Source organism: Malaclemys terrapin, chromosome 1, assembly GCF_027887155.1.
Source record: "Malaclemys terrapin pileata isolate rMalTer1 chromosome 1, rMalTer1.hap1, whole genome shotgun sequence".
NCBI lineage: Eukaryota > Metazoa > Chordata > Testudines > Emydidae > Malaclemys > Malaclemys terrapin.
The window spans coordinates 169,654,001-169,726,089 of NC_071505.1; the positions used below are offsets into that span (position 1 = coordinate 169,654,001).

General features: G+C 41.5%; 2 protein-coding genes across 3 annotated transcripts; one reads left to right on the top strand and one right to left on the bottom strand.

Moving 5' to 3' along the window:
* The first annotated feature begins 10,789 nt into the window (after positions 1-10,789).
* On the top strand, positions 10,790-30,546 carry POU1F1 (POU class 1 homeobox 1). Of its 2 annotated transcripts, none has more exons than XM_054016441.1 (6): positions 10,790-10,931; positions 15,324-15,473; positions 18,664-18,909; positions 24,078-24,242; positions 26,957-27,017; positions 30,333-30,546. In XM_054016441.1, the coding sequence occupies exons 1-6, from the start codon at positions 10,790-10,792 to the stop codon at positions 30,544-30,546; spliced, it is 978 nt and encodes a 325-aa protein (XP_053872416.1). The 2 variants fall into 2 exon arrangements, with proteins under 2 accessions (XP_053872416.1, XP_053872417.1); XM_054016442.1 differs by having other exon boundaries at positions 15,402-15,473.
* A 3,495-nt stretch (positions 30,547-34,041) lies between these two features.
* On the bottom strand, positions 34,042-55,058 carry CHMP2B (charged multivesicular body protein 2B). Its single transcript, XM_054046846.1, has 6 exons — positions 54,917-55,058; positions 48,857-48,948; positions 40,191-40,385; positions 37,660-37,762; positions 35,974-36,080; positions 34,042-35,809 (listed from the first exon to the last, which is right to left on the bottom strand). Exons 1-6 carry the CDS (start codon positions 54,948-54,950, stop codon positions 35,696-35,698), a joined length of 645 nt encoding a protein of 214 aa, XP_053902821.1. The 5' UTR covers positions 54,951-55,058; the 3' UTR covers positions 34,042-35,695.
* Between the last annotated feature and the right edge of the window lie 17,031 nt (positions 55,059-72,089).

Below are 72,089 nucleotides of genomic sequence, written 5' to 3' on the forward strand. Positions count from 1 at the left end.
TAAAAATATATTAGTGAATTTCAAAGATGAGCACCACTGGCTATTTTTGGTGTGGATATTGATTAGAGTTCCCAGACATTTTCTGGGTAGACTTTCACTAGCTCAGGGATTTTGACCAAATCAAATTTTTATTTTTGTCAAAAAAATTTAGGAAGATAAAATATAATTTCTTGGCAAGTTGTATTCAATTCCTAGTTGGCCTCAGGAGTATGAACCACAGAAGCATGAGCCAAGACCAGCTTCTCATTTACACAAAAGCAGTTTTACTCCACTCTGGACTTAAAGTGGGTGTAAATGTAACATACTTCCATTTTAAGGCCCTTTTTAAACTTCAGTGTTTTCCCAGGTGTTCCATATTGTTTCAATTAGGCCTATAAACAGCCTAATCTCCGATTATGTTGTACAACCACCATCTTACTATTTGAGTGTATAGTTCTCGACTACTCTCTGGTGAAGAATCTATTCAGGAAAAAGAATTTTGTCAAGTGTTTCTATTTCACAGCATTTGACACTAAACAAAGTTATTTTGATTTTTCTTTTTAAGCATATGCTGTAGTTAAGTTAGACTATATTAGACTAATGTGCAGATCTTTTGTGAGTTTCATTCTGTAGCTGTTTTACAGAGATGACCTTGCCCATTGCCTTTTGTTGCAGATGCAGCTAGAGATATGTACAGCCCTAATAATGTTCATTCTGAAATCCAGACAGGTGTACTAAAATGTGATTCAGTTGCATAATTGATCATGAATGTAGTTTACAACCATCTTGAAGGAAGAAATAAGTACCCTGAAGTCCGTTGATTATGTTTAGGATGATAGGATATGATATTGCACACATGATCCTTTCTTGATTTTGGACACACATACATGCATAACTTTGTGTAGTGTCAAATGTAGAATTGGGCAATATTGTTCAGACAAATAGTTTATTCCTAAAAAGTCTAGTTTTGGTCAACCTGAAATGATTCACAAATATGACATGAATTTCCCGAACAGTTCTGGTCAATTTCCCCTCCCCCACCCCGGACTTAGGTACTATTCACAAAAGAGGAGTTTGTGACCTCCTTATTACTTTTAACCCAGCAACTTGGGCACATCCCCTGGGTTATGGGACACCTAGGTTCTATTCTCCATCTGCCTGATGTAGAGAAGGGATCTGAGCCTGGGTCTCCCCCACTGCAGGAGAGTGCCCTAGCCAGTAGGCTATGAGAGATGCTGGTGTGGGGCTGTCTCAGTCTTGCCTGTTGAAGCCATTGCACTTTGCATAAAATATTTGAATAGCCTTTGGCCCAGAGTGAGACTCCAAATCCTGGTGGTTTGGGCACTCTCTTATGATGTGAAAGATACAAGCTCAAATTCCTGCTTCAAGTTTCATTTGTATTCTGCAGTTCAATTAGCATCAGTGCAGAAGGATAATGTAACTAGATATAAGTAACAATTTGAGGGCTCTGGGGTGGGGCTGGAGATGAGGAGTTTGGGGTGCAGGAGGGTGCTCTGGGCTGGGATTGAGGGGTTTGGAAGGTATGAGGGGCATTGGAGCTGAGGATGGGGGTGGGGGTGGGGCGCTCAGGCTCTGGGTGGTGCTTACCTCAAGCAGCTCCCGGAAGCAGCAGCATGTCCCCCCTCCGGCTCCTACACTGAGGCATGGCCAGGCGGCCAAGCGGCTCTGCATGTTGCCCTGTCCACAGGCGCCACCCCCACAGCTCCCATTGGCTATGGTCCTGCTGCACGGCACCGCCAACCAGACAATCAATGGCCCAGTCAGCAGTGCTGACCAGAGCCTCCAGGATCCCTTTGACCAGGTGTTCCAGTCGAAAACTGGACACTTGGTCACCCTAACCACTATATCGGTTTACATTCACACCTTAGATTATACAAAAATATAACAAAAACTTTTCCTGTGTAGACAAGGCCTAATTTCCCAAAAGTTGATCCTGCAGTCCTTTTTTATGCAAAGTGTCCTTGATTTTCAAATGAATTTTGCCTGTCTTAGGCCTGGAGCTTTGGCCCTGAATCAACTTAAAGTGAGTGAACTATATTGCATCAATACTTTTAAATCTGCCCTTCAGCACTATCATCTAATTATTATTTATTCTCCTTAATGGTGCAGAGTATTTAATTATAATTTTTAGATATAGTGTGCACAATTCATCCCAGGCATAGGTCTACTGGCTAGGCCTGAAATACCTTTTGGGACTGGTACACCACTGCATGTCAGTTTATGCTTTAAGGAGAATGGGTGAAATTTTGAAAAGCACCTTAGTGCTTTAAAAGCACATGTTATATAAATCAAATCAGTCATTTAGGCTCTTTTGAAAATCCTACCTATCATCTCAAACGTATTTTATAATATTTACCATTCAGAATTCAGAGGCACCAGTGTGGGGAACTAGTTGCTCACCCCATACCTGTCACTAAGTTGTTCTTTGAGAACCGTGGGAACACCATGTTTTCTGTTCAGATGATAGATCTTGTCTGTGATGTACATTCAGTGGCTGTTTTTCAGCAGAGATAATCTAGTGCAAGGACAGGTGGTTCAAGGAAACAAATTATTTTACATTTTCTCTTTAGCCTTTTTCAAGTAGCCCTACTTTTTTTGAATCTGGATTTAAGGCTATTGTCAGCTTTAATGCAATTATGCTTGTTTTTGTTCAAACCTCAGTGAACCAGACTTTGGCAGCAAGACCTAATAAGCCTCCTATATGTTTTAAAAGGCAAACCACATTGTGTTGGTCCATGGGAAAGTGTCTTCCTTTAAAATCTCTTAATCCCTTTCTCCTCTTCATTTGTGTGTGCTACAGTAGCTGTGCCCATCTATGGTATATACTGACAGGGAGTTAATCTGTATGTCACACACCTAGTAAGAAGTGTACTCTTATCCCATGCATAAGTATAATGTACTAAAAAGACCTGCTGTTTACTTATAGTGACGATATTATGGATCTCATGGTTTCATTAATATACTGTAAATAGAAATGTGTATCTCAGTGATTTCAATTGAGTTATAAAGAGCTTTTTGATGAGGGGAGATATGATTCTCTCTATAAATACATCAGAGGGATGAACCCCAGGGAGAGGGAGAGGAGTTATTTCCGTTAAGAGTCAGTGCTGGCACAAGGACAAAGAGGTATAAACTGGCCATCAATAAGTTTAGGCTTGAAATCAGATGAAGGTTTCTAACCATCAGAGGAATGAAATTCTAGAACAGCCTTGCAAGGGGAGCAGTGGGGGGTAAAAAAAAACCTAACTTGTTTTGAGACTGAAAGGGGATGATATGATGAGATTGCCTACAATGGCATATGGCCCATCCGAGACTGCTAATAGCAAATATCTCTAATGGCTGAGGAGAGCTCTGGTTACTATGGAGAATTCCTTCCCGGGTGTCTGGCTGGTGGGTGTCGCCCACATGCTCAGGATCTAACTGATTACCATATTTGGGGGTCAGAAAGGAATATTCCCCCAGTCAAAGACCCTGTTTTATTTTGGGTTTTTTTGCCTTTCTCTGAAGCGTGAGACCCAGGTCACTTGCTGGTGTGAACAATAGTAAATGGTGGATTCTCTATAATTTGAATTCTTTAAATCATGATTTGAGGACTTCAGTAACTCAACCAGCGGTTACAGGAGAGGGTGGATGAGGTTCTGGTGCCTGCAATATGCAGGAGCTCAGACTAGATGATCATGCTGGTACTTTCTGGTCATAAAGTCTGTGAGTCTAGGACACTTAATACAATTCAGGAGGCTCTTAGCACTTTTCAGGATTTGACTCATAATGTTCAGAACATTCAGAAAAAAAAAAGGACCTAAAGTTAAGCCCTAACTCCATGTTAATGCACCCAGATAAGTGGCCTGATTTTCAAGTTTGCCAGGCACTCAGCAGTCCCACTGAAGTAAATTGGATCTGCTGGTTGCTCAGAAGTTTTGACCGTCAGGCCACTTATCTATATGCGGATATGGAAGCATAATTTTAGACACCTATTTTGGATCATCTTGTTTGTATTCTCCTCCAAGATGTATTGATTTAAGATAGGGTATATTATTCTAAATCAGGGGTCGGCAACGTTTGGCACGTGGCTCATCAGGGTAAGCACCCTAGCGGGCCGGGCCAGTTTATTTACCTGCTGACGCGGCAGGTTTGGCCGATCGCGGCCCGGGTCAATGGGGGCGGCAGGAAGCCGCGGCCAGCACATCCCTCGTCCGCGCCACTTCTTGCTGCCCCCGTTGGCCCAGGACGGCGAACCATGGCGAGTGGGAGCCACAATCGGCCGAACCTGCCGCGTCAGCAGATAAATGAACTGGCCCTGCCCCCTAGGGTGCTTACCCTGGTGAGCTGCGTGCCGAACGTTGCCGACCCCTGTTCTAAATTATCATCTGCAGATATTATTCCTGCCACAAACACTCTTTTAAAACATATTCAAGTTAATCTGTATTTCTCTGAGAACTACTTCTTGCAAAGGTTTTTCACCACTTCTACCTCTTGTGAAATGAAATCACAGTCCTGTATTAGTGCTGTTACTTTCTCTTCTCCTACATGGAGTATATTACAAATACAAATATTAATAACTTTGAAGAGGTTGGAGGAAACAAATGGAATTATTGTTTAACAAGGTAAGATCTGCACAGGTTTTCAGAGAGTGGAATTAAATGCATAAGCCAATTATGTCCCTAGTGTAACTCACTGACACCTTGTCTACACTGCGGGGGGGAGGGGGGAATACAATAGCATAGCTGAAGTCGACGTACTTAGAGCTACTTACCGTGGTGTCTTCACTGCGGTAAGTCGACTGCTGCCACTCCCCCGTCGCCTCCACCTGCGCCTCTCACCCTGATGGAGTACCAGAGTTGATGGGAGACCGCTCGGCGGTCGATTTATCGCGTCTTCACTAGAGGCGATAAATTGACCCCCACTGGATCAATCACTCCAGAGGTAAGTGTAGACATGCCCTGAGTTAGTAGAGTTACATTTTCTGCAGCTATTAATAAATAGCAGAAATTGTCCCAAAGTAGTATTGCGCAACTGTAGAGTGGAGACTACACTACAACTACAACTACTGTAGAGTAGAGTGTAGACTACAACTGTAGAGTAGAGTGTAGAAACAGCATATGTATAGCATCTGGTGTTAGTAATGTTCAGTTCTACTAAGATCATCAGTCTTGAGTAATTATGATGACCTATTTAATGTTATTCCTTCACGGTACAGCTACCATGCTTGATTTTTCAGTAGTGCTGAATACTTGCAGCTCCCACTGACATAAGTTGCATTTGTAGCAGCTTAGCAGCTCTGAAAATAAGACCTATAAGAATGAAATTCACTTATGGTACAGAGAGCCAGAACAAGGCCCTCCACTTACGAAGCACCAAGCCCTGCGTAAGGGTTCTGCTTGGGGTTGGCTGGCTGAGTAGCCACATAGAGATGCATGTGCACCGTCTGTACTTCACAGGCCTGGTCACCTATGAAGGGCTGGTAGAGTAAGTCTCTTTGTGGGCTGGATAAAAAACAAAGATATCGTGTTACGGGTCTATGATAGACATTTTAACCAGGAAGAATAGGTGGATGAGTTCTGTTTGTTTGCTTGTTTTGTTTTTTAAAAAACTAACAAAATTATCCAAAGCACCAGCCTTAGTGGTAATGGGGAGCTACAACTACCCACATCTGCTATGAAAATAATACAACAGGGCACAGATTATCCAACAAGTTCTTGGAATGCATTGGACACAAGTGTTTGTTAGAAAAGGTAGAGGAAATGACTAAGGGGAGACACTGTTCTAAATTTGATTCTGACAGACAGGGAGGAACTGGTTGAAGATTTGAAGGTGGAAACCAGCTTGGGTGAAAGTGATCATGAAATGATAGTTCATGATTCTAAGGAATAGTAGAAGGGTAAACAGCAGAATAAAGACAATGGGGTTCAAGACAGCAGACTTTAGCAAACTCAGAGAATTGTTAGGTAAGATCCCATGGGAAGCAAATCTAAGAGAAAAAAGAATTCAGGACAGTTGGCAGTTTTTTAAAGAGACATTATTGCGGCACAAGAGCAAACATTGCTAATGCATAAGAAAGATAGGAAGTATGGCAACAGACCACTCGGGCTAAAGTAGGAGATCTTCAATGACCTGAAACTCAAAAACACAAGCATGTAGGGACAAAATTAGACAGCTAAGGGACAAAATGAGATTAAACTAGTTCCGGACATAAATGGTAACAATAAAACATTTTACAAATACATTAGAAGCAAGAGGAAGACCAAGGACAGAGTAGGCCCATTACTCAATGAGGAGGGAAAGACAATAACAGAAAACACAGCAATGGCTGAACTATTAAATGCCTTTTTTTGTTTCAGTTTTCACCAAAAAAAAAAAAAAAAAATTAGCAGTAATTGGACAACTAACATAGTGAACATTAGTGTAAATGGGGTAGGATTTGAGGGTAAAATATGGAAAAAACAAGTTAAGAATTACTTAGACAAGTTAAATGTCTTCAAGTCAGCAGGCCTTGATTAAATTAATCCTAGAATATTTAAGGAATTGGCTGAAGCGATCTCTGAGCCATTAGCAATGATCTTTGAGAACTTGTGGAGGACAGGAGAGTTCCCAAATGATTAGAAAAAGACAAATATTCCCCTTTTTATAGATAGGTACTATACGACTAACTCAGGGAATTACAAACCAGTCATCTTAACTTCAATATCTGGAAAGATAATGAAACAAATAATCAAAGAATCAGTTTGTAAACACTTAGAAGATTGTAAGGCAAGGGTCGGCAATGTTTGGCACGCAGCTCGCCAGGGTAAGCACCCTGGCAGGCCGAGCCAGTTTTATTTACCTACTGATGCAGCAGGTACGGCCGATCGCGGCTCCTACTGGCCGCGGTTTGCCGTCCCAGGCCAATGGGGGCGGTGGGAAGCGGTGCGGGCGAGCGATGTGCTGGCCGTGGCTTCTCGCCGCCCCCATTGACCCAGGACGGCGAACCGCAGCCAGTGGGGGCCACGATCGGCCGAACCTCCCGCCTCAGCAGGTAAATAAAACTGGTCCGGCCCGCCAGGGTGCTTACCCTGGTGAGCCACGTGCCAAACGTTGTCGACCCCTGTTGTAAGGTGATTAAGTAACAGTCAGTGTGGATTTGTCAAGAGCAAATCATATCAGACCAATCTAGTATTCTCCTTTGACAGATTAACCAGTCTTGCAGTAGGGGAAAACCAGTAGATGTGATATATTTCGACTTTAGTAAGGCTTTTGATACTGTCTCACATGACCCTCTCATAAGGAAACTAGGGAAATGTAGCCTAGATGAACCTACTATAAGGTGGGTGCACAATTGATTGGAAAACCCTACTGAGAGAGTAGTTATCAGTGATTCTTAATTTAACTGAAATGGTATATCTAGTGGAGTCCTGTAGGTATCTGTCCTGGGTCTGGTTGAATTCACTATCTTCCTAAATGATTTGGATAATGGCATAGAGAGTATACTTATCAAGTTTGTGGACGATACCAAGGTGGGAGAGATTGCAAGCACTTTGAAGGATTACATTCAAAATGATCTTGATGAATTGAAGAAATGGCCTGAAATAAACAGGATGAAATTTAATAAGAAGAAATGCAAAATACTACACTTAAGAAGGAATAATCAGTAGCACAAATACAAAATAGGAAATGATTGCCTAGGAAGGGGTACTAAAGAAAAGGATCTGGGGGTTCTACTGGCTCACAAACAAAATATGAGTCAACAATGTAATATTGTTGCAAAAAAAGTGAACATCATTCTCAGAAGTAGTAGCAGGAGTGTTGTAAGCAAGACATGAGAAGTAACTCAAGACTGAAAAGACCTCAACGGGAGTCCAGTTCTGAGCACTACACTTCGAGAAAGATGTGGACAAATTGAAGAAAGTCCAGAGGAGAGCAACAAAAATGATTAAAGATCGAGAAAACATGTCCTATGAGGAAAGATTGAAAGCACTGGGTTTGTTTAGTCTGGAGAAGAAAAGACTAGGGGGACACATGCATGATAATAGTCTTCAAGTATGTGGTTATAAATAGGAGGGTGATACATTGTTCTTCTTATCCCCTAAGACAAGACTAGAAGTAATGGTCTTAAATTGCAGGTTAGACATTAGAAAAAACGTCCTAACTGTAAGGATAGTTAAGCACTGGAACAAATTACCTAGGGAGGTTGTGGAATCTCTGCCATTGGAGGTTTTTAAGACCAAGTTAGACAAACATCTGTCACGGATGGTCTAGATAATACTTAGTCCTGCCTCAGTGCAGGGGACTGGACTAAATGACCAGTTGACGTCCCTTCCAGTCCTATATATCTATGATTCTATGGGCCAGATGAAGGGCCACTGGCATAGAGGGGTTGTGGCTGCTGTTCCAGCCCATGTGCTATAGTCACAGCTATTGAAGACTTGGGTCAGGAGAAGTGGATTTCACCTCCCCCATCCCTTTGCAGTCCATCTCTATGGAGCCCAAACATTCAGGCTTTTCTGTTCATGGAGTGAATTTCTGCTTAGTGAATAAAATATTGAAATGAATGCTTGTCAGTGAGAACAGAAGCACCAGAATTGCGGCTAGATGATTACAAAATCAAAGAATATTTTATAAATTCTCCATTATTCAATACATTGGTTTAGAGCCTCATTAACTCTGATGGTAACAGTTTTAATGAGCCAGGATATTACACATCCACTGCTGAGCAGTGAAAAGTCGGTCAAAACTACTTTTCATATGACAGATGCCCCCTGATGCAGTTAACACCACTTTAAGCATTAAGGCCATGCCCGCGGGATGTAAATTATCCTCTGTCTCAGCTTCCTACCATACCATGCTCTGATCCAGTGTCTGTGTGAATCATGGAAATTGCTTTTTTAAAAAAGCAGTTAAATAAAACGCATACATTCTGATCCATCACTTGTCAGTCAATGGGTGATTCTCCACTGACTAATTGTAAGTTGGAACAAGTCCAGAATGAATAAACTTAGATGGCAATACATTAAATTTAAATGTTTCCTGCAATATTGCAACACTTGTCCTTAACATTTTAATATTTACTGCAATGCTTAAGCTTAGATTTATACTTAGGAAGTTATGGGCATGGCTCTGTACCTTAGCTGAATCCCATTAGCAATCATCCTTTATGCTATAATTCTTTTGAAATGCCTAAGTACTAAAGACAGACTTATGAGAAAATGTGAACTATGGATACCTCCAGACGTAAAATTGTTTGGAGGACTTGGGGGATTTTGGCCTTCCTCTGAATTGGTACATACTCTAATTCTTAATGGCATCACTACAGCTACACCGCTGAAAGAGGCACTTTCAGGGGTGATATCAAGAGTTCAACAGATTGGCTATTTGGCTTAATATTAATCTTACAAATATATCCTGGCAAATTGACATAACACATATAAAAACAATATGAGAGATCTGACCCACACATATCTAATTTTTTTAAGTGTAGCAAACAAAGATTATCCATGTGTTTTAAAAAAGTAAAAACTTCCTAAAGTCAGAGTTAGATATCACCTCTTCAGAAATACAGAGGGAGACAGCTTCCCAGTGGGACACAACACTTGCTTATTCTAGCCCTAGAAGAGCTTAAGGGAACAGTCTTTAAAAACATGGCATTTTAAGATGCCAGAAATCTAAGTGATTTTTTTAAAGACATTTTGATGCATCTCTGAGCCCTGTACTATTGGATTAGGGCACTCTGCATAGTTGCATTGATTTCAGTATGTCTTCGATAAAAATGTGGTATTTACAGAATATAGGATAGTGTGGTATGATATAAGGATTTTCCCCACACTTTTTCTGGGATGATCTGCTGAACTCCCTGGGGGATTTACTACTCCTGAGTAATGTGGCCATTGCAATTTCATGCTAACGAAACACTTAGATTGCAAAGGCGATCGTTGGGGCAAGGGTCATCTTTTTGTTCTGTGTTTGTACAAAGCCTAGCGCAGTGGGGTCCAGGTCCTTGACTACAGCTTATAGCCGCTATGATAGAACAAATAAATAATAACAATAATAATAAATGTATGAATGCTTAAATTTCTAGTATTTGTTGTTTTCTTTCAGAATCTTAAAATATTGTGTACACAGTTTTTCAAGAGCAGACATAAATTAGCTTAGATAAACATTTAGCAGTTTATGCTTACTTATGCGAAGTTCAGAGCCCCTTTGCTAGATATTCATTCTATGGTGTATAGCACTGATTTAGGCAAATATGACGAGTCAGCTGACATTCGTGCAAATTCTTGGCATTCGATTAATTTAGATTAATTTCTCTATACATTCTTCCATAGACTTTCATTTGATTTCTCTGCCAAGTAGCCATCAAAACAATTCCCGAGTGAGATTTTTGAAGCAGGTGTTAGCTATGGAAAGCTATTCAGTATTAACTGTACCTGCCTCACCTCTACAAACTTTGGAGACACCTTTTTTCCCCCCTGATTATTGTCCTTTCACAAAAGGCCTGATTTAAAGTATCTGTCAAATTGCGTCTCTGGTTTCCCTCTTCTCCCCCCATTAATTGGGCATCTATTATGTTTGGGTGGGAAGGAAGGAGGCTGTAGGCTGATATAGCAATACTGCTGGGGAAAGAACATTAACATGGATAAAGGGATTTCCTAGTGGTATAAATACCTGCACACGACCTCCCTGTGCTCTGGAGCCCTTGTTTATGTATATATGCAAGTTAGGAGAACTGGAATAGAGTTTGACTGCTGTTAATCAATAAGGATATATTTTGTTAGAAAATAGGGGAAGGTGTTTCTTTGTCTTTTCTCCTTTTGTGGGAATGAGTTGCCAAGCATTTACTTCAGCCGACACCTTCGTCCCCTTGAATTCTGACTCTTCTCCCGCTCTGCCTCTGATAATGCATCATAGCGCTGCAGAATGCTTGCCCGTCTCCAACCATGCTACCAATGTCGTATCTACAGGTACTTTTTTACTAGAACAATTACACTCTTGTTAACTAACTTTCTTTTTAAATGCTTTACCCTCTTTCTGTAAATGTTGCCAAACTTAACACAGAGATAGGGAAACACAGGAACAGCTATTTCGTATCAGCTCTGTAGTGACTAGGGACTACCTTCAAGCAGGAAAGTTTTCACAAGGCTATGTAAAAATGAATACATCTAGTGTGACTAAAATGTTTGCATTTTAGCCAAGTTTGTAGCTATCTCTAAATTTGTTATAGGATTAGGTTGAGGTATTTTACCAGCACAGTGATGTATTGGCTACAAATACTATCAAACTTTTGTAATGCAAAATAGTCTTCAGTGACAAACGTCTCCTGAAATAAACCAAATTATATTTTGCCTATGAAACTGCAGTTTATAAATATCTAAATGTATGATTTCAAATGGGTGATATACTTAAAATGAGGCAGATGCTGATGGCATTAGCTGGGAAAAATACCCATTAATGGGAAAATTAACATTTTAATAAATATAATAAATACTGAATAAAGACACTAGGATTTGGGTGAGATTTTCAAAAGCGCCAAGTTATTTAAGTGCATCGGACCCATCCTTCTATGTTTTGGAAGTTGGTACATTTATCTGACTAGGAATTTTAGTATGATTAACTTCAACTATATGTTAAAACTGAATAAAAATCAAATGTTTCCTAAGAGAAAGAAAATGTGCTTGCTACCTGAAAATGTACAGAACTGGAGTTTTATCTCGTTGACATTTCTGTTCTTTCGAATGAATGAAAATAAAAGTTCAGAAATAGAGAGAACTTGAATATTAATCTCAGCTAACTCAATGACTCAAATTGGGTTCCATGGAGGGGAGAATTTTACTTGATGTCTTCAATAAAACGATGATCTCCTGTTAAGCATACTGGAAGTAACATCTTTCAATTGGAAGAAAAATGAACCACCTAACTACAGCACACTCCACAGAAAATTGAGAGTATTGATGACAACATGATTGCATATTAAATAGCGGGCTCAAAATGTTTCATAGTGTTTGTTAGAAAAACATAGAACACTTAAATTAGAGAAAAGAGGACAAATTTCTATATCAATTTTATGGTAGCATTTTCTGAATTGTTTCTTTTCCGACATGCTCCAAAGTAAAGAATTGGCTGAAAATATCACCGCATCCTTTTACTAAGTCTATGCTTTAGTGTTTAATAATCATAGACCCAAGTCTGCAGTCCTTCCTAAAGCACAAATCCCACTGAAGTAAATGGAAATTTTGCCTAATAAGAAATGCAGAATCACATTCTATTTTATTGTATTATTACCCATAGCAAGAATGCCAGTATACAGTCCTAGAACAAAGAAAGACAAAGTGGGTGAGGAAATCTCTTTTAGTGGACCAACTTCTTTTGGTGAAAGAGACAAGTTTTTGAGCTACACAGAACTCTTCAGGTCTGGGAAAGGGGGAAATGAAATAGAACTCTTTATAACTTGAAAGGTTGTCTCTTTCACCTACACAAATTTGTCCAATAAAAGATATTACCTCACCCACCTGGTCTCTCTAATATCCTGGACCTAACACAGCTACAACACTGCATAGAACAAAGAAACCAATAATAGAGAGAACATTTATTAGTATTAGGGGAAAGGTTCTAAGTTTTCAATACAGATGGCAAGAACTGTAATACATAGTGCTATGGTGAGTCCGTGTAAAGAACTTGTGCAAAAAAGAAATGTATAAGGATTTTTACACTGAATCATTATATAATTATTTTTTTAAAATTACAAAATCCCTCACCATGCGTATGGGCCTTGTAGCTCCGTTGCATATGAATTAATTTTGCTAATCGGCACGTAAGTGAACACACACACACAAAAGCAAAGATACTGCATCATAAACTTTAGACAAGTATATGTTATCTGTATGCTATATATATTATTAAAGATATGTTCTGGAATAGATTTTATTTTAAAAAATATCTTAGCAATGTAAGACTTCACTCCAGCATCTGCTATTAAAATATTGCCAGGAAGTTGGAAATGTCAGTCTTTTATGTCTGAAAATCATGGGATGTGTGGATTAGCAAACTGCAGATTGGCAAAATTCAACAGTAAACAAGTAATTCAAAATAAGTCTTTAAGACTTTGTCTAAGCACAAAAGTTGTACAGCTTTATCTATACTGGTGTAGTTAAAGCAGTATAGTAGTCCCTAGTGTGGATGCAGTTTTGCTGGTATGAATGTGCTTTACCAGTATAGTTTATTCCCATATGGAAAGAAGAATAAGCAATACTTATCTAAGGTCCCCTTATACCAGTATAACTGTGTCAACAATAGCCGCTGTACTGGTATAACTACATTGGTGGTAAAAATCACGCCGCCTCCTCCCTCAGCTAACATTGTTATACTAGTGCAAAACGTGTATGGAAACTATATTAGTGTAGTTCTAAATATCTGAACTTTGATGACTATGATAATAACAATGTTGTAAACTATTAAAATTTCATAGATCATTGTTAGCATTTTTGCTATACTGCAGAAATCCTTTTGTGCATTTATACAATTCAGAAGAATCAAAGAAACCAACATAGTTCTGTAGTCTTAGAGACAATTCATATACAATCCAGTACTTTAAAAATATCCACTTGTTTGTATCTATTTTTCCTTTTAGTCCCAGAGCAAGGATGAAAGCAATGCAAATTTCTCCAGACTGTTCTAGCAACATGCTTCAGCTTTGATGTAGAAGGATTAGCATGAATAGTAACCAAGTCATGCAGTTAGGGTAACCAGACAGCAAGTGTTGAAAATTGGGATGGGGGTGGGGAGTAATAGGAGCCTATGTAAGAAAAAGACCCAAAAATCGGGACTGTCCCTATAAAATCAAAACATCTGGTCACCCTACGTACAGTTCTCATGTCTACCTTTCCTTGATTTCTCTGCTGCGGCTGCCAACACAGGAGCTGATTTGTGACTAGGTTTTCTGTGATGTGGACACACGTCCAAAAAGACATGAACAAATACCACAAACTCAATTAACTCAGCCCACTGAATTGCCATCCCACTAACTAACATTGAAATTACAGTTAGGGCTACCCAGTTTGAATTGTCATAAGTTCCTGAACGAGCCCTGATGTAGGATTCAGTGTTGCTGGGGCCATTTGGAAGCCAGGTGAATTTCTGAAAAGGTCAAAAGCATGGTCTCTCTATTGTTTGAGGGAGAGGGCTAAATCCATTATTTGGAAGCAACAACAGACTCATAAACTTCTTTCATGTATCAGCCTTAGAAGGAGACCATATATTCTCATTCTGTGTGATTTAGCACATCTCCACGTATCTTTAATATACAACAACTTCAAAAACCAGACTTCCTGTTTTGCTTGCATGCATGCAGAAATGCATGATAGATTTTTGGGATGCTGACACGAGACATTACGGAACAGAGATCTGAACCTTAAATCTCTTCATTAGAGTCAGCCAAAATTATTAATATTTTTATTCACAGAATTGACCAGCAATAGCCCAACATTTGGGGATACAGAAAACTTTACAGAATATTTTGTCAGCATGAAATGCTGCCCTGCATGGCCAATAATTTTATTAGTGAGGGTCATGCTGCTGCTTAAACCCTTACCTGATTTCCTGAGATGCCTGATACATAATAGTGTAGCCAAGCAAACAATGGAATCTATTTCCTTGTTCTCTTCTTCAAACTTCTGCCAGCCATCCTGCTGCCTGCCAGACTCCTGTGCAAACCATTTAGACAAAATGCTTGTGGCGCTATTGTTGCTGCTATTGCAAAATGTTGAGTTAGGCCTAAATTTTCAAAGTTTTGCATGTCTGTACTTTTGAATGTCCATCTAGAGACACCTTAAAGGGCCCTGGTTGTCAGAGGGTGGGTGCTCAGCACTTCTAAAAATCAGGCCCTTTTAAGGTGTCTTCAGGTGAGTGTCCCAAATCACTGCATGCGCAAATGTAGGGTTTAGCCTACCTAGAAAATTGTCCTCTTGGTTATATATGCTTCTTTTAGGGTTTGCATTTTAGGGGCTGATGGGCTTTTCAAGAACTTAGAAAAGATTAAAGTAAAAATAGATGGAACAATATTGGGGGCCTGATCTCCATACACATGTAAAGAGGACATCTTGTCAGGATGCCTAAATTATTACATTTGAGATAATAAATTAAGACCTGGCAAGATAAATCATTGCTCTTGGCTAAAAGTGAGCTAGCCTGTTTTCTGCTGAGGCATGAGCACCTACTGTAGGCTGTTCCCTACAGAATTACCTTGAGAGTTAAAAAGCAGTGTAGAATGGTTAGCATGCAGACAAAAACAAAGTACAAAGATATTCTCTGCCTCTGGACTGAAAGGATGTATCTTGAATCCTCATACATTTTCTTACCAGTCCCGTCTGTTTTGTCTTTGGTCCATACTCCTAAATGTTCCTACGTGCACTTCTCCATGGCGACTTTGGGAAACGCGTCTACAGGTCTTCATTATTCTGTCCCTTCCTGTCATTATGGAAACCAACAGTCTACCTATGGGGTGATGGCAGGTAAGAGATATTCATTCATTCTAACAGGTTAGTTATTGGCATGATTGTTTGAGGGAATTTTCCTTCAGAGGGGCTGAGGAAATGGAGGTTAATGAGAGGAAGGATGGCCGTATGGTTAAGGCACTGGACTGGGACTCCAGAGAACTGGGTTCAGTTTCATGCTCTCTCATAGCCTCTATCTGGGGATCCTGAGCAAATCACTTACTTTCTCTGCCTCACTTCCCTGTCTGTGACACTGGGATAATGCTTCCTTTCTCTCACCCATTGTCTGTCTTGTGCACTTAGTTCCTGCCCAAAAGAGCCTCCAATCTGTCTTCTGCCATTACTGTATATGTGTACAGTGCCCAGTGCATTGGGGCCCCAATCTCAGTTGGGGCCTCAGGGCCCTATGCAGTACAAATAATAAAAATTATGACTGATTATGGAATTTTTATCAAATTCAGTGAGATAAATTCAGCACAGGATGGAGCTGCTTCAGAATCATCCACCCAGGGTGAGATCAATCAAAGAAACAAAAATAAATGTAGTGCCATTTTTGGTACTCATAAAACTTGTGACAAGATATCAAACATTCAGTTAACTGTGACTCAAATTTTGGCTTGTGAACATTCTATTTCTCAATCCAGAGTCCCCACTCCTTTCTTCGAATACAATGGTTTGAGCATTGGCCTGCTAAACCCAGGGTTGTGAGTTCCATCCTTGAGGGGGCCACTTAAGGATCTGGGGCAAAAATCTGTCTGGGGATTGGTCCTGCTTTGAGCAGCGGGTTGGACCAAATGACCTCATGAGGTCCCTTCCAACCCTGATATTCTATGATTCTAAGCTGACTTGGAGCAGGTAGGGAAGAAAAAATGAAAAGGGCATTTTCTGGATTCTCCCTACCCCCGTGTTGTTCTTCCCTCCCAGTCTTTAGTGATACAAAACAAAGAGGGTAAGGTCACACCTTAACAGCTGATAGCTATGGGTGATCAGGATTGTCCCTTATACTCTCAATTAAAATCACATTGTTATGTGATAGTGGGGTTACTGTATGTGTGACACCACTATACCTTGTTATGAAACATCAAGGGAAATGTCCGGTGCCTGACATGGTTTAGTAGGTATAAGAAGCATTAGTCTTGCAGAGACTGCTGCAGGTTTTATGATTAATAACAGGCTGGCAAGCTTTGAAATAGGTACTTATGTTGAGTATTAACAACTTGCTTTCAACCAGAGTAAACACATCAGGAGTGGTTTCTTTTCACAGAGATACAGTAGCTGACATGTAGGAATGTCAGTCCTTCAGAGTGAAAGGAAATGTGTGTGAAGGCCAAAGAGAAATCACTTAATTCAATTTATGCTTTTCCAAATCTCATGCAGCAATATGAATTGTTTTCACACAGAGGATCAATAGAGTTTATGATGTAACTTGTAAAGATGTTTTAGCACCCAGTGCAGTTCTCTAGAGACCACACTGAAGAGAGAAGAGAAATTGTTCAATATAAAGGTGTTCAAGTCAAGTATCAACCAGCAAAATAATGTAATGATGCCAGGGGAAGAGATTTGCCAGGAAATAACTATGGCTCAAAACTAATCCAAAATCAAACACAGCATTTTATTTCAATTGAGAAGGAGGGAAAATGTAAAAATAAATCAGCATAGGTGAATGTTTCCTCGTGTAGACTTTTCTGGGACAGCAAGTAAGACTCTTTCTTTCTTCACATGGCCAAATGCTCCTGCTTCTCTGTCTCTTCTTGTGTCTCTGGTACAGAAATTCTTGCTCAGATCTCTATGGGAAGTCCACCGAAGAAGAATCATTAGATGAGGAGGGTTTTCATTCAGAAATATCAACCTATTTCTACACCAAAAGAATTCCATGTTGCTGCAGTCTCCTTTTTTCCACTTCCTTTTAGGCATCAAGCCTGCAACCCCAGAGATGTTATCAGCAAGTCTCTCCCAGAGTCGCATTTTACAGACCTGCAGCATGCCCCATCCCAATGTGGTGAATGGAGTCAGCACTCTGCAAGGCAAGTCCTTCTCTTGTTTAGTCTTTTTCCTTCAGACATTTAACAACTCCCTCCTCCTTTTCACAGTCATACTGCATGCGACTTAATATATCACTAGGGTTAGAACCTCCATTGTATTCCCAGCTCTCTGGAGGATGTAATCTAGGCAGTGAACAAGACAAGAAGAACAAAAGAGGAAGGAAGAGAAAGGAAGGATGGTCTTGTGGTTTAGATGCTGGGCTGGAGATGAGGGTTCACTTCCAGACTAGGCTACAGACTGCATGACTGGGCAAGTCAATTACTCTCTAGATTCCCCAGCTCTAAAATGGGGGTAAGAATTTTTCTTTTCTCCCATGCTTTGTCTGCCTTGTCACTTCAGAGAGACAAGGTGGGTGATATCTTTTATCGGACCCACTTTTGTTGTTAATAAAAGATGTTACCTCACCTATGTTGTCTCTCTAAAATTCTGGGACCGACACCACTACAGCACCAATGCAAGCAACAGTGGAAGATATCAAATATTGTCTGTTCGGGTCAGGGAGTCTCTCTGTTTGTTCAGTGCCCAGCACAAAGGGCACCTGATCTTGATTAAATGGCGCTGTGTAATCCAGCAGTGAATAAAATTTAGCATAAAGTAGTTCATCCTTGTGCAATTACTTTCATCTCTAAAATTATAATGTGATGATCTTATCACTCATTGGGTTTCATCCTGTACTCTTTACTCAAGGAAATTTCCCATTGAAATTGGTTGCATATAGTACTGAATCTGCATCTCCCATGTAGTTTATAAAGTAGTATTGTTGGTACCAGAAAGCTAACAAAGACTATGGGCCAGATCCTCTGCTGGTGTAAACTGACATAGGTCCATTTACTTCAATGAAAGCAATGCTAATTTAGACCAGTTGAGTACCTGTCCCTATCTAAGGTACTCATATGGCCCTCATTCATTCATAATATTTGAACACTTCATAGCACATAGTACTATTATTCACATTTCACAGATAAGGAACTGAGGCAAAGCGTAACAGTTCAGGGAATTGAGCCCTGCTCTCCTCAGTGCCAGGCTGATACCCTAACCACTGGATAGTCCTTCCTCTTTATAGTATATAATATTACAAAGCTTAACAGTTGGTAGTTGGCACAAAGATTTATTATGCAATGCTAGAGAATGATTATATCAAATTGTGTTTTTTGGCTTCATGCAGGTGGCCTGACCCCTTGCCTTTATAAATTCCCTGAACATGCGCTGAGTGCCAGTTCCTGTGCTCTGGGGCATGGCTTCACTCCCATGCACCAGTCTATCCTTGGAGATGATCCCGCAGCCACTGACTTCAAGCAGGAATTCCGCAGAAAAACCAAGTCTGTTGAAGAGCCAATAGACATGGATTCCCCTGAAATCAGGGAACTGGAAAAGTTTGCCAATGAGTTCAAACTGAGGAGAATTAAGCTAGGTATGTGCTTTCTACCAGCCAACTATAGCCTGAAAATCCAAATGAAAGCTCAATTATTTCTGTATCTTTTATATTCTAGTCCATGTGATATGCTTTATTATTTAAAACCTGCCTCACATTTACCAAGCTATCTCCATACCTAGAAGACTTGTTTAGAATTAATTACCTCAAGCTTTTTGCAACTTTTTGCAATAATAGTAAGTGATTTTAAAACTTTCTGCTGTATCTACTACTTCTGTCTGCCTCTGAGAGCAAATTATTGTTACCTGGACTAGCTGTATTCTAGGGGAAAGTGTGATCAATTACACAAATCATACTGTAAAGTTGCATTTAAATCAGCCTTTCAGGATTGTCATGGAAATTTGCCAAACCGGATACAAAAGCTACTTGTTACTGTGATAGTGAAAAACCTAAGGATACTTTGCCTGTCAAAAATTATTCACCAAGGCCGTTGTACAAGTTGTAAGGCCGATTTAAGGTATGATTTAGATACAAAATGACACATTTTAAAGTGATTTCAATGGAGTTGAACAGGAAATGATTTTTATCCTGTGAAAAATTGATGAAAGTGAAATGTTGTTCAATTTCACCAAGTTTTTGGTTGCCCAAAATAGTAAAAAAAATACATTTTTTATATAAAACCAATTTTTTAAAAAAGAAAGCAGCTGTTGTAGCAATAAATTTCCATTTAGTCAAAAAGCCATTTTAATTTTAGATGGAAAATTTCCATCCAGCTCTAGTCTTCATCCCTTCCTTTAAAATTGTACCCCAAGTTTTTTCCTTTAAATATCCAATTGATACATATTAGGATGACCCCCTCACCAGTATGCAGGAATTAAAGTAAAGACTTGTTTACACACACAGTTGCACTGGTTTAACTCAAATTGGTTTTAAAACAGATGTATTTAAACTGGGGCAAAACCCCTGTGTGGCCACTCTGAAGTGGATTTAAACTCGGCTTATATTAATATAGCTGAAATCAATTCCATGCTGACAAACCAAATTGATAATTCATTCTTAATTGAAGGAAGTTGCAGTGATTAGGGCTTGGCTACACTTAAAATCTATATTGGCAGACCTACCTTAGTTAGGGATGTGAAAAAACCCATACCCTTGAGCAATGTAGTGTGCCAACAAACCCCCTAGTGTAGATACAGCTGCGCTTATGAAAGAGGGTTTCTGGCAGCATAACTAACTTTGTTTGGGAAGGTGTTACTACATTGGCAGAAAACCTCGTTCTAGCGTACAGTGCATCTACAATACGGTGCTATGTCAGCATAGTCTCTGTAGCATAGATATAGCCTTAACTACAAGAATTTCTAAACAGATTTAGTGAAATCAGTACAAATTTTGTGTGTACACAGGCCTTAGTTAAATCAGTGTAACTGTGTGTAGATAAGGTCTTGGAAAAAGCCTGGGAGAACACAGCTGAAAACTAGGGTTGCCAAATTTCTAATCACACAAAACCGAACGCCCGAGCCCGACCCCTTCCCCGAGGCCATGCCCCTGCTTATACATTCCCCCTCCCTCAGTGGCTTGCTCTCCCCCACCCTCACTCACTTTCACTGGGCTAGGGCAGGGGGTTGGGGTGCGGGAGGGAGTAAGGGCTCTAACTGGGGGTGTGGCCTCCAGGGTAGTGCCAGAAATGAGGGGTTCGGGGTATGGAAGGGTGCTCCGGGCTGGGGCAGGAGGTTGGGGGGCAGGAAGGGGCTCCAGGATGAGGGGTGGGGCAGAGGGGTTCAGGGTGTGGGAGGGGTCTCTGGGTTGGGGGTTGGGGTGCAGGAGGGGGGTCCAGGTTTGGGGGGCTCAGGGATGGGGGAGGAGGCTGGGGCTCAGTGTTGGGGCACGTGCTTAATCGGGTGCAGCGGGGGGGCTAAGACAGGCTTCCTGCCTGTCCTGACTCCATGCTTTGCATGCCCCAGAAACAGCCAGCAGGTCCAGCTCTTAGGCAGAGGCACGCCAGGTGGCTCTGCGCACTGCTCTTGCCTGCAGGCACTGCCCCCGCAGCTCCCATTGGCCACAGTTCCTGGCCAATGGGAGTGCAGAGCCAGTGCTCGGCGTGGGAGCAGAGCGCAGAGCCCTGTGGCCCCTCCGCCTAGAAGCTGGACCTGCTGGCAGCTTCCAGGGCACAGCGCAGAGCCAGAACAGGTAGGGATTAGCCTGTCTTAGCTCCATAGCATCACCGACCTAACTTTTTACAGTCCGGTCGGCAGTGCTGACTGGAGCCGCCAGAGTCCTTTTTCGACCAGGTGTTCCACTCGAAAACCAGACACCTGGTCACCCTATTTTGAGGGAGAGACCCCTACTTCTTGGGGGAACTGAGGTTACCCTTCTCCTGTCTCTTTGCTGGCTGTTGAAATGATCATGTTTCAAGCAGAAAAATCTGAATTCAGAGTCTGGGAGGAGATGGTGGCTTTCTCCAAGCCCTTTTGTCAGTAAGTGGAGTATCCCCAGCACTTGACAGGAGGAGAATAATTGTTCAGTCTGAGAGACCCCATCAGCATCTGCCTGATTCTTCACACCTGACCCCTGGCTAGTTCCCTCCCCTCCTTTGGAAGGCAGAGAAGGAAAGGGAGAGAGCCTCCTGCCTCAAACTCTCCTGCCTCTTCTGGGAAATACAGGCTGGCCTGCCAGCTGCTTCCCCTTCCTTAGCTGGAACCCTGGGGGCACAGAGTGGCCCTACCAGTTCCTTCTCTCTACCTGGAACTGCATAGTGTGTGGTGTTTGTGTGTGGGGGGGCGATGGTGGGACAGCTCCATGCCCTATCTCTCACACATACATGCACTTCTGTTTTGCTCTTTGGGAACCTGGACTTCTATCAGATTCATGTATTCCCTTGTCCCTGGGCCATGTCCCATCACACATGATGACGCAATTTCATTTCACTAAATGATCTCAATGTACAACATACAACAACCAAAACTGAGGACACCCCCCTCCAGTTTTAGATTTATTTTAACCACTGCTGAGTATCGTGGTGACCAGTTTGTTACCATCTGAGAACTACTTGGGGATGATGTGAAATGTGTGGATGATCTCTCCTTGGTTTCTGGTGGATAGATGTCCACATCACACTCACTGGCAGCCTCGGTACCATACAAAGATTAAATGGGCACTGGTGCTGGATTATCCCGATCACCCCTATAGATTTCCCTCCATGACAAGATGGAAGCACACTGGTGGGGGAGAGTGAGGAAGCTTGGTCCTGTCTGTGCTGCACTGAAAAAAAATGATGTTGTGTGTGTCAAACACTGCAAATCCAGCCCTCCTGGGTACTAAATTCACTTTGTGAATTAAGAGTTGTCATTTTTACATTATCTCCTATAACAATAGAGCGTATCATTACAGAATATGACACAACTCCACTGTAAAACACAGCTCTATAAAAACATGTAATTTATATGGCTGTAACAGTCATCTGTATTGTCTCTACAGCTACAGGGATATTGCCATCCATTTACAGTACAGAAATGAGGGCTAGAGCAAGGATATGCTGTCTGAAACAGTGTTTATGACCTGTGCTGTTTTGCTGTATATCATGACTATTTAACTGTCAGTCATAGAAAGGGCAAGATTACCTATACCAGGGGTTCTCAAACTGGGAGTCGGGACCCCTCAGGGGGTCATGAGGTTCTTACATGGGGGGGTCGCGAGCTGTCAGCCTCCACCCCAAACCCCGCTTTGCCTCTAGCATTTATAATGGTGTTAAATATACACCTCTACCCTGATATAACACGACCCGATATAACACGAATTCAGACATAACGCGGTAAAGCAGTGCTCGGGGGGGAAAGGGGGGGGGGGCTGCATACTCCGGTGGATCAAAGCAAGTTCGATATAACGCGGTTTCACCTATAACGCGGTAAGATTTTTTTGGCTCCCGAGGACAACGTTGTATTGAGGTAGAGGTGTATTAAGTGTTTTTAATTTATAAGGGGGGGTCGCACTCAGAGGCTTGCTATGTGAAAGGAGTCACCAGTACAAAAGTCTGAGAACCACTGACCTATGGCCAAGAGTACTTCAGTAGTAATTATTTACAGTGGCATGATCCCAAATTCCTGAACACTCAAAACTCCATTGACTTAAACAGATGTGACTGAATAGAGACTGCAGGATTGGTCTTAGTGCCATTAATAAAAATGGGATGTACCAACAGCCTAAATTGAAGTGGACAGTGCCCTGCTAGGGCAAAATGTTAATGTTAATACAGACAGAGGGTTTGATACTGTGAGGTACTTTGCACCCTCACTACCTTCTAATGTCAATAGGAGGGGAAGACACTCAGCACCTTGAGGATTATGCCCCTTATGGGGAGGAGGTAGAAGAAGACTTAGCTGTGTCTACAGTGGGGATTAGGCCAACCTAACTACGGCACTCACTGAATGATATTTTTCTCAAGCCCTGAGCAACATAGCTGGGTCGATCGAATTTTTGAGGTGTGGCCCAGGCCTGTGAGAGAAAGGACCAACCCAGGAAATGGGATTGGAAATTGTGCTTTATTTTGTTGTTTACATTCTTCTTTGCATAATGGTAGTTCCTAGAGCCTCTGCTCATGGATCAGGGCCCCATTGTCCTAGGCACTGTACAGATACATAATGAAAAGACAGAGCCTCCCCCATAGAGCTTACAATCCAAGTATATGAGGAGAATCAGCAGGTGGACACAACAAACTGAGGGTAAACGTGATTTAACAGGACAATAATGATTACGGTGAGAAGCAGCAGTCACAGAAGTTACAATGGTGTGAGTAAAAATTTGTGTATATTCTTAGATTTTTAAGTCTTAACTCTGAATTGTTCTTCTTTTCTGGGTTTAAATCAGACCCCTAACATTAAAATAAACTTGTAATTCTGTGTGCAGAATTACTGCATGATCATTTGCTGTTGCTTCCTGCCTGTATTATCATACTGGTCAAATTTGCATATGTCTCATGATAGACACGGGGACGGAAGCTCATCTCATCTGTTTACACTTGTGAACTCCACTGAAGTCAAGAGAGTTACAGCAGAGTTAGACTGATGTCAGATCAAAAACAGCCAAAGAAAATGCTTAAGGCATCTTGCCAAAAAGTGTGTTTTGGGGGCTGTGACCAAGGCAGAATGTGTCTTAATGTAAATAAACCAGGTTAGGTTACTCAATTTTTTTTCCTCTTTATTGCTTTTTGACAGGCTATACACAAACAAACGTTGGAGAAGCCCTGGCAGCTGTGCATGGCTCTGAGTTCAGTCAAACAACTATTTGCCGATTTGAAAATTTGCAGCTAAGCTTCAAGAATGCCTGCAAACTGAAATTGATATTATCCAAGTGGCTGGAAGAAGCAGAACAAATAGGAGGTAGATATTTATAATACCCCTAGAATTTAGTCTTACCCCTATAAGAAGCACTTTAATGTATAAGATGGCTAGTAGGGTATAACTTCCACTGGTCCAGCTTTTTGTTTATTCAGGTGGGGAAGTTGAATATAAATATTGTAGGATCAGTACATGCATTAAATTCAGTAGGACTGATGCCTGTGTCGTGGGTAGAGGGAAGCAAACCTGTCAAAAAAGTGTGGCTGGCACAAATTAGAGAGATGTGACTCTCTTATATGTCGCTCATTTCCCTCAAGCCTATTCATGCAAACTAACCCAGATCTTGAGGTGCAGGGCAGCTGTTTTTTGATGCACTACCATTGAATTCTAGTCCAAAAGACAGCATAGCTGGCTGTGGAAGAATCACTGGTATAAGGAAATCTTCCAATGGCAGAGTGCTGATGTTGCTCCCTACTACAGTTGTAAGGGATGTGGCAATGGGAAAAGGAATGTGACTAGCCAACACCAAGCCCCCAATAACAGTAGTAGGGTGGGGGCTATCATGGGCGTGTTGACATCTGCTCTTTGCCATTGAAGGATCCCCTTCCCTATGCCCTGCAAAACCCCAGCTGCTGGATGAGCCGCTGGGATTCTGTGGCAGAGGCGTGGTTTAGGACATGATTTAGAATAGGTTCGCTGTTGTAAATTACATCGGAAGACCTGCCCAGCACATAACTGGCTCAGGATGAGGAGAGTCTCCGGCAGCGTGTGGTCCTGGGCCTTAATCCTGTAGCGGAGGTTCTGCACGTCAGCCGCGGGTATGCTGGGGGTTAGAAGAAATCACCTCCAGATCCAAAGCCTCTCTCCACTGTAAGATTCCCCTAATGACCAACCCAGGTGGGCAGGTGACTCTTTCATATACAGCAGAGCTGACTCCTTCCTATTGAGGATCCAACTCAGCTTGGACAGAATTTCTCATCTGGGCCCCAAGATGGCTGATCCTTTCTAATCTCACAATCAAAGCTTCTCCTAAGACATGCAGTATGTTCTGGAGTGCCACTGAAAGAGGACCTAGTACACACTAGATTGGATTAAATCATATTATGTATGTTCTATCACTATCAAAATGACTTTACTGATCATTAAGAAAAGAGAAATGATGTGTAAGTAAGAAGATACTTCCATTGTTATAGTAATTTTTACCATTGCTATTTAACCCCTACATTTTTATCTGTTCGGTGAACTCCTGCCTGCTTTTTCCTCCTCCAAACCACAAATGATGGGGTGGGACCTCGGGTGGAAGGGGCGGGAATGGGGGGGGTCAGCCTCCCCCAGCCAGCGCTGCCTGGCCTGTGCCGCCTGGGGCTCCGGTGGCAATTTAAAGGGCCTGGGGCTCCGGTTGCTGCTGCAGTAGCAGCGACGTCCGCCATCACCAGAAGCCCCAGGCCCTTTTAAATCGCCGGGCCCTGGGGCAGCTGCCCCTTTTGCCTGTTGTTGTTTGTTCTAGAAAAGCATCCTCCACCTCCTCTTCTCAATTTGATGGTCAATAGTAGATGCCATATCATCATGTCACCCTTATTTTATTCCCCTTTTATCTTTCCCAGAGACTTTCAAATGGTCTGCCTCTTATCTACTTCTGAACCTCAGAGAAATGGGTATATATTCTTGATGTACAATGCAACACCACCTCTTTTTTCACTGACTGTCCTTCCTGAACACGCTATGCCCCTCTATAACTAATATTCCAGTCCTGAGATTTAGCCCACCAATCTCTGTGATACCAATTGTCATCATTTAGCTTATGTACTAACTTTCAGTTTTTCCTGTTTATTCCCCATACTCCTTCCATTTGTGTATAGGCATCTAATATGTTGAGCAGATTCCCCCACTAATTTCCCTCTTCTTGCTCCTGTGACCTTATTGTAATTTTCCATGTCCTGCACAACATCTAACTTTTTTCTGTTTAACTGTGGGCATTTGTCAACTGCCTCTTTGAATCTAGTATAAAGCCCTCACTAGGTTGGTGAATCAGTACGCGAAGATACTCTGGCCCTCCTTGGTCAGGTGGACCCCATCTCTTCCTAGCAATCCTCCTTCCCGGAACAGCATCCCATGGTTGAGGAAGCCAATGATGCAATCTCAGATGCACCCAAAATCAGCCCTTGTGTGAGCTCAGCCTGCATTCATGAGCCATGTTCATAATGGGTACAAATTCTTTTGCCGTGTGTGTGGATATCCAGGCCAACAGACTTGTGTTTCTCCAGTGCATTTTGAAAATGAACTGCATCTCTTGGAACAAATTACATCAACATTTCCTACTATGACCATTAAACCCACTGGCACAAAACTGCAAAAAAAACCCAAACCAAAACAACAACCTCTGAACAAACCCAAACCAGGCCTATGAGTTTGCAACAAGATTCAGCCCTGGGAAACATTACCTGGGGTTGGACAGGAAATATTTTTATGTACAGACTGATTCTGACACACTCAAAAAAATGAATCTGCTTTGAACCAGCATAGATAGGTTCCTTCAGCACTATTCACAACATAAACCCTTACTTACTCCCGAAGAGTGCAATTACAACATTCAGCCACCAGATGTCCCACAGAGAAATGATTCAAAGCAGACCATTCAGCAACAATATCTGGCATGCGTTCCTGGTATTAAAACATGACTGGTAACAATGGTTTCTAGAAATTATTGTACTTGTTTTAATCTTGTATGGAAGGTAACTCCCCCTTTTTTAATATAGCTTTATACAATGAAAAAGTTGGCGTGAATGAGCGGAAAAGAAAGCGCAGAACCACCATAAGGTAATACAATACTTCAGAAAATTATGTATTGGAAGTCCTTTTTTTTTTTCTTTTTTTTTTTTCAGATCCTTATTAGGTTTGAAATCTAGAAGCCCTATCTAGAGCTGGTTGAAAAAATAAATCAAAATTTGAAAAACGGGGACAAATTTTGTGTGAAAATGTTCCCAAAAATTTCATACTATTTATCAACCAACTAAAGAGCTGCACCAAAACCTTCAGCCTTTTAATTTTTTTCAACCCCCTCCCAAACCCACACACACACTTTTTGTTTGTAAAAAACATACCCACTTATGACCCTTGGTAATCCCACCCTTTAGATGTCCAACTCAGTAATAAGCTTCTGTACCCCACTGGCTCCTTATACAGCCTCTGAACTTCCTTTGTGGGAGGTTTGATGATAACAGGAGCAATTGCACTACTTCTGCTATTACTTCACATAGCAGGAAGTTGTCAGAGAAACCCTGAAAAGTCACTAGATGCCGCTATTTAAGCATTCAAAAGGCACCAAAAATGTCATTAAATAACATGTCCACAGAATTCAACAAAGAATTTTGTACATACACATGATAAATTTGCATTGAATATAATACTGAAATAATACATTATAGAATTTCTATATACACTAATCACTGAAAATGTGTTTAGACTGTATGTCATATTCCAACAGGTGTTTGTCATAGAGTTTTGAAGCGCATTCCAGGGCTTCTTGTGCTGAGAGACTGTGAATGGGATTTGACTAGAGCTCCTGTTGGCAGAAGAGGTTATTTACTGTAACTGGAGATTCTTTGAGATGTGTGGTCCCTATCTGGATTCCAAATGTGGGTGCACATGCATGCGGTGCGCCAGAACTGTTCATAATTGTGTCCGTTGACCCGCACATGCATTGTGCATCAACTGCGTGGCGTATCTGAGGCTTTAAAGGGGCTGTGAGGATTGACGCTGCTCCAGTAAGCAACGGAGCCTGGAGCGGAGGATGGATATTGGAATCCAAATGGGGACCACATATCTTAAAGAACCTCCAGTTACAGTAAATAACCTTTTCTTCGAGTGATGGTCTGTATGTGGATTCCAAATGTGGGAGAGTAGTGAGCAGTACTCATTGCAGAGGTGGGCATGAGGGCTCACCAGAAGTTACAGCTGAAGGACAGCTCGATCAACTGCCACATCCACCACTGCAGCAGGGACGAGGGCATAGTGGGCAGTAAAAGTGTGGACAGAGGACCAAGTGGCCTCCCAACAAATGTCCTGTAATGGAACATCCTTATAAGACTGCCGTGACGGTTTAAGCACGCATGGACTAGGCTATGACCCCTGATGGGAGGTGGGGGGGGGGGAAGAGAGAGGATGTGAGAGAGAGCGTAGCAGTCCATAATACAGAGGGAGATCCAGGGGGAGAAGCGTTGTGAAGGGAGGGTGCGGCCCCAGCAGCATTCTGCAATGGTGAGGAAGAGGCAGGATGAAGCGCAGAAGGCACAAGTGCGATGCAGATAAAAGGCAAGTGCTTGGCGGACGTCGAGGGTGTAGCGTGTGTTCCCTGTATTAGGCGTGTGGTTTAGGGTAGAATGTGGGGACGATGTCCCTTGGAGCTGGCTTTCTCTGTTTTGGCACCTTTGGTGGCCTACATCTATGGAGTTCAGCCCCCTCTGTCTGTGGAAGCAGAGCGGGCACGGGCCCTCTTGTTGTTAATATAGCTCATTAACAAAAGTATTTACATACATAAATAAGCAAAATCAGAGGGGTAATGATACATCAATAAAATTATGTATTTTGATCCAATTATTAGCTAAACATGATGAAACCTCTCTGCTAGGTTGTTCCAAACTATGATGACCTGGATACCACCCAGGAATGGCTCCAGTGCACAGATCTGTCCCAATGCCTGTACTAGCATGTATACAATCCCAGTGTCATTGCAAAGAGCTTTGCACAAAATTTTGTTAAAACCAGCATGACTCTAGATTTCTGTGTTAGGGGGAGAGTGGCCATCTGGAATACTCTTCAGAGATCCGTGGTGTTTAGAGTCAAAGACCCTTTTTCTAATTACTGAAGAGGTCATAGTCCCAATATGAGACACCTCTTCACATCTCCAATTCTACACGGCATGCTGCTGCTCAGCTATCACACTCCTGATGCATCAGTGCTATGCTGGCATCCATGAAACACCTGTGACTTGCAAGCCAGTACAACTAAGTGGTTCCTTACACACTATAAATGATCAGTTTTGTATACACACTGTGCAAGGGGCACTCTGTGGACACAGTAAGAAAATCTTCACTGATCCCTTGGGGAGCATGGGGACCCAGTTTGGGACCCTCTTTAAGAATGAGCTGGAAGAGAGTACACTACCTTATCTGCACTTCACTCTCATTGAAGATAGGGAGAATTGTTAGGTAGGTTTCTTGAGGATAAAATAGAAGCTGGAGATGAAAAACAGTAAGTGAGTTAGCCTACTCCAGTGCAGGAGCTTTGTATGGCCTGATCAAACTATCCATAATATGGATATGGGAAATGATATTTTATTTTCAGCTAGCTAGCATCAATAGCCCAACATAAAAAAGAAAATGCATTACTAATGAAATTACACTAGGGGCACTCTAATGTTACATGCAAAGTTATTCACCAGTACTAGAATTTCTGCTGAAGTGTCTTGAACCTAACAGAAATAAACACGCTCCGTAGCTAGACTAAAGTGTACAGTGACCTCTTGTGGACAAAAAAAAAACTACAGCTAATGCTAAAACCAGGTGTGACAAGATCAAACTTTTCATCCTAACTGCTTTTTTACAAGTACGTTTCAGGCACTTATTCTTTTGGGACAATAAACAGCACCAAAAAAAAAAAAAAGAAGCCAGATTTCACCTATATTTAGCCTCGCTGTCTGAATATGGGAGGAAAATAGCACTTAACTTGTATGCTGTCTGTACCAGCTCCTTTGGGTTCTACTGCAATGCAAATAGTAAGCTAAAACTGACTTTTGGGGAGAGTCTGATGATTCTTGGGATAGGTTGCTTGCCATGTGCTGTATAACTTGCATGAACTACAGTTAATGAGTTACCCCCAAATAATAAAGTCATTATTTTCAGTGTGGATTGAAGGTAAAGATACTATCAGATTTTTGCAGCCCATGGCAGCATGGAACCATAATGCCCTTTAAACTCAGGTTTTTACTGAGAGGGAGAGCAGAGCAGTTTCTTGCCTTTTTTAATGCAATATTTTTAATGTTCATATCATTGCAACTTAGTCTAAAATAGCAGCCATGACCTGAGTATGTCCAAAGTCAATAAAAGGGGCATTTTTATTTATCCCTTCTTCCAGCATTGCTGCTAAAGAAGCTCTAGAGAGAAACTTTGGGGAACAAAGTAAGCCTTCTTCTCAAGAGATTATGAGGATGGCTGAGGGGCTTAACCTTGAGAAGGAAGTTGTGAGAGTTTGGTTTTGCAACCGAAGACAAAGGGAAAAGAGAGTGAAGACAAGTTTACACCAGAACACCTTTAGTTCCATTATGAAGGAGCATCACGAGTGCCGGTAAAGTTTCCTGTGCATAGTTGAAGATTTCTGGGCCTTTAGGATTTTTTTTTTTTTTTTTTTTTTTTAAGTATTTTGTCAGTCTGAACAGAAACACTTGTTTCCTTTACAAGTTAGTCAATTTTAACTGTAATATCTTCAGTGGGCTTTATCTTAATGTAAAAGATTGGAAACATTGTTACTATATGTATTTGTGCAGGGGAGACTGTTGCTTAGCTGTCAACTATTCAATCTGCATTAATTGATTAATGTGTTACAAATTGCACCATAAGTACAATATGCTCACTAGTTAATGTGAATTTTGTCCAAAAGATCTGGAATGAAATCCTTTGTGTTAATTACAAAGAAGTTACTTACTGGTACTGTAGTGTGTGAAAATGTTGACTGCACATGCACACTTGTGTGATATGCACACTTGTGTGATGTGCCCCTCACTCCCCAAACAGCAATGAGCTTCACAAACCTTCTAGAAAAGCAACAACTGTTGGGATCACCGAAATGCCCCTTCCCGGCACCAAACATTTAGAGCTGAGGGAGGAGGCTGCGTGATCAGTGGCTGGTCTTCCTGCTAAACTTCAGCATCATTGAACTCTGTGGAAAGTGACCAGGTAATTGAGACAGGTACCCATCTTAAAAAACTGCTTACTGGCAAACAGCCTTTCTTTAAAGAGGCCTCTACATCTTCCCTCTTGTGGAGTCTAGCTGGTAGCCCACCCTCATGGGGTTGTATTGAGTTCTATTAAGCAAGGACTGCAGAACTGCCCTCCCAAAGGGAGCATCGAATGTAGCTGCTTGGTCAAAAGAGAACTGCTATGTAATTGGGAGGCCAGGACTCCAGGTAGCAGCTTGGCAGATTTCTAGGATGGAAACATTAGAGAGGCATTTTGGCTGCTGCCTTAGCCCTGGTAGAATGAGCTTTAAGACCCTTGAGGTACTGACACCTTCGCTAATGCGTAACATTTCTCAATACACAGCCAATCCATTTAGACAGGTGCTGAGCAGAAATGGCATTTCCTTTACACTGATTGCCAAAGGCTACAGAAAGTCTTGCTGACTTTCTAAATGCTTTAAACCTAGTTAAATCAAAACAAGTATAACCTCATTTTCCCCTGGGGAGAATGAGGTTTAGAAAAGAACAGGCAGAAATCATTATTTCTAGTCCTCTCTTCTCCTGTCCTGCAGAGCTGACAAAATGATTTCATAGCTCCACCCCCCAGGAAGCCAGGGACTGAGGGGAGTTGGAATAATGTGACTTCAGCACTCAAGGGACAGGTAGTCCCGTGATCATTGCAGCAACATTGCTCCCATTATTTGTTACAGTGATACTAATTAATGTGTACATATTTCAAGCTTTTTCCCAGGACTAAAATTACAGAAATGCACATTAGTGGTAATGGTAAATACAAAACAAATTTTTTATGAAGCAGGCGTGATGGTGATTTAGAAAATGACTAGATAATAGATCCAGAAAGAGATTATAATATTTGAGGTCACTAAGGTGAGTGTATATCACGTAGAACATATCTATGTTGGTGTGCTTTAAATAATACATAAGCACAGCCAAGAAGGGGCCCTAGGCATGTTAAACTAAGGAATATAGTCTCCTGTATTAAGAAAATATATCGTTATGAATAAACTGCATTATTGCTTTTATTTTTCTCCCTAGGAGAGAATTCTAAATTAAAACTAAGGGGGGGGGGAGAATATCCCTCTCCCCCTTGCTAATGCATGTTTTATACAGGATTTGAACTATTCTAACCCCCAGACTATCACAACACAAACACAGATCAGTCACTACTTTACAAAGCAAGAGTGCACTTTCTGGGATTAAGCCTCAGCCTTCACCACCAACCACAGGACAGAACTGCACTTTGTAAGAAAAAAAACAAACATTGGAAAGAGTAGCGAAACGAAGGCGATGACTTGTAATTTTATTCGTTGGTTACTTTTTGTTTCTTTGTTTGAAGTTTCTTGTGGTGTATTATGCATATGTAGTCAAACTTGCAATATGGTATAGTTTTAGATTTTATTTATTTTCTAAATTATTTGCCTGTTTAAAAAGGGTTATTATGAAAAACTGTAATCCTACTCTTTGCCAAAAATAAAGCATTGTTCAAATAACTTGTAATACCAAATGTAACTGTCCACATTTGTTTGGTTGTGATAGTATTTTGATTTTACTTTAGGTGGCAACAGAGTGGAGCAGCTAATCTTTTTTGCATGCTACAGTAAATGCATCAGCAGTCATTACCCCGATGCTCTTGTCCTCCAAGAGTGATTATGGGTAAAGGACACTTTCAAAAGCATGGCAAAACAAATGAAACCAGGCACTGTGCCATTTTCACATAATGGAATAGTGAACGGTTAACTACAGCAAGCAGCTTGTCCGAAAACATCTGGGTTACAGAAACATTAGCACAATAGGGCACACTTCAGACCACCAGATTGACAGCCTTAAGATGTCCTACGCCTAGATCCATGACCCTCAGGAAGGTGAGGAGTTCAACCCTATCTCTAGAAGCTACTGATCACTCGTCTGGTTTCACCCTCTTCCAGGCATCCTTCTGAGAATGCTCTTCTGATACCTGATCCTTTAAACCTGGGGGACAAGCAGCTGCAGTTTTAAGATAGCCATATGCATTTGACTTATGCAGGCTGTATCTTACCCTTCCCTCCCACCCTTACAGGTCATACGTATTCTTGGCTCCTAATATTTCCCTTTGTAAGGCTAAGGTGATGCCTTTTAACAGTTTATATTAAACTTTGTGGTGGGACAGAAGTTCTCCAGTAAGCTGTAATAGGGTGCCACTACCAATACAAGATATTACCTCACCCACTTTGACTAATGATAAAAGCAACTGAGCTTTGAATTAAACAATTTGAGAGATTGTTTTAAACAGTGAAGGAGCATTGTAGACAAATGGTTGATGAAATATGGGGCACATAGCAATATCAAGCCCAAAGCAAGGAATACTGGTTTTTGCTTTGCCAAATGACCATTTTCACTGCTGTTTCAATTGTATTTAAGTGCACAGTTTCTAATACTTACAGCCATAACCTTTGCTCTGATTGCAGCAAAAATAAATTGGGCAGGGTTGGGTTGTGGGAGGGGGAAGATGAAACAGTGAAGAGGGGAGGGGGACTAGAGTAGGGTCAGCAGTTTTCAGCTACTTTTTTTTTTTTTTTTAGCCCAACTAGGGTGACCAGATAGCAACTGTGAAAAAACGGGACAGGGGGTGGAGGGGTTATAGGCGCCTATATAAGAAAGTCCCAAAAACCAGGACATGTGGTCAACCTAAGCCCAACAAGCTAGTGCTAAGGTTCAGTGTGTGCAGAAGCCTCCCCACCCCCACCAGCACTAGTAACAATCAAATTTAAAAAAAAAAAAAAAACTGATGGAATTCACAACTAATATCTCTACTAAGTGATAACGTCACAAAAGATTATGAAGTCCATTATTAGATAACTTACATGCAAGACCCCACCATCAGGACAGCCATTGTGGGAATAAAAGCTTTTATTAGATTTTTACAAAATAAATTGTAAAAGAAAATTCACCCCAAGTGTCAGGAGTGTATGTGTGTATTATGTACACTTGCACATTCCAAATGCATGGTTTGGCCCCATGTATTCTAGTGAGAACACCATTCTGTATTTCTACACCAAAACCTAGACCTGGGCTCACAAACTGATGATTATAACTTATTTCCCTGCTCAATCCTGCGTTGGCAGAGGTGACAATAGCAATCCCACTCAGGACTTGCTTCCCCACTTAGAGACTAAGCACTCTAATTAAATGGCTTCCCCTTAAAGCCACTGCTATTCTATGGACCTGATGATGATACAGATCAGAGACTGGAAAACCTTAGAATCTGAGCTTGTTCCTATTATACTGTAATCCAAATCACTTGTCTAACCATACCTTCTATTGTACAATGTAATACCCAGCATTTTTTTAACCTAAAAGGAGTAATCATAGGCATAAGACAGCCAAGTCATTCTGATAAGATTTAGATTTCACTTGCCAACATGTACCTTTGTAAACACTACTGTATCTTTAAACAGTTCTTATTAGGGGATAAGTACTGTAAAATATATACACATGAGATTTCAGGCAAGATTCCTTTTCCAAATGCTGAAGTACTTTATATATGACCTTCAGCATGGACTGCTATCAAGTGTAGATGGGACTTTTCAGAATATTTTGTACCTGGCAATAACTGCCTTAACAGTAGTTACTTCACTCTTTAACAATTAATACAATTTTGAAAAATCAGGAGGGTATAAGCAAGGTTTTATATACACAAAGGCACAACAATTCTGTTGAAGTTAGCTATGTTACAGTACAGTTTATTCAGTGCCTTTCATGCAAAATATTCACTAAAAATATTTAGTTCAAGCCTCTTCCACTGAAGTCAATAAGAGCTGGATTGCACCCATACCCTTCAGTAAGTAGTACAATTATCTAAGAATGAATCAACTCAATTTTACTAAAGACACCGGAAAAACAAAGCTATAATTGCCTACACTTACTAGTGTCAAGGTTCTCTCTCACCAAAAGAAAAAGGTTATCCCTTTTCAAACTGAAAGCAATTGTAAAGACAAGATCATAAAATATTCTAAGAACTTTCCACGTGTAGTGATTTTATAAACACCAAATATTATCTAGAGAAATAAATGTCATAAGATGACAATTTCAAAAAAGCTAAACAGATGAAAATCTTGTATTATAATTATTTTTCCAAGTCTGCTTGCCAGCCGACATTTTGTAAATTAAAAAAAAGCCAGTGCTGCTCAAGCAACTAAGTTGTGGGGATAAATCTTGAATGCAACACAACCCAAATTCAGACCTGGTGTAAATGGATGTACCCTTTACCCTAGATCTCAATCTGGTGTTCAAAAGAATCCCACATGCAAGTTATCTATTCATGTCATCTGATAAAGCAGTTTTTCAAACAATTTTAGGAATTCAGTGCCACTGATAATGGTTCTCTGGCAAGAAATAAGCCTTTTTTGGGGTGAATCAGCTTATTTCTGAAGCCTTCAGTTCTCCTTTTAAACCAAAGTACATTAGTTGTATTGAAAATGTGCACATTTTACATCTGTCTGTAGTTGAATAATTGTTAGAAGGCAGGCTGTATATTGTCGTCAGGCTAATCTACTCCCAAAGCTTTGAGCTGCCGTTCAATCTCTTCATCTGAAATGGTGGTAGTTTTTGATGCTGATGCAGATGGTAAGCCTCTGGCAGCAGATGGTGCTTTGGCCATCTATTAAAGAGAAACACAAACTTCACTAAGTAAAAACAATACGCACTGTGACAATTTGACTTCTAGCATAGAACTACAAAATGAAAGCTGTTAGGATGACATATTTAAAAAAATAAAAATAAAGGAAGGTGTTTGACCCTACCCTAAAGAACATTTCTCCATACCTTTCCTGAGATTTCAATTCCAATTTCATCAAGCACTTGGTTCACAATATCCTGGCTTTCTTCTTCTTCATCAGAGCCCTCAAAGATATCATCCAAGGTATCATTAACTAGGAAGGAAAATAAAAACCAGAGCTGCATTAGTACAGAAAGATTAGTGTTCACAGAATAAGTGGGAGAATAACTAAAAACCACTGTTCTACAATCCTAGCATGCAGCAGTAGTATCACTAAGTGAGACGGCAAGAGAAAGGAATGTACACTGTGTGCATTTGCAAAACAGCACTGCATCATCTAGCACCACATGCTGGCAACCCAGGAGTGCTCTGCCTACCTCTGCACTTTAAAATCTTGCCCCTGAAGTAGTGCTAACAATTGCAATAGGCATTAATGTGCCAGCACTTTACACAGAGGTTTGATTTCACTATTTTTCAGAAAGGATTTAGTTTCAGAATTTTGTTAGATTTAAAAAGCAAACCAATTTAAAAAAACCCTCCACATCCCCCTGAAAGACCTCGTTTCTCTCCCCGCTCCCCAAAATTGCAGAAATCCAACTAAGGGGTTGGTGCATCGATGCCTCACACCATAGTATAATTTTTAAAATTCTGCACATTTCCCCCAGCAGAGGCAAAGCAGTGGCAGATTTTAGGGTGAGAAGAATTCTGTGTTAACAGTAGCCAGTAGCAAGACCAGTGTGGCATCACTAACACTTACAATTACAAACAAGTTAATAAGCCATTGTGGTAATACAGAGAAAAGGGTGGCTCCTCGTACCCAGTGTCAGTGGGCGGATGGGGTTCCAGGCTGTGCTTGACTGCTTTATACCACTATTTTGTCCATTATCGTTTTATATGTAGAAGTCAGTTGCTGGAAGGATAGTTCTAAGGACTCCTGCCCTTCCACCCAAAACACTTTACAAGTTCTACATAACCCTGACTGCTACAAGTGAGAGGCCTTCAACTATTCTCACTTACAGATCAGGGTACACACAAACATCTACAGGGCAAGCCCAAAACTTTAAAATTTAATCCTAAAGATCAGTCATAACTCCAGACTAGATGGCGGAGTTGCTTAGCTGTATGCCAACACTAAATTCTTCTTCATTTCTAGAATTCTCATGTCCAGTACATCATCATCTTTGTAAACAAGAGCAAATATATTTGTTAACTACATATTACTGTTGCACTCTAGTCTTTTGTCCCTTCTCAAAAAGCAGAAGAGCTTGTGCTATTGCTTCTCTTTCCTTGCACAAGAGCAGAAACTCCCCATGGCACTTGCTGACGTGAAGTTTCTACTATCCGTGAAAAACAGTATGCCATCTCTAGTTCTTCCCCAGGATCTGAATTTCTAATTGTTAGGTTAAAAGGATATTCCCTCGGTTTAGTCAATTCAAGTAGTAGTAGCATTAGGTATTACAATTGTTTTATAACTCTCTCTCTGTGCCTCTTTCAATTTTTCTGTTCTCATTTTTACAGGTCTTTCATACAACTATACACACAGTACTGTTAAATACCCAAAGTAACCATGCAGAAAGTGAAATATTTTTCCCTTTAATCAATCATCGCTTACTGATAGTAATCTCATGTGTTGTTAGTAATACGCAGAAGTGTGATTAAGGTGTGCCTACCCGGTTTAGTTGTCCGATAGTGTCAATGCTTGCTGAAATTATTTACTAGAACGCATAACTTACTCATTTCCTCAGTCATTTCCATCTTCATGTTTTCCTTCTGGAAATTCTGCATAGTTTGTAATGTCTTTTGAGGGTCCATCTTCTTGTTAACAGATTGCATTGTCTAACAATTTAGAGAATATTGATCATAAAATTGCACAAATTTGTGCAGTACACAGACTATGCTAGGCAAAGTTAAGTGATTTCTAGTCTAACAAACCTGGGGCCAGGTTCTGCATGCTTTGCCCATCTAGACTCCTACTTTAGTGGGAGCTTTGGGTGCATATGGAATCCTCAATTGGTCCCTTGTCTAGTAATTAATAAAATCTACTACTCTGACTAGTGCAGTGTAAACAACAAGCTAGACTTTTTTCTTAATTTAAGGTCACTTTTCTGGCTTGCAGGATGAGCATAGGGGAGGAGGAGTAAAGTTCCATAATTAGGCAACTAATTGTTGTCAGACAGATGGAAATGGCAATAATGTTTAAAGCAAGTTAAGAACACTCATCAACCACCACCAGGAAGAGGGCATGAAGTCATTATGATGTTTCTCCATATAGGATAATGTAGTAGCAAGTATGAAGTTTCTCCTAATGGCAAATGCCAGGGTGTTCAAAGGTTAATAGTACAGGTTGAACACTTGGTATCGCTTAGAAAACCTCTGCCACACACTACTAAATCTTACACAACATAATATTTTACCAAACTCCATGGCACTGATTACCACAGGTGTGTAAAAAAACACATTCATCCAATACTACTTCCTTTTTGATTCATTAATATAGAGCTATGGTATTTTGTCACCACAAAGCAGCTTCCATGTCAAACACTAAATTGTGATATCCTGTATGTGCAAAAAATAAAGGAAGTAGCCTCTTCGTAGGAAGTGCTACATACACTTTAGGAACAGATGGAAAACTAGTTTAAAAGGATACATTAATAATTGATATCAGTGATATATTAGAAACTTAAAACTGAAGTCTTTAAGGGAAATGTGTCTGCCTTCATTTCTAATTTTGTTTAACTTGAGAAAACAAAGCTTTTTGTTCTTCTTTTCCAATTAAAGGGTTGTCAGTGGATATAAATACATTTTTTCTGAGGGGAAAATATTCTCCAATCGGAGAAGGGTGTGCTTGAGTTTTATAGACAGTAAAATCCAGTGTCCTATTTACAGATAAATTTATGGACAAGATATTGGAAATTGCTTACTCATCTCATTTGTTAAGGCAGCTAGATAGTCAGTTGCATACGATTTTAATGGAATGTTGTATGCCTGTAGATCTTGGTATGGATTAGAGAACACTATGGCTCCAAAATTAAGTCAGTGTTTTTAGTTCTGTATTTTTTACTGCATTAACTGAAAAACAGTTAAGTTATTTTGGCCACCTAATGGTTAATTCTCCTTCAATACCAGTCATGTTTCATAGCCCACTGACGAACCTGCTTCATTTTTTTTTCAAATCTGTTAAGATCTGTATTTATTGACATTTCTACTGATTCTGTTCCACCACTGTGATTATACCACTGTTTGCTTTAAGAAGTTTAATCCAAAACATTCCAAGGATAACAGCCCAGAGAGAACAACTCTCAGCTAGAGAGAGATGTGATAGTTCTAAAAAGCAAGATTAACTTCCTCACATATGTGAAGCTGTTGTATGAATGATGGGCAAGGAGGGCACAGGAGAGAAAGAAGGTGCGTGCTAGCATAAACTGTCTTGTTTAACTTGATCAAGGAGTCAGCTGTACCATCTCTTGCAGGAAAAAAGGCCTACTGCACAGCCACAGCTTTAGATGGTTGAACTGTTGTTTTTTTTAAACTATTTTTTATAAAAGAACATTGTTCATAGTGGCCCTTTAAGAGCAAAGTCTTCCTAGCAGCTACTTCCTGCATCAAATCAAATTACAGTGCATTAGTTTTATGAGACAAGAAGCAAAACAATTTAACACAATTTCCTTGGTGTGCAGAGGGTGAAGATGAAGGAGAATTCTAGATCACTAAGCCATTTAGAAGTGTCAGCCAGAAAGTAATGCCTCATTTTCACACAAGTCATAAAGCTGGGTGACATACTGCCTTGATTTCTAGAATCAGTCTACCCTATTTTGGCTTTATCCACTAGAAGCAGTTACATGACAGACAAAATTTACAGGCGAGACACTGCATAATGAAAAGCTATTTGTTTGTTAGTCTACTGTAATTACCCTCTGTATCAAGACTTACTGGATCCATTTTAATTATTACCCAGACACTAACACTGAACAGCTTTCTGGGCTATGACAAAGAGGATATAAGTCATCTGTGTGAGAGCCTTCTAGTTTAAATAGCAGATATTGACCAGCAAGATATGAATGGCTAATTTAGTGTTTTTCAAAACAAGAATTAATATTTGCCCTGTAAACATCTCGCTGCTAAATGTAGTATTACACAATACATTTATCTCCAGCTAATTTTTACAAGGTAACATTGAACTTGTCAAGACTTTTGCAAGCTACCTATTGTATTTGAGTTTCAGTATGAAAGCGTCCATGAACATGAATTACATTTAACTGCTCACTTTTGCTGTGGTTGACATAGCTCCTGCCATCTTCATCTGGGAATTCATCACTTTCGTTTGAGTTGACATGGAGGTGACTTTTGAACTAACAGCATAGGTTCGAGTTTTCTGTTTTCGCAGTTGCACCAGCTGTTTTGCTAGAACCTTGCAGGCTTCTTTGTTACCAGTCTTTGCCATTTTCTTTATTTCCAGTTCCTATTTTTAGAAAGGAAAGTAGTTTTTAGATTCACATTAAGTGAACAAGAATTCTGTAAAGTTATACAACTAAACACTTTTTAATAAATGCTAGACTGGATAAATTAACCACACGTTCACAACCCTCTTCTTTGAGAATGAAGGAATTGACAAATGATGCAAGAATATTTCCCTTTCTAGCAGAAGTCTATAGTAAGAAAAAAAGTTAATAGATGACAATACTCTATCACTAAAAGAATAACTCACGTTATACTGTGGGAATGTGCACTTCTCTGACATACCATTTTTTACATAGAGGTAGATATTACTTGTGCATTCTGACATGGTGTCATATACAGAGAGTTAAAGTGTACTTTTATGAGAGATCCTTTAGTTTACAGGCTGATAAATATACATGTTAAGAACTAACCACGACCAGTGCCACTGTCAACTCATCTCCTCCTTGGTCTTTTAGGGTATATCTACACAGCAAAGAGGAACCCATGGCTGGCTCATCAAGCCAACTTGGGCTCACAGAGCTCAGGCTGTGGAGCTGTTTCATTGTTGTGTAGAACTGCAGGCTTGGGCGAGCCTGGGCTCTGGGATGCTGGGAGTGGGAGAATCTAAAGGTATGCCTCCACTGCATCTAAACACATGAGGCTGGCCCATGTTAGCTGACTTGGACTATGGAGCTGTTTAACTGCATTGTACAGTAACTCCCCACTTAACGTCCTCTCGCTTAACGTTGTTTCGATCTTCCATCCCTGCTCAATTACAGAACATGCTCCATTTAAAGTTGTGCAATGCTTCGCTATAACATCGTTTGGCTGCCTGCTTTGTGAACTGCTGGCAGCCCCCCCCCCAGTGCCTTCTGCCCACCGGCAGACCCCACGGATCAGCGTCTTCCTCCTCCTCTTCCCCCCCACCTCCTGCTCACAGCAATCAGCTGGCTTGCGACATTCAGGAGGGAGGAGCGAGGACTCAGTGCGCAGGCTTCCCCTCCATAGGTGCCAACTTTCTCCGGCGCCGGTGGGTGCCCACCCCCTCCGAGGTCCCTGCCCTAACCCCAACCCCTCCCTTCCCCAAATCCCCACCCCGGCCCCGCCTCTTCCCCCAGTGCACCGCGTTCCCCCCTCCTCCCGCCCTGCCCTGCAAATCAGCTGTTTCGCGGTGCAAGCACTGGGAGGGAGGGGGAGAAGCAGCACGGGGCGGCGCACTCACGGAGGAGGTAAGCTGGAGTGGGGGGGCGGTGAGCTGCTGGTGGATGCTGAGTACCCATCGATTTTTTTCCGTGGGTGCTCCAGCCCCAGAGCTCCCATGGAGTCGGCACCTATGTTCCCCTCCCTCCCCCGCCTCCTGAACGCCACAAGCCAGCTGATTGCCACAGGCAGGGGGGAGGAGCAAGGACATGGCATGTGGAGTAAAGGGGGAGGAGGGGGGAGAAGAGGCGGGTTAAGGGTGGGGGCTTGGGGGAAGGGGTGGTGTGGGTGGGCCGAGGGTTGAGCCCCCCGCCCCTGGTGCTTGCAGAGTAGGGGAAGCTGCCGCTGCGCAATGTGCTTCTCCTAGCCTACAGCACCTTCAGCCTCCTTGCCTGCCTCATTGTCTACAGTGCCAGTGGGCTGTGCCTGTGTGGGGTAAGGGGGGGAGGGGCACCTCCCAACTATAGTACTGTACTGTATGGCCAAAAAAAAAAAAGTTACCCTGGAACCTAAACCCCCCCCCCCCCCCCCCCCATTTACATTCATTCTTATGGGGAAATTGGATTCGCTTAACATCGTTTCACTTAAAGTTGCATTTTTCAGGAACATAACTACAACGTTCAGTGAGGAGTTACCGTAGATGTTCAGGCTGGAGCCAGAGCTCTGGGACCCTTCAAGGGGCAAGGATCCCAGAGCCCAGGCTCCAGCCTGAGCCCCAACATCTACACCACAATCAAACAGCCCTGTATTCTGAGCCTGAGCCAGCTGACACAGGTCAGCTGCACGTGTTTAATTTCAGTGTAGACATACCCTTAGACCCTCCTCTTGCATTCACCTGCTGCAGCCTAGTGGCCACATAAGCAACAGAGCATACTTGGACAGGTTGTAGGTCCCAGAAAAACATTACCCTTTAGCACCTCTCCTTAAAGATTATGGAGTTTTATTTTCTTGGAAGGCAGATTACATGAAGTAACCTGTGAAACAATTGAAGTCCAAGCTTTCCCCCACCCCTCAGGATTTAACTCAATCATCTTAGCACATAATAAATGCAGTGTGCCTTGTCTACAGTGCCACAAACTAACATCACACCCTAAATCCTAGTCTAGGCAAAGCCTATGCCCAGATAATTCAATAACCAATATGGGGAGGGAATACAAGACTAATTAATCTAATGGAGGCAAGGAAAGTTTTGGACCCCTGACTTAACAGCTCTTCACAGAACATGATGATCAATTTGAGCACTATATAAAATCCTCATACCAAGCATTTTATTGAAGAGAAAAAAATAGGGTTCATCTCTAATTTGCCATAATGTTACTGACTGAACATATACAATTCATGTGTCACAATTGTGACACAACCTTTTCTCGGGGAATAAGCAATAAGTAAAACTATGTGCAATAACAGCACGACAGCTGTTGGTGGGAAAGCACCTGCCAGAAAAAGAGAGGTGCTTTACTCTCCCCTGAATGCAACAGATGTCTAGGAGTCTGCTATGAAGCATAGCCAATTGCTCTGTGATAGTAAATAGTGGCCACCAGACTACAGCATATAGACACTGAGGAACCAACAGCAAGAGAGTTGCAAGGCTGCTGGAGATGCTCCAAAAGCAAATGTTAACTGACTAATTGCTTTGGTTTTACCACTAGGGTAGAGACAACATCTTGCAACCATAGGAGATACCTCATGTGTAAGAAATAACTATAAATACTGAACTATTGTAGGAAGATAATATTTTGAGACTGGTACATTAGGTTGGCAGAAATTACTTCAGACACCCTCCCCCCCCCATTTTTTTTTCTTTTGACAAAACTAAATTTCATGAGACATTTGGAAAGAGATGCAATTTTATCAGAAAAAATACAGGCGTGCAAGTGACATACATGAGATCAATAGAAAAGTATTGTGGGCATGAAATGGAATGGTAATCCTGTTTTTGTAGCCAATATATAAGAGATGAGGGCACTTTACAGGGTGCTCAAAATGTGTCTGAAACTATCATGCTTTTGAAATACAACACCAATATTAGGTGTTTAAGATAAGAGTGACATGGGAATGCATATTTTGGACACAGATTTCCAAGTGTGATAATAGCAAATGTTAGGAAGCGCTAGTTTTCCCAGTTAAATACAGTAGTTCTTGTAGTCCATATATCTCATTATGGTATGAAAAGCACACTTTCAAGATGAAACATTATATACTGTAAATGCCAAGTATTACTAAACTATTAATTATAAATTGAATCTGTGCCAGGGAATCAAGTTGCTATATGGCTGATGTATTCATAATTAACACTAATTCTGAAAGTAAAAGATTAATCCACAGTTCTTGTATTTATGAAGAAATTTTAAGCCAGTTGATTACAGCCAATCACATGTTACTACTACTCTAAATTCAGCAAGTCAACAGTATAGTAAGCAGGATACAATACTGATCAGACATCAAAACTGTCCACATTGTCCAAGTAAAGATATAAATATAAAAATAGAAAATAATTGTAACAATGCTATCACAGAGCAACATCTACTTTAAAAAAAAATATTTGCTTTGCCTCTCTTTTTAAGTAGCAGCAAAAGACCATTGTTACAGGACAATGTTCTGATTCACTGACAATTTCCTGCTCTTTTCAAATGACAAGCGTACCAGGCTTTGAAAATTCAGATTCCTTAGAGTCTGAGCAGCAAGGGTAACAATAGAAGATTGAGTCTTTCAATGACTTGTTCTCTTCACCTCTTCCTTCACAAGAGAAAAAAAATACACAATAATATATTTCTGGAGCAAGTTACTGACACAAGTGCATTCAAAGCTTCAATTTCTTTACGGAAATCAAGGCACTAAAAGAAATAACGGTAGCTTAACCACCTACACAATCTATCAGACATATCTTAAATCCCTAGCAAAGGATAAAATTTCCAAGAATAGTCATCTTTGAGGTGCTCTAATTTTTCTCATGCCCAAACTGATATTCACAAGACCTGCCACCATACGAGGCAATGTCTTATTAACCACTAAACCAGGGAGTGGACTGTTACTGAGTTTTTCCACACAGTTTGTGTGTCATCTATCAAGGGATGTAATTTGACATACATATCCACCAGTATAGGTATGAGGGGACATAAAACTAAAGGACATGTTCTCACAATCAAGTGTTCAATGAGTGAGTTATTGAAGTTATGTTTAATAAAGTCAGCTGGTTGTAGGGAAATTCTACGAAGACCATAGGAATAACTACATCCAGGTGATAATGTTACACTTGTCTTTGTCTACAGTTGTTGTTAAGTCACGTTGTGTTTTGGGATGATGAAGTGTCCTAGTGAAGATAAGCCCTAATATTCCCTCTCAAACCCTCACCACTGATGTTCATTTAAATGAGCTTCAATGACTTATAGTCATGCTTCTGACTGCTTTCTAACCTAAGAACTGAGAGCATTGCCTCCAAAGCTCACGGCCCTCGCTATCTATCATGGAAGAGTCATATCTGGGATAGAATTCCCAACAACTCACATTGTAATGCAAAGCACTAATACTGGGCTACTGAGTCAACAGTATATTCACTTGCTGCCAAAGAGCTCTGCAAGACAAATTCATCCATAGGGCAATTGATGTTTTAATATTTTAAAACAGGTTATGAAACATTGGCCCAAATTTACTAACCTACTGGACAAAAAAGAATCAGGTTATATAATGAAAAACAGCACAGCTTCTGACTTATTAGGGAGTCAGGAAGACTAAGGGTATGTCTTCACTAGCAACAGTAAAGCGCTGTTGCAGCAGTGCTTTAAACTTGGCTGTGTAGCCGTGGCACCAGCGCTGGGAGACCCACCCCCACGAAGGGAGTAGTTACCAGGGCTGGGCTCCCAGCGCGAGTGCATTGTCTGCACTGCCACTTTACAGCGCTGTAACTTGCTGCGCTCAGGGGAGTGTTTTTTCACACCCCTGAGCGAGAAAGTTGCAGCGCTGTAAAGTGCCAGTGTAGACAAGGCCTTAGACTTTAAGGTCAGAAAGGACCATTATGATCGTCTAGTCTGACCTCCTGCACCCACCCACTCCTGTAATAAACCCCTAACCTATGTCTAAGCTACAGAAGTCCTCAAATCATGGTTTAAAGACTTCAAGGTGCAGAGAATCCGCCAGTAAGTAACCCATGCCCCACGCTGCAGAGGAAGGCGAAAAACCCCCAGGGCCTCTGCCAATGTGCCCTGGAGGAAAATTTCTTCCCGACCCCAAATATGGCGATCAACTAAACCCTGAGCATGTGGGCAAGACTCACCAGCCAGACACCCAGGAAAGAATTCTCTGTAGTAACTCAGATCCCACGCCATCTAACATCTCATCACAGGCCATTGGGCATATTTACCGCTAATAGCCAAAGATCTATTAATTCCCAAAATTTGGCTATCCCATCATACCATCCCCTCCATAAACTTATCAAGCTTAGTCTTGAAGCTAGATATGTCTTTTTCCCCCCACTGCTCCCCTTGGAAGGCTGTTCCAGAACTTCACTCCTCTGATGGTTAGAAACCTTTGTCTAATTTCAAATCTAAACTTCCTGATGGCCAGTTTATATCCATTTGTTCTTGTGTGCACATTGGTACTGAGCTTAAATAATTCCTCTCCCTCCCTAGTATTTATCCCTCTGATATATTTATAGAGAGCAATCATATCTCCCCTCAGCCTTCTTTTGACTAAGCTAAACAAGCCAAGCTCTTTGAGTCTCCTTTCATAAGGCAGGTTTTCCATTCCTTGGTGTAGTGGGACAATTGCCCCACTCCTGGAGAACAGGGGTTAAAAGCAGGCAAGCTAGACTGATTGGGAAAGCAGCCACAGCTGTGGCCAGCTCAATCAGGGCCCAGCTGGCCCTGATAAGAGGGCTGGAGGCCAAGAGCTGGAGGAGTCCCTCTCCAGTCCTGGAGGGAGAAGGACTAGCTGCCTGAGAGGAAGGTACCTGATCTGGAGCAGTGCTGGGAAATAGAGCAAAGGAGCTGGGGAGCTCCAACCTGGCAACGCCCCGGGCTGCAGGCCTAAGGAAGGTACTGGGGCTACAGAGGTGCACCCTGGGAATAGGCAGAGGCAGCTGGTCCTAGCCCCTTGCCAACGATGAGTGGCCATTACAGACTGCAGTCTGCCCCAGTGAGCGGGGAGCTAGATGATGACTGGCAGTAGCCACTGAGGCAAGGTGGGTGTAGAGGGTTGGGGGTTCCCCTGGAAGGGGAGACCCAGAGTGTGGAGGTATTGCTGGGGTAGAACCCTGAGGAAAAGGGCACAGGGATCCAGGAGGGACACAGGGCCTGAGGCAGGCGAGACACCTGCTGGCAGAGGGTGCTCTGAAGGCTGGAAAGAGCTAATTCCCAAGATGACCAGCAGGAGGTTGTCCACTGGTTCCACGCCAGTGAGTCTTCACTTCGCTATACTTGGATCATCCTAGTAGCCCTTCTCTGTACCTGTTCCAGTTTGAATTCATCTTTCTTAAACATGGGAGACCAGAACTACACACAGTATTCCAGATGAAGTATTTCCAGTAGAGATAAGGAGGTTTTAGTACCGTTATACAAGGCACTGGTGAGACCTCGCCTTGCATCTCAAGACCGCATTAGCTTTTTTCACAGCCATATCACATTGGTGGCTCATTGTCATCCTGTGATCAACCAGTACTCCAAGGTCCTTCTCCTCCTCTGTTACTTCCAACTGATGAGTCCCCAGCTTATAACAAAAAATCTTGGTATTAATCCCCAAATGTGTGACCTTGCACTTTTCACTATTAAATTTCATCCTATTACTATTACTCCAGTTTACAAGGTCATCCAGATCTTCCTGTATGATATCCCGGTCCTTCTCTGTATTGGCAATACCTCCCAGCTTTGTGTTATCACACTCCCACTTTTTGTACCAAGGTTCATAATAAAAAGATTAAATAAGATTGGTCCCAAAACCGATCCCTGAGGAACTCCACTAATAACCTCCCTCCAGCCTGACAGTTCACCTTTCAGTATGACCCATTGTAGTCTCCCCTTTAACCAGTTCCTTATCCACCTTTTAATTTTCATATTGATCCCCATCTTTTCTAATTTAACTAATAATTCCCCATGTGGAACCACATAAAATGCCTTACTGAAATCAAGGTAAATTAGATCCACTGCGTTTCCTTTGTCTAAAAAATCTGTTACCTTCTCAAAGAAGATCAGATTGAGTTGGCACGATCTACCTTTTGTAAAACCATGTTGTACTTTGTCCCAATTACCACTGATCTCTGTCCTTAGCGACTTTCTCCTTCAAAATTTTTTCCAAGACCTTGCATACTACAGATGTCAAACTAACAGGCCTGTAGTTACCCGGATCACCTTTTTTCCTCTTTCTTAAAAATAGGAACTATGTTAGCAGTTCTCCAGTCATACGGTACAACCCTTGAGTTTACAGATTCATTAAAAATTCTTGCTAATGGGCTTGTAATTTCATGTGCCAGGTCCTTTAATATTCTTGGATGAAGATTATCTGGGCCCCCGATTTAGTCCCATTAAGGTGTTTGAGTTTGGCTTCTACCTCAGATGTGGTAATATCTACCTCCATATCCTCATTCCCACTTGTCATCCTGCCATTATTCCTAAGCTCCTCATTAAAGACTGAGGCAAAGGATTTGTTTAGATATTGGGCCATGCCTAGATTATCCTTAACCTCCACTCCATTCTCAGTGTTTAGCAGTCACACTTCTTCTGTCTTTGTTTTCTTCTTATTTATATGGCTATAGAACCTTTTACTATTGATTTTAATTCCCTTTGCAAGGTCCAACTCTACATGGCTTTTGGCCTTTCTCACCTTATCCCTACATTTTCTGACCTCAATCAGGTAGTTTTCCTTGCTGATCCCTCCCATCCTCCACTCCTTGTAGGCTTTCTGCTTTTTCTTAATCACCTCTCTGAGATGCTTGCTCATCCAGCTTGTTCTACAACTCCTATCTATTAATTTTTCCCCCTTTCTTGGGATGCAGGCTTCTGATAGTTTCTGCAACTTTGACTTGAAGTAATTCCAGGCCTCCTCCACCTTTAGATCCACAAGTTCTTCAGTTCAATCCACTTCCCTAATTAATTTCCTTAATTTTTTAAAGTTAGTTTTTGATTTCAAAAGGGCTTTCTCCTAAAGTATAATGGTGAAACACTAAAAGTTAACTAATGTAGATAGTGAGGAAAGTCAGAAAGACTTTGAAGACTCATTTAGATATGAGACACTCTTGCCATTTATTTAAATTTCAAACACTTGTGTGTTTTAAAAAGGTAAATTAATATTCTCTGTTCTACTTACCAGCTGTTTTTCCTGTCTCTCCAAGGCTGCTCGATCTCTGGTTATAGTCCTCTGTGTACCTCTTAACTCTCGATTCTGTTCCTTTATTACATCTGGAAAGGAAATATTTATAGTTGGTAAAATAATTTTTCAGACCCAGTGCTTAACAGTATTGAAACATGTAATGAAAATCTGCAATTTATTGGATGATAGAACAGTTCCCTTTATTAATTTGATTTTTATCATAAGAGTAAAGCATGCGCCTCCTACTGCAATGATGTTCGTATTTCAGACATGTAAATTTATATTCTATCTTAAATTTCAACACTATAGGCCAAGTTCTCCTTTTATACCAGTGAAACCTAAGTGGCTTCAATGGAGTTTGTACCAATGTAACTGAGAAAAGCATTTGGCACAACAGACTCCTATATTCCATAAACATGTCTCTTTTAATCATGCAGGAAGTGTCAAGAACAATTTCCCCATGCAGAAAAGCACATCTCTGTAACTCCTATTTCACAGCCATATGAGCCAAGTCCTCCTTATCTTAGCTGCTGTAGCCAAACTATTCAGTGGAGAGGTCCATGAGGTCTGGGATGATAGGGTTGGGGGAAGGAATCCTCCCTCCCCCCGAATAACCATGGAGCTGCTCCAGAGCTGCTTCAACAGAGCAATAGTATTGGTTCCTGTTGCACCTTCTCTATAGAGCAGGGAAAAATGAAGGCAGCTTCCATAGATGTGAATCCACTGGCTCTGCTTACCTCCTTCCTCACTGAGGTGCATAGAGACCACCCCAAAATCCTGCCCTTCCCCATATGCAACATAGCTGCACTTATTCAACTAAAAGTCAAGCCACAAGAGATGTGACACAGAATTGGTTGAAAACTGGTCAAGTCTTTTATCCATTCCTGACACCCTCTTTGAGAGGAGCAATTCTATAAGGTAGTAATCCAACCTAAACAAATATATAGCAGTACGTTAAGTGGTAGGCACATCCTTTACCAAAGGTTAACTTAAAATTTAGCTAAAATTTTCCCCAGTCATTAGGACAGCCAGGAAAGGAACAATGTTTAAGAGCACGCCCAAAAATATAGCTTTGCTCCCAGCTGTTCATTGATCCATTATGGGAAAAGTTAGTGGTCTCACAATCCAGAACCTAGTTCTGGATATGTCTATCCACACCTTTGTTAAGCAGCTTTAGAGAAGCTGGGGATGGACTGTGAATGATTGGTCACTGAATTACCTCTTACTAGTTTCACCCTTAGGAGGGGATCTGGGCATAGGAAGATTGATGTACAGCGGTGGAGTGCACAGATACACATTCTGTATCTGTTTTGAGGAGAAAGTTCTGGAAATTGAATTCCTATCAAGGCAGTTGCTTTAATGCTAAATTTTCCTGTAAAGTAAAGTTTAAAGGAATTTAACAGGTGAGTGTGTCTGCAACTTTGGCACCCATGGGGGTTGAGGTTTGAGAAAGCCCACTAAGCACCTCTTAGGGTTTCTCTGACTACCATGACACTTACACTTGGAAGACATACAGTCCTTCTAGGACCTGGTCAACTGACTCAACAGGCACTCAGCATTAGGGCTTTACCTAAGACCCCCTTCTGCATATCTAAATGTAACACAAAGGGAAAATGGAGAAGTGCTCCTTTCCCTTGCCTTGTCAGGATTTATTTTCTTAATGTATTTCTAGACGACCTTTAAATTGAAGTTGCTTTTGAGTACATATCAGTAATTTAAGAATCTTTACAATCATAGAGTTACTTTTTAACAAACAAAAATAAGGAAATTTGGGATAAAGGTTAAATTTAGTAAACACTCCTCATAGCTGCAAGTATAGAAATTTAGCACTGAACTACACAAACTACTTTTCCAATACTCTGTCAACAATGTCCTTAGAATATCAGAAACTAGCATCCATCCACAAAAGCCCCTTTTGTCACATCAACCACCACAAAAACTAGAATGTTTTACCCCTAATCAACAATAGGTGTGCCAATGTAGTATTGAATAGCTATATAGATCTTTATACCATCCTCTCACCACAGTACCCGAGCACTTTCCAGAAGGATGGGCACTTTCAGTAGTGAAGTATACCTCTACCCTGATATAATGCAGTCCTCAGAAGCCAAAAAAATCTTACCACATTATAGGTGAAACCACGTTATATTGAACTTGCTTTGATCCGCCGTAGTGTGCAGCCCCCCCCTCCCCCCCCGAGCGCAGCTTTACTGTGTTATATCCGAATTCGTGTTATATTAGGTCATGTTATATTGGGGTATAGGTGTACCATACACAACAAAACAAAAACCTATTTTTACACATTCAAAGTTAGACAAATAACATATATAAGTCAATCTTCCGCACTCCTCATTAAAAGCCCAATCCTGTAAGGTGTTGCAGGCACTCCACAATGAGTGGATTGGGTCCTATGATTCCATTTGCCAACAGATTATCAAAATGTGATTAGTCATAGAATTACTTTGTCATATACAAAGCCCTAAGCCCAGATCATGAAATTTTAGCATGTGCATACAGAAATCGAAGGTCAGCATAACAACAAAACACCACACTTAATATAAGACATTTATGAAACAAATGCTCTATTGATGACATTTGTATACTGCCCCTGCAAAGAACAGAAAATGACATCTGAGGGCAGACACAGTACCTTAACTATCTTCCTGACAGGATAGTGCAAATTGCTTTCAGTAGGTGCAAGAGAACAGTTTCTTCATTCTATTGTTTACATAGAAGCCTTATGGAATTTAGTTGATACAGTGTATATATTAAAAGCAAATTTCAATTTAGGATATAGAACCAGTCATTTCAGCTTCCATTAAAGATTTGTCTTCATTTGTTAGGCTGCGTAGGCCTTAGAGTGAATATTAAAATGTACAGAGGGATTTATTCCTAAAGCAGAACTCCCTTTCTGCTGTTGGAGGGGCAAATAGCTCTCCTGGGTATAGGCTTCATACTCAAAGCAGCCTCCCATATTGCTCTAATTTTGCAGAATTCTAAAGAGTAAAAAAGTCAGCATTAAACTCCAGTACTTACTATTAGGTTTCCTAACAGAGGAAAAAAAAGTGCTTGAATATGAACCAAGATTCACAAGAGTTCAATTTGCATACCTAACATACTATAGTGTATTACTAGAATGATGTAATTACCAATAGCAGTTGATTTTTGGTGTGGTTAGAAGGCTTCTTCTAGTCTATTTTTATAAGAATTACATTTATATGCTTATCTGATTTTTGCACTGTAAGACATGCAAACAAGTTTGGATTCGAAAACAGATTCAGAAATGATGCCCCTTTACATGACTCTTCATCTGATTTAACCCCATAATAAAGAACATAGAATTTGTTGTTTCATACTCAAACATTTAAATGTAACAAAAAAAAAGATGAATAAGTTACTGAAAGTTGTGCTGTGATGAGAAATCAGAAACCCTTTTCAGGTTTATATTGTAAAGACAGGGCAACCGCCATCTATTTAAAAAATGTTTAAAACTGTCTGAACAGGAAATAATGTTCCTATAATTAAGTCTACATCATGGTTTTGTATTCCACAAAAGCACACTAACACTTGTCTCAGTATGCTGCTATTTTCCTCATTTACTTGGGTAACAAGTGAAATGCAATCTAGACAGGCTCAATTACTGTCAGATGACTAAAGCATGAACAATAAGCAGAAACTGCAGCCATAGTCTTCATTTTAAAGCATACATCAATCTTTCTGGAAAAAGAAGAATAGCAATTCAGATTCTTCCTTCCCAGATGTGCAAAGACACTGCAAGCCATTTAAGTCTGAAATTATTTCAGCAGTAATAGGCTCCAACAAAATATTTTAATGGAATCTTAAGAGGAACACACACTGCACAAAAAACTCCTGCTCGAGAATTGTTTTAAGCCTAAGAAGTAATTATCTGAAAAGAAACGTGATAGTGAAAGGGGCGATTTTAGTCATGTTACTGCTCCCAATACCCCACAAGTAACATTTTCAAGAAACACTTTTCAATGGACATTGAGTAGACAGCCAATATATTAAAATAAAGACTGACCAATAAAAACAATGTATTTTGGCCCACCAGAGAAACAACGGAAGCAATTCAAGAGACAAGCATCAAGCATGAGCTCTGTCAAAAAGACTTTAAAGAGAGGACTTTGCCAAGGGGAGGGGGAGGGAGGTGAAGAGATTTAAAATTTAACTATGCTATATATAGTTGAGTTTAAGAGCACTGAGAAGAAATAGTAATGCAAATATATTTATGTATGAGATTAGGGAATATTTTCCCTATTGTTAGAAAACTTGCAGAGTAGAAACTGAACCCAAATATAATAAAGGCACTAGCATTTTAAACAAGTTAGAAGCCAGGGGAAAAGTCAGCAGATTCATTTTCTTTATATTTCTTCTGCCACAGGAGATTCTCAGCTACTTTAAAAGAACTAGAGCAATAGACAACCGATAGTAACTAGCATTAAACAGTAACTAGAGGCACTTTCATTTGTTTCTGCAAATGAAGAATCCAATAGAAAATGAGAGCTTGTAACAGCAAACTGTCACAGAGGAATAAAACAAAGGGTGAGATCCTTGGCCCAGCTCCAGAAGCACAAAAGGGATGAAAAGCGGAAACTCCCCCATCCTTGCATATAGAGATCACCAGGTAGCATAAAGGGACAACTCTATACCACCTGCTCATATCACCTTCATGCCCAATGTATGGTGCATTCCATAGACATGTTTGAGGCACTTTCCATTCCTGAAACCCTAGGCTGGCAACTGGCCCTCGGGGACTGAACTGGCCCTCATGATCAAAGCAAACAAAAAGGTGGCAAAACTCACTTCTGCACTCCTCCCTGCTGTGCGCCCAAAATCTCTTCCAGACGAGAAATGGAAAATACTAATCATTGCTTGATGAAATACAACTGGCTGATACACAAAGCATCACCTTTTGTGACCTGTTTTAGAGTGAGACTCCACATGGTTTGGTAGGTGAATGTATTGCATAATCAGCTTCAAAACTTTTGCTAATAACTGACAAGCAACTCTCCTTCAATTAAGCCCACCTGCCAACTGGAGAATGTATGATGCAAGAAAATGTTCTTATGAGGGGAATTAAGCTGCCCTTTTGTAATGTATTTAAAAAGACGTTCTTATTTCTGCATTGGATTTAATACTTTGTCGGTAAAACTTATTCCCCAAAATAGCAAGATTAACACTTTAAATCTATATATACAAACAACAGATAGTAAACCGTGATTTGATAACTACAGAACACCAAGAGCTCACAGCTAGACACCAGTCTCTTTGAATCTGTAGCAATGTTTATCTGCTCTTCTCGTCAGCAAACAAACAGAAAAGTGTTCTCAGAGAACAGAGCAACTTGTTTCCATGGCTCTCCTGATTGTTTAAGTTAGAGACATTTTTGTATCACTTCAAACAGCTAAAATATATATTTGGTCCCAAAGACAACAAACCAACCAACCACCCCCGGTTCTCTTTAGGTTCGACCTAACTGTATTATCTCGAGGCACCACCCTTAAGAGTCACCCCATGTTCTTAGAGACCGTGCAAACATATTCCCCAAGCTGTACTGAGCAAAAAAAGTTCCACTTTTATTACAGACTTCCTTCCTCGTGTAACTGACTTATCAGCTGTCCCTGACGCTCCCAGTACGTGGGGAGGGTACGTGTGTCTCCCCCCCCCCCTCTCTCTCTCTCTCACACACACACAAGGTTATAGTTGTGTGTGTGAGTTGCACCTCCCTTTCCCTTATTTTCCGATCTCACAGCCCGGCCCCGTTCTGCTCAGACACACACCCGGGACCGAGTCCGTGTGAGCCCGGCCCGGGGCAGCCCCAGCCCGCCGGCCGGGGTGTGGTGTGTGTCTGTGTGTAGGGGGGGGCGCGCTCAGGGCCCCCCCAAACCGCGCCCCTGCGGAACAGACACACGGAGGGAGGCTCCGCTGGAAGCGGCCCGCGGGAACAAGGCCCCTGACCCGGAGGGAGACGAGACGAGACGACAGACAGACAGACGGACAGACGGACGGACAGGGACACCCCCCGCTCCCGCTCACCATCCACCGTCTTCTTCTTGAAGAGCGAGGCCATGGCGGCGGCGAGCGGAGGCCGCGGGCAGCGAGAGCCGGACTCGGAGCCCCCCGCCGCACCCGGCTCCGCGAGTCCTTCCTGCTTCTCCGGTGACCGCCGGGAGGCGGGCGCGGCCCCGACGCAGAGACCCGCCCCGCCCCGCCGGGCCCGGCTCCGCCTCCAGGCCGGGCGGGGGAGCGGCCCCTGAGCCCCCGCAGCAGCCGCCGGTTCCTCTCCGCGCCCAGCGCCCGCCTCCCGCTGCTGGTCCCGATCGCCTCCCCCAGCTCCCGCGTCCTCATTCCCCCTCACCCCCCAGCTCCCTTCCCCCGCCCCAGCTCCCTTTCCTTCCCCCATTGCCCTACCCCCCGCTCCTGCCCCCCTCCTCTCCTTCCTAATTCCTTTTCCCGCCTGCCCTCCCCCAAATTACCCCCCCAGGCCTCCTCCCATGGTTTATACCCCCCCCCCCCCCCCGCACACACACACACTTTGGTGCTGATCAAGCTTCTTGCCAACAGGAGAACCTGCAAACCCGCTGGGGCAGAGCAGAGAGTTATAGGGGGCAAAACAGCAGCCGGGCATGTTGGGAAAGGACAGGTGCTGCTGGAGTCACCAGAGGGGGGTGAAGCACTGATCCCAGTTGATCAGCCCCTGGTGATGAGCAGCACAATGTAAATGTTAGGGAGAGGGATGCACTAGCACCTGGAAGGATGGGCACAAGGGCGCAGGAGGAGTCAGTGACACAAAACAGGTTCTGTCTGGTCAGCCAAGAGAAAAATGCAGCCTGCCATTCCTGTAACACTGGTCCCCTGCGCAAACAAGGGAGGTGTGTCTCTTGTACTCAGACATTAGAGCTGGGTCTGTAACCAGAGGATGGCCTCTATATCAAGGGAGGCTAAAGAGGTGCAACTATTTCAGTCACAAGTGTGTGTGTGTGTGTGGGGGGGGGGGGGGGGTTGGATGGACTCTCATGTAGAAACCCCTTGGTGGCTGACACTTATGCCTGGGAGGGCAGCAATCTGATTTACTTTGTTAATTAGGAAGAAGATGGAAGATGTAGGAGCCCCACTGGCAAAAAGTGGGTGAAGCAGTTGGAGCACTCTGGTGCAATAAAGGGAGGATTGAAGAAGCTGGGACTTGCCCCTGAGTAATTTTAGAACCATCACTAAAATTATCAAGCACTACTACTCTCACCTTAACACAGGGTTGCCACCCATCCCAATATTTTTTAACATCTCAACTTTTGGATAGAGTCATCCCGTGACCCACAAAAACAGCTTTCTGGGCCTTCATGAGTCCCTACATCATTTCAGAGCTGGGAAAAAGGTCCCATGTCTAAATCTCTCACAGTAGTATAAAGGGGAGAGTGCTTCTCGACTGTAATGAGATAGTGCTGCAAAATAAAGTGTTGAGGCACCATCACACTTCTTATCGACATCTTGATTTAAACCCTAGATTACATTTTCTTTTAACACATTCCATCATTTCACTCTATGCATCATTTTATATATATATCAGAAATGGTCCTGGTTGTCATACTTGTCAAGGGTCAGCTCCTAGGACCTATTTGTATAATGAAAACACAAATATTGTACTTCGTGGATTTTCACATTTTACATGTTATAGATTTCTGTCTGTATACCTTTTCAATGGGTTTAGCTGTGTACAATTCAAAAGGGAGTTGCAAATTTGGGATAGGGTCATGTATAAAGCTTTCATGTGTACGATTTATAAAATCCTTACCTACAATATTGGCATACAGATCATACTCTCAGGTAATAAGATGTAACATCATATGAATATTAAATAAATGGAAGAAACAAACTTAAAAGTTTGTGAAATCTTTACAAACATAAGGTAATTTTAAGTTACCTTGTTCCCAGACATTGCTACACTTAAGATATTTACTAATTTTCTGAGATGAACTCCTATTTGAGGACAATACATACTGCAAGATATAAAATAAATAAGTATAGAGTACTTAGTAACAATTTTCTTGTTTTTCAGTGTCAATTCAGATCCATAATTCTTAATAATCTAGTTCATGATGTAGGATTAGTGTCCATCATGGACAAGCATCTCAATATGCAACATAAAAGTAAAAGATCTTGGAGCTACTGTACAAGCTGCTAAGCTACTGATCTGAATAATAGCATTCCTTCATTCCTCATTTTTTTTTTTAAATAGTGGTTTCTTCATAGACTTCTAAACAGGAAACATATTATCATAATACAGCAGTGAATTCCATCACTAGATCCAAACTTGCGCTGAAAGAGATTTATAATTCATTTTCTAATTTTCTGTTTCTAATAGCATAATCAACCAGACCTGTATAACCTTGCATGGAAATAATTTTTCTATTGCGACTTCACATTTTAATCACATCCTAACAATGCACATGGATGAAGGCAGACATGCTATTTACTTTATGAAATATGTTTAATTTCCTGGAAATAATTTTTTTTATTACAACTGACAAGTTTTCATTGTTCTTCACATGGCCTTTTATTAATACACTACAAGGTATCTTTAACAGGCTAGGGTTTCGATCATGTGTAATGTCATAACCTCCTTGGAAAATTAGGGATACACTATGAGAGGGGTAAAATGGATCATCCAGTGTATGTCCACATTTCAAATTTCTTGCTCAACCCCTGCTAATATCCTTCCAATACTTAGAGTGGAAGCAGAGATACAGGAGTTTTTCACTAAGTGTTTATCAGTATTTGCATGCTGGTTATGAGAGACAACAAAAATAACTAACCAGTATATTGGGCCTGAAAGAAAAAACAAAATTTGATTTCAATTTTCACATCACTGTAACGAGTAAAACCAATACCTAGGTTTTGAACACTCAAGGATTAGGGGGGCTCATAACTTGCATTCAAATCCACATTTCCTGTTTGGATTCAGTGTTAAAATTTCTCCAATACATCAACAGCCAGCTAGCCACTTTCTCTCCTTTTTTTCTATTGACATTCATTTGTCTACACAGTTGGGTTCTCTGCAGCTGTGTATCTTTATCACTGGGTATTTTTAAACTAAACAAATTAGCTTAAGGAAAAAAGCAGGCAAACTATATTTCTTTGGCACAATAAACCTATTGTCCTGCTGTGCTAAGGTGAAGAAAGAGGCTTTAGGATTCTTGAGGTGGCTGCAATGTTTAAAGTACCTATGGATAACTACTGACTTATTCATGCCACTAAGCTAAGTGGTAGTATGCTGTCACATGCTTTGTTCACACATATGGAATCTAGATATAAGGAATACAAATATGGGTTTAAAACAACAGCTCCATTTTGTAAATCTAGGCACCAGTTCAACAAAGCAGTTAAGTATGTGGTTAACATTAAGGGGTAACTGCTTATTCAGTGCTTTATAGTAAGAGAGCTCCTTCTGTGCACACAGTTATATGCTAAATTCTTGTTTTTTGTGTTTTTGTTTTTCTTTAGGCATGTTGTATCCATGCTGGAGGACTTATTTGAAGACCCCAGAACTGGATCATAAACTTTCTCAGCCGTCACATGAAGGTGTAATTGTGTTGACTCTCACACAAAGAGAACATTTCTCCCATCTTTGTGAGGTATTTGAGCTAAATTGTTGTTAATAAAAACTAAAGTTTTAAACCATCTGACTAAAATGTACTTCCGCACTCAGTAGCTCACCTTTTATTTTCTTGTTATACCATAAACAAGATCTGAATTTGAAATATAAAAAAAGCAGGAAGAGGGGAAAAAACCCAAACCCAAAACACTAAAGATTTCTTTATAAATCATAAAGACAAAAAAGGATACTTTCACCCTCTCCTTGCCCATTGAAGGTCACCTTTAAAGTCACTCGGAGAGCAATAACCCACCTGATGGCTCTATATCTGAGTTTCAGTAAAAGAGAAAGCAGAGATTGTTTATTAATCTTATTTGTTGGGTGCAACGTAAAAATGAGTCAAACAAACGAGTTTGGGAAGATGATGCAATGTCCACGTGCCAAATTGAGACTGAACACTTGTGAATCAGCCTATTATAAAAAGAGGGTGGTGGCTATGAAGGGCAGAGATTTTGCTGGCCATTGAGCCAGCTGTACCTCCCAGAGAGGCATCTACATATCACAGTGACTGGTACCTTAAAAGGATTTTATTCTGCCAAGTGCTGAGTACTTTGCCCCAGTCCACCCAAGCACTGAAACTCATGCTTAACTTTAAACACATGAATACTCCTATTGATTTCATTAAAACGACTCACATGTGTTAGCTAAGTATGTGCTCAAGGATGGATCAAGGCCAGAGTGCTGAGTCCCTTGTAGTGATGAAGCCCTATATGTATTGTTAGATTGAGCTGAGAGATGTGAACCTTAGCTAACAAGCTGAGGCAGACTGAAGAGGGGAGACCACATGGGTTACCATGGGGCAAACACAAGGTTTTTTTCTGTTCATACCATAGGTTTTGCGCTGGCTCTTTTAAGCTTCTTGCCCACATACATAAGAAAACTAGAGAAGGAAGAGATAGAGAAAGAGGTGAGCAAATAGAAAATCAGGCCCCAGTTCAGCAAAGCACTTAAGTATGTGCTTATTTTTAAGTGCTTTTCTTCAATAATGTACTTAGGCATGTGCTAAAAAGTTAAGCACATGCTTAGGTGCTTTGCTGAACTGGGGCCCAGGTGAATGTCTGGATGAGGTTTAACCACGGTTTAATATTTATTTACTTTAAGATGGAGTGGGTGTTCCATAGTGGGGAGGAGATGGGAATAAATTTAGAGGGGCTAAAGTTTGGGGGATTGGAAGGAGTTGTGGAGGAGAATGTAGATATGCTTGAGTGCCAGGATGAAGACAGTGGGGTCAGCACAACGTCGGAAGAGAAATCAGGGGAGGCTCAGGGAGAGTTGAAGATTTGTGAGAGGGAGAAAAGGATGAGAAATTAGGGAGGATGGGAAGAGAGTGTTAACAAGGCAGAAGAAGAGAGATAAAAGGAGTGAAGGGGAGATGATGGAGGGGAAAGGGGTATAAAAGAGACAAGAAATGCCATGTGGAGACATCACAGATAAGTGATGCTGAGGTCACCAACTGCCGGAGTTCTGAAGTTTCTCTTGCCCTTGCAATGTAAATGCAATCCTTATTAACTTCATTCAAATTCAGTGCCTGTTCCCCATGACCTTGGTGGAATGGGGCCCCAAAAGAAGCCCCTGATATCATTTGCAAGCTCAGATCCTGTAGAACAGCACTTGGATACAACATCTAATAGCTTTATTTAATTAATTTAATACTAATTCATTTAACATTTACATTTGAAAGAAGGAACTGCTAGGAGACTTCACCTAAAAGATAGATTACTGAATTTATTTAACAGAAAAATACCAAAGTCTTGTCACTAACATAATATTTACTGCTTGCTTGGTATTGTTTCAAAGCTTCCCCTACTTTGCTTAAAATTAAGTAAAGTGGCTCCCATCTGTCTTCTAAGAAGTCAAATAGTGTTGTGAGCAGTTCATCACCTTCTCATTTTACAGATTGGACAGCTTCCCAGAAAAGAAATGTACAGTATCTAAGAACTGGTGAAAGCTCATAAGAACTGAAAGCTGCCAAAGAAATAAAATATTTAGTCAAACGTTAGAGTCACCAAATACTCAGACATTAAACCATTCTTAAAAAGTAAACTTCAATTGTAAATATAAATACTTAGGATCAAAGGACCTGATTCTTTTCTCCCACTGGTGTCACAGCAATCTTAAACCAGTATGAGATGGGATTTGGGCCAAATAATCTGGAGTTCATCTATTTGGAAATTACATAGAATTTCAAACTAATTTTGGTTTATCTGAAAAATAGCATTTTAAATGATTGTTTTAGTAATTTAAAGAGACACGGTAAGGTTGTTGAGTTAGAATTTTGATTGTTTTATTGATATCTATTAGCAAGTCAATGGAATTTATAATGTGTGTGTGTGCATACTGTAGGTATTTGTGATAAATGCTTAATTGCTCCTTTTTTTCATTCTAAAAAGGAATCACTGACATGAGTCCAGCATTCATTAGCAGCCTTATAATAACAAAGCAAGATGTGCAGAATGGAGGGGAGGGGGAGGGAAATTAGGTAAAAAAGCATATTAATTTTTTTTAAATTGTTTTCAGTGAATGCAATACTTGTGATAGTTACTGATTTGACATCTGTGGAGACTGAAGTCTTCTCTTTATACGCAGCCAGTTGTGATGTTTTTTTCTTTAATGTGGACATGTGTCCACTAGAAACTGGTGTGAGATCCACTAAATTCACTTGAAAAGCTTCCGAATGAGTAAAAAAGTGGTCTTTAAGACAAATATGAAAAATACCTTGATGGTTTAATACAGGTATTTCAGTTAATGTGGTCTATGAACAACAATCTGTGATCTCTAGTCTTTTTAATGTGTGACTCACCTGTTCATTTGGACCTCACTTCTGCAAATCTTTATGCATGTGAGTAGTTCTGATGAACTCATTGGACTACTCAATTGCATAGAGTTACTCATGTGTATAAGTCTGCAGGAATGGGACCTTGGTTTCAAAAGTCTGCCAACAGCTTTCCTTAGTGAAAAAATAATATTTTCTCATTGTTTATGGTATGTGCACAGTGCAGTACTTTATAAACAGTTTAACTGCCCAGTCCAATGTGTAGTAGTTCAATTTAATACTTTTCTCTTTTAATATTAATAAGAAAGAGAAATTCTCAGGTTGTAAAGTTCACTTTCTGTAACCTTCAATTTGCTTACAAGTTTCTTACATTCTAAACGAGTAAAAAGAAGAAAAATCCTTTTTAAAGCACTCCATTGTTCTGAACAAGGAGATTTAGTTTAGTTTCAGCAACCAGGTACAGTAGGAAATCATATTTCTGTAGGGCATTTATAAAATCAAGAGTTATATTTTTAAAGGCATTTACTTGCAAACACTATGTCTTTAAATGACTTTGCCTAAGGAGAAATGGAAATCAAGGGTATCACCTAAATAGGCGAATGCTGTTAGTATTTTATCACAAGCTTCAAGAACTCCTTAAGGCATCGAGTTTAAAAAAAGAGAGCGGGATATTTATTATTACAAACTGCAAAGTCAACAGGGACTGCTGCTAAATGCTCTTACAATCATAATAGCCTATCTTGTGTTAATTCTAGCCTGAAGCTCCACGACTCTTTATGTGCAGAGATAATGGGGGGTAAAACTACATATTTTTGGTTGAGCAGCAGATTCTTCCCAACCATGTCAAACAAATTAAGCAGCCTTGCAAACTAAAAATGGTTTGGGCATTGAAGGAATTCCCAGCAATATTATGCAAGAGTTATTACCCCTGGTAGATAGCCGATGCTGTATTTTATGGTTGATAGTAGTTGTTTTGATTGAATATTGCCTCTGTAAATAGCTTGCAAATAATCTGCTTTCAACCTCAAACTTCACAGTCCAAAAGAAAACATCTTTTTTCATATAATTCATATTGTTTATACTGTGTGTGTGTGTGTGTGTGTGTGTGTGTGTGTGTGTGTGTTTTCAATTTATATTGAATATATAGTTAGGCTTGGCAGAATTGAATTTTTATTTTTTTATAATTTTGATGGATAATATTGTTTATTTTTCAGCATTTTTTTCTTTACATTTTCAGTTGTGGGAAATTACGGGGGGTCAGACAATAATTATTTAATGGTAATAGATATTGAGATTCAAAAAGTTAAAGCTTTGTAACTGTTAAAACACAAATTGTCACCATCATATGTCAAAATATACAAAGTAAATTTTCTTAAACCAAAATCAAAGTTATCAAGCAGCATTTTTCTTACTTTGCCTATCTGTAAATTTCAATTATTTTTGATGGAAATATTTTTTGTCAGTTTGTGTGCATACAGTGAAATCGACGTTTGCTGACATTTACTGATAAAAATCTTATCCTTCCAAACCTATGTATAGTGTGTGTGTATTCCTAGACAAAAGCTATATTAAGGGGAAGGGGTGAAATAGGATGTCTGCATTGACCCTGAGCTCCTCCAATCCTGTGGGGAGGTTAATTGATCACACCTACAGCTGCCCTTCCTGGAGCAAGGGGTGGAAATAGGAAAGAGGACCCAGGACTTTGGGTGCACTGACTTTGGTGGAGCCTGAATGGTGGGGAGAAAGTGAGAGATGTGTGTGACTGGAACATGAATCCTTTTCCTAAGTTTCCGACCTTGATCCTTTCATCACCACAGGCGAGAAAGGGCCATCCCAGGGTCCAGGACAGACCAGGCTCATGTTATATTTAGGGTGACCAGATAGCAAATGTGAAAAATAGGGACTGAGGGTGGGGGGTAATAGGGGCCTATATAAGACAAAGCCCTGAATATCAGGACTGTCCCTATAAAATTGGGACATCTGGTCACCCTAGTTATATTCCTCACTATAGGTTCTACTACCTTTCAGAGAAGGGCCACTGGAAGTGCCAGAGTCAGGGACCGTCCCCCTTCCCTGCACCTGTGAGACCCCACCTGGTATAGCCCAACAAATGGGAAATAAAACTCTCTGGGGCCTGGGCTCTGGTGGGGGTGCAAGCACAGGACACAGAGAAGGAGGGGAGAAGGAGCAAACCTGAGTTAGAATCACTGTGAGGTATGGCTGCAGCTCCCACCACCAGCCTTCAGGTTTCTCCTCTGTGATGCTTAGGCTGAGCACCAATGATCCTGCCCACAATGGGAGCACATGCCCACTGCTTCCAACAGATGTTCCCTCCATGGGATTTCAGTGTGATCCAACACAGTGGTTCTAATACATGCAAGTATTATAAGGGCCCCACCTCTCAGCATGTGACATCATACACCAGCATGTGAGGGACGGGACTAATGGAGAGTTTCAAGAGACTGACCAGTTCTCCTGATATGTCAAGGAGACTCCCATTTACAAGCAAAAACTCCAGACTCCTGATTTAATAATGTTATCTCCCACCATAGCAATGCTTCCTCTCCTGCTCTGCCCCAGCCACTCCAATCTCTTTCTTTGGTGTCTATTCTTTGGCTGGGATGGAGAAGTGGATGTGCTATGTGCCCTGTTTGTTGAATTTGTTAGCACACACACCTGGCCCATGCAGCTAGTCCTGCCCCTAGCATCAGATGTGCCTGTGCACTGGCCATTCGGTCTGTCTCCCTCCTGCTCTGCTGCCAGGGCCGGCTCCAGGCACCAACCGAGCAAGCTCGTGCTTGGGGCAGCAGATTGTACGAGGCGGCATTTGGCACAATCCTAGGGCAACACGGCTGCTTTTTTTTTGTTTTGATTTGTTCCGCTCCAGCCGCCCTGTAGGGGGCGGCGGTGCGGAGGAAGGGAGCGCCCTGCAGCAAGCCCGGCAGGGCATCCCGCGTCCTTCCCTCCCAGCCGACCACGGCGCGGAGCCCTCCCGGCAGGCGGCTCGGTGGTTGGGGCCGCTGACAGCGCCCCATTGAAGCCCTGGCCGCCCCCTTCTCTCTCTCCCCCGCTAGCCGGGGCACCAGCGCAGGGAATTCCCCTGCACCCTAGCTCCGGCTGCGCCGCAAGTTTTTTTTTTTTTTTTTTTGCTTGGGGCAGCAAAAAAGCCAGAGCCGTCCCTGTCTGCTGCGGCTGGGTGAGTGAGGGGGATGTTGATAGGCTTCAAAGTGACTGCTCCCGGTCAGGACCATGGTTGCTGTGGACATCCAGCAGAGATGCATAAGGGAGGTTAGTGTCATGTGCCCCATTCCACCACAAACCTCCCAAAATTAATTTGACAATGTTGGTCAGTCTGGATGTACACGGGAGTGGCATAGCCAGACAGTGGGCAAGGGTTGTAGAACACTGCAGAGCCCGATAGGGAAGCAAAGCAGGATCTATCAAGATTAGCCACCTCTGAGCAATCGTGTCTTGCCCTGGTTTTCCTGCTGGATGGAGCTCAGAGAAGATGGAAATCATGGACATCTTGTTCCCCCAGCATATATACTTCAGGGGAAGGACCGTACATTTCAAGCTGCTGGGGGAGAGTAGGGACTAAGCTTTATCTCATAATAACTATATTAACATAGAGTTGCTGATAAGAGCACATATCAGTCGTTTTGAGTAAAATACAGTATAATGATGTAATTATCCCTAGACGAAGCATTACAAAACCAAGAAATTCACAGTTAAACATACTCTTATTTATTTATTTATTTATTTTATTGTTAATATTTCTTTGTGTTGTGGTAGTACCTAGAAGCCCCATTTATGGACCAGGACCCCATTGGGCTAGGCACTGTACAAACAGAACAAAAAGATACTTCATACCCTCAAAGAGCTTGCTATCTAAGTATATCACAGGAGACAATAGGTGGATAATAGACAGCAGAGTACAAGGAAACAATGATAATATATTGGCAGTGGTAGGAAGTAGTCTCAGCACACTTGCTGCCTCACTATAGTCAAATGTTTTGTAGGCAAAACACAGCACAGAAGAGTTTTAAGAAGAGATTTGAAGGAGGAAAATGTAGTTTTGTGGATGTATATGGGGAGCTCCTCCCAAGCATGAAGGATGGCATGGGAGAAACCACAAAAGTGCTTTTCTCTACCAGTGGGTGGTGGAGGCTGGCATCATTGGCTGATTGGTGGTGGGAGTCAATATCCTGAGAGTAAATGAGAGAGATAGAGTGGGGCTAGGCCATGAAGGGCTGTTAAGGTAGAGTCAAGTAGCTTATATTTGATGCTGTAGAGAAAGGAGAGCCAGTGGAGTGTTGCAAAGAGAGAGGTGATATGGTCAAGGTAATGAGCTAGGAAAATGATCTTTGCAGCAAAATGCTGAATGGATAGGACCAAGAAGAGATTTTGGAAAGCCAGTGGGAATAATCTGGATGTGATATGATGACAGCCTGGATGGGACGTTTAGCAGTGTAGATAGAGAGGAAAAGCCACCGTCTAGAGATGTTACACAGAAAGAATTGGTAAGATTTAGACACAGCCTGGATGTGTGGCTCAAGAGAGAGGTCTTAGTCAAAAATGACAGCTAGTTTACAGGCCTGAGTGACAGGGAGGAAGGTGGTGGTGTCTACAGTGAGTGAGAAAGGAGGGAGTAGGGAGGAATTGGGGGGAAGGATTACAAATTCTGTTTTGGCCATGTTAAATTTAAGCTGATAGTTTAACACGCACAAAAAGATATCTGAGAGACAGAACAAGATTTTTATTTAGGCAAAAGGAGAAGAAAGGTAGACCTGTGAGGCTCCAACATGGAGAAGGTAGCTGAATGAGTTCGTGAATGCTTGTGAATGAGATTACTCAGAAACAAAATCATAGAGGGAGAAGAGAAGAGGGTCAAGAGTGCTGTGGAACCCCTACAGAAAGCTGAAGGGGGAATAATTAATACACTGTTATATTTTATTAGTATTGTCATAGCCACTGTCGTTTTTTGTTTGTATGATTATTTGATAGGGGAGTGGGTTTTGTAAGTCTTGATTAGTTTAGGTAAAAATAATTTTATAAGTATTTAATTCTTTTTACCTGAATTAGTCAAAACTTACAAAACCCATTCTTCTTAAACAAACACACAAACAACACTGTTGCTATTATGATACTACTAATTTAAAAATCTATTTTTTTTTTTACTGATAACCATGGACATTCATTCATATTAAATTGAAATGGAATTCTTATATAACTGCATTTTAAACACACACACACACACACACACACAGTAATTCGTTAATTTTGCCTACCCAATTTGTATTTTAATCTGAAGATTCTGATACCCACTCAGATATAGTTTGGTTGAAGCTGGTATATGGACCTTACAACAGTAAGATTTTTAAGAGCTTTGTTTCTTGATTTTGGAAAAGTTGAAACAATTTTTTTAACTTGGTCTTTGTCTTAATGATTAATGATTTCCCAAGTAATCTGTATACTTGTCAGTTTTACTACCCTCTGAGAGTAAAAGTAGCTACCTAATGGTCTAATCCAACAAAAAATATGTTCAGCTTTTTGTACTGCAGAAGTGCACATAAAGCCACAGAAATCACTAAAAATCAGCTCTCACAATATGCACAGCCAGAAAACGCAATATATTTTATACTGGATTGGGCCCTAAAGTATTATAAAAATGGCTTATTCCTTTTTTATCACCTGGTGTCCATGAGGGCAGCATCAAGCGGCTTACTGCTGATTCTGTTCTTTATGCTTTGCAACAGTGCACCGTAGTAGGCCCGTGTGCCTGTTTTATTATTTTCAGCACTAACACTACAAGACATGTTTAAGCTACTTTGGTTTTATTTTAATCCATGTTTCCTTTGTTCTTTGTTTTAAACCAGTATTGAAAAAAATTAACATGGATCAACACTATCTTTACTGCTTAATAAGGCACTAGATTTATTGCAAATTACTTCTGAATGTGCATAGTTGCAGCTCGCTATCTATTTCCTTCTTAACCGTTTCACGTTGTCTGCACTGTATTTCTATCAGAAACATTTCATATGTAAAATACAGATGTCATGCTCAAAAAAAGAACAGTTCAGCCACATAAAAATGAGAGCTGAGCGTTACAAAGCCAATAAGCAGATTTAACCACTTAACTCCTATTAATTTCAATTGGAGTTTTGGGGGTAAACCATCTAGTTCACTTTGAAAATTTCAATGGAGACATTTAAATGGTACACCTAGGACTATTTTAGTTTCTTTTATCCAGTTCAGAACTCTCACATGCAGGACTCTTCTTTAACTTGGACTTTTAAATGGTCAATCCTTTTTTAACGAGACTTTTTTTTAAAGATGTCACATTGTTATATGATGATACATAAAATTCAATAGACATGTCACTAAAAATGCAACTAGGGTTGCTAAGTTTCTACTTGCACAAAACCGAACACCCTTGCCCTGCCCCTTCCTCTGAGGCTCCACCCCTTCTCTGAGGCCCCGCTCCTGCCAACTCCATCCCCAATCCCTCTGTTGCTCACTCTCCCCACCGTCACTCACTTGCTCTTTTTCACCGGTCTGGCTCTGGGGGTTGGGGTGATAGGAGAGGGTGAGGGGTGGGTCCAGAAATGAGGAGTTCAGGGTGTGGGAGGAGGCTCCAGGCTGAGGCAGTGGGTTGTGGTGCAGGAGGCGGCTCTGGGTTGGGGGGGTGGAGCCGAGGGGTTTGGAGGAGGCTCCGGGCTGAGGCAGGGGTTGGTTGCTGTGTGAGGGGATACTGGCTCTGGGCTGGGGGTGCAGGTTCTGGGGTGGGGCCAGAAATGAGGGGTTCGGAGGGTGGGAGGAGGATCGGGGCTGGGGCGGAGGGTTGAGGTGCAGGGTGGGTAAGAGCTCTAGCTGAGGGTCCGGGCTCTGGGGTGGGGCTGGGGATGAGGAGTTTGGGGTGTAGGAGGGTGCTCCGGGCTGGGACCGAGGGGTTCGGAGGGCATCAGGGCTGGGGCAGGGGGTGGGGATGCGGGAGGGGGTCAGGGGTGCAGGCTCCAGGCAGCGCTTACCTCAGGCAGCTCCTGGAAGCAGCAGCATGTCCCCTCTCCGGCTCCTATGCGGAGGCGCGGCCAGGCGGCTCTGCGTGCTGCCCCGTCTGCAGGCGCCGTCCCCACAGCTCCCATTGGCCCAGCCAATTGGCGCTTGGGATGGGGTAAGCACGCGGAGCCCTCTGGCTCCCCCTATGCCTAGCAGCCAGAGGGGGGACATGCCGCTGCCACCATGTTCCCTTTTCAACCAGGTGTTCCAGTCGAAAACTGCAACAGAGGGTCCTGTGGCACCTTTAAGACTAACAGAAGTATTGGGAGCATAAGCTTTCATGGGTAAGAACCTCACTTCTTCAGATGCAAGTGAATCCCACTGATGTCCACCCTTGCATCTGAAGAAGTGAGGTTCTTACCCACGAAAGCTTATGCTCCCAATACTTCTGTTAGTCTTAAAGGTGCCACAGGACCCTCTGTTGCTTTTTACAGATTCAGACTAACACGGCTACCCCTCTGAAAACTGGAGGCCTGGCAACCCTAGCAACCTTAATAGTATTTGAACTGAGTACCACTGCAATAATAGGCTGCTGGTCTGCCCTGTCCTTTGTTAGCACTTGTGGGGCTAGATGTTATGGTGAACAGGTTCCCCATATTTTTCTATTAATGAAATAGAAACATTAAGAATTTCAAAGGAAATATCAACAATGAAGACTAGATAAATACAAATATATTCAAAGTATGTTCTCTAGTGCACACTAAGTCCAGTGTGCCTGATCCTTCATTATATTGCACCTCAAGAAAAATAATTTAAATATTTTAATTGACTGCAGAAAATTGGATTTATTTGTGCTACAGGAACCCATGCTTTGGTCCAGTGGCTGTCGGAAGTCTGCCAGAAGCAGAGCACAGCAACACAAGCATGGCAACCACAGCTCTGCTGGTGGGTCTGTATATTGAGCCAACCTCATCTACTTTGGGGGCTGGGCAGCTAAAGGGACTATCTTCAAGCTGCCATGCCAGCTGAGAGATGCCCTGACTCAGCACCTCTCTTGGGCAGCCTCTGCTGGCACAACTTCTGTAAAGCCAAGCTTGATTTAAAGTTGTTTTCTTCTAATGGCGCTCAGAGGGAAGATGTCAGTACCACTTCCTGTGTTCCCTAGGAGTGAACCTCCTCTTTGGTGTAGCTGCCTATGCAGACATATGGGTGTGCATATGGAGTTCCTCTACAGCAACAGGGGATAATATGGACCACAGTATTTTGGATGATTAAGATATTTAATAATACAATGCCCTTAATCTGTAGCTGAACTCTCACTGTCTGTAGTATAGGAGATGCATGCACAAAATAAGGGTAGTACATGGCACTGAGTGGTACATTTTACACTATGGGGTACAATTCAGCTGTGTTCTCGTCATGTACCCTGTGATTACCCTTCAAGGGTAACTAAAGCTACAACCAGTTAGATCTCAGTTACTATGCATCTAGATAAAGGCAAACTATAATCTTGGCCCTGCCCTCCAGGTGCTATAGTTGAATTTTGAGGGCCCATCAGCTGCAGAGCATTCTGTTCTTGAAAACACTTCCTCCTGACACAATGTCAACATCATTTACTTTCAAGGAACCTATGTTAATTTTGTGTTGGACTCCCTGGAGGTTTTCTCAAGCTGAACACTGCTGATTCAGAGACTGTGGATTGGCTCAAGACTATTTAGCTTCCCCGCAACCTAGTCTTGCCCATACACAGTCACTGTATATGTATATATATATATATATGACACTATGCAAATAATCTAAAGAGATTGTGCCCCTGCTCTAGTATATTTGTACCTGCGAGGTGTAGAGGGGAGCATATAAGGGCTATTTCGGCAGAAGATTCCTTGTCTTTTCATACTTTACCTGTGAATCTGCCCAGTGCCTGGTCCCGTTTTTTGGGCTCAGGATTTGGACTTAAATGAATTCCAGTCTTTGGACTATCAGATCAATACCCTTGATTCTTCATCAAGTTTGATCCTACATAGATTATAACAATGGCTTCTCTTTATTTTTAGCTTGGATCAAGTCACTGGTGTGATTTTACCTTTCACAGTTTTTTTGCTTATGCAGACATGCCAATTTTGTCCTTGATTCATATGGGGCTGTTAATTCTGTCAAAGAACTCAAGTAGTGGAGCTGTGAACTATGGCCATACTAATACATTATTGAGGATTAGCATGAAGTGAAACCAGTTTTGGGGTTCCATTTCAGCAAGGTGCTTAAGCACATGCCTTGTCTCATTACCTTCGATAGGAATACTTATATGCTTAAAGATAGTCATGTGCTTAGCTACTCTGCTGATTCAGGGGTCCTGCTAGTGAAGGCAGGGGGCTGGACTCAATGACCTTTCAGAGTCCCTTCCAGTTCTATGAGATAGGTATATCTCCATATATTTTTAACTGCCCCAGGGGGAATGAACGGAACAGGGAATCATCAAGTGATCCATTCCCTGGCGCTCATTCCCAGCTTCTGGCAAACAGAGGCTAGGGACACCATCCCGACTAACAGCCATTGATGGACTTATCCTCCATGAATTTATCTAGTTCTTTTTTGAACCCTGTTATAGTCCTGGCCTTCACAATGTCCTCTGGCAAAGAGTTCTACAGGTTGTAGTAGTTTGGGATCTAAACATGCAAAGAGGAGGGAAAACAGCATATCAGCTACATTGGGCCAGAGAGAGAGTGAAGATGACTCTATAGCCTTGTGGTTGGTGGGACAGCTGGGTTCCAGTCCCTGCTCTAGTGAATATTTAATTTATATGAAGTGGAACAGCTTTAACAGGAGAGAATGAGAGAGCCTCACCCCAGAATGCCCAAATGATTACGGCACTCACCTACAGTGTGAGAAACCCAAGGCCAAGCCACTGCTCTCATCAGGCAGAGTGAGGACTTAAACCTGGGTTATCCCAGGTGAGTGCTCTAGCTTTAGGGCCTAAGGGGGGCTCCACCCCCTCCTCTGGTTTTGTGAGTGGTACCAGAGTCCACTTGTGACTGTAGCGCCACCCCCCTCCCCATTTTTTTGACAGAAACTATTTGGCAAATGTGTGAATAATTTTGGTCGACTTGAACTATTCAGCCAAAAAAATTCACTCACTTCTAATTACAGGAAGCATAGCTGGGAGTAGAACTAGGAAGCAGCAGCTCTCTACAGTATGCTTCCCTGTAGGGCAGGGCAAAGTTTTGATCAGACAGCTACCTGGGAGTTACTATTGGTTAGCTGGCAGTAACTGCCCCATATAGCTGCATATTTTGCATGACGATGTTAGATTTCTGAAACTAAGGGTTTCATTCATATTTCTGCTGACTTAGACCATTTAACACAATAGGTTTCTTGATATTAATAGCTTAATCAGTGCAAGTGTAATTTGCAATGTTAGCTAAATTTTGAAACCGCTGGTGGGTTTGAAATTCATTCTCACAGCTGTATCAATTACAGCTGGTTCTTGCGGTGATATTTGTCACTAATGTTCATGAAATGCTGTGATGAGGGGGATAAAAAACCGAGATGATTCTCTGATTTTTCTCTTGTACAGAAACAAGAGGCCAAAGCCAAGTGTACTGTTTTTGTCTCACTTATAAATAGCTTCCATTACTATATTGAACTGTGGAAAGAGAGCTGCTTGACTCATTCACTGTGAATAATTTATCCAAAGAATTTAGCCCTTCTTTGTTCATGAATTGCCCACCAATAAACTGATTTTCATTAAGCTATTTGTTATTCATAATCATTTGATGAGAAGTTTATGAATTTCA

Coding starts and splice junctions, on each gene's coding strand:
- POU1F1 (XM_054016441.1), top strand. CDS start 10,790: ATGAGTTGCCAAGCATTTACTTCAGCCGACACCTTCGTCCCCTTGAAT. Junction 18,910..24,077: donor ACTGAGGAGAATTAAGCTAG/GTATGTGCTTTC, acceptor GCTTTTTGACAG/GCTATACACAAACAAACGTT. Junction 24,243..26,956: donor AGAAGCAGAACAAATAGGAG/GTAGATATTTAT, acceptor TTTTTAATATAG/CTTTATACAATGAAAAAGTT.
- CHMP2B (XM_054046846.1), bottom strand. CDS start 54,950: ATGGCCTCGCTCTTCAAGAAGAAGACGGTGGATG. Junction 48,949..54,916: donor CAAGAAGAAGACGGTGGATG/GTGAGCGGGAGC, acceptor TTTCCTTTCCAG/ATGTAATAAAGGAACAGAAT. Junction 36,081..37,659: donor GGAAATGACTGAGGAAATGA/GTAAGTTATGCG, acceptor TTTCCTTCCTAG/TTAATGATACCTTGGATGAT.